The sequence below is a fragment of the Amblyomma maculatum genome, chromosome 1 (genome assembly GCF_055883805.1).
Source record: "Amblyomma maculatum isolate TAMU_Amacu chromosome 1, ASM5588380v1, whole genome shotgun sequence".
In the NCBI taxonomy this organism is placed as follows: Eukaryota; Metazoa; Arthropoda; class Arachnida; order Ixodida; family Ixodidae; genus Amblyomma; species Amblyomma maculatum.
The window spans coordinates 56,929,634-57,001,722 of NC_139344.1; the positions used below are offsets into that span (position 1 = coordinate 56,929,634).

At 46.1% G+C, this 72,089-nt stretch overlaps 1 protein-coding gene across 1 annotated transcript; it reads right to left on the reverse strand.

Annotated features, from left to right (window-relative positions):
* Positions 1 to 16,023: 16,023 nt before the first annotated feature.
* LOC146202439 (cholesterol 7-desaturase nvd-like) lies at positions 16,024 to 25,776 on the reverse strand. The gene is made up of 4 exons (XM_084584643.1): positions 25,652 to 25,776; positions 20,905 to 21,093; positions 19,870 to 20,474; positions 16,024 to 17,612 (listed from the first exon to the last, which is right to left on the reverse strand). Exons 1-4 carry the CDS (start codon positions 25,701 to 25,703, stop codon positions 17,448 to 17,450), a joined length of 1,011 nt encoding a protein of 336 aa, XP_084440769.1. The 5' UTR covers positions 25,704 to 25,776; the 3' UTR covers positions 16,024 to 17,447.
* Positions 25,777 to 72,089: the final 46,313 nt, after the last annotated feature.

Genomic DNA, 72,089 nt, shown 5'->3' on the forward strand with positions numbered 1-72,089 from the left:
CTTTTAAAACAGATATCGTTCACAAGCAGCAAGCCACAGTGTGGAATAGATTGTAAAATTTTACATCCACTGTGTCCTTATTATCTAACGTGAGGATTAAACTTTTCATGTCAAAATGAATTTTGTTCACAACAGAAACTTCACTTTTCTTTTTAATTTTAACGCACTTTCAATTTACTATAACATAAAACTAAAGGCGCTAAATGGGTAAGTGCAAACAAACAAACAAACAAACAAACAAACAAACAAACAAACAAACAAACAAACAAACAAACAAACAAACAAACAAACAAACAAACAAACAAACAAACAAACAAACAAACAAACAAACAAACAAACAAACAAACAAACAAACAAACAAACAAAAAACGAAGCTTCGGAACGTCCGTACGCGTTGAGGGAGTGAGAATAAACTGTAAGAAAACTGCGTTTCGTGCGCTGAACTTCCTTTTAAGTCATTGCTTCGGCTCAAAAGAATGTGCTAGCCCTTGCACTATGCAGCATTGCCTTCATTACATCAATCTCCATTTGGAAATCGTAAGCAAGCCTATACTTGAGACCATTTTGGCCACCTTTGAGCCACACTAAAGCTGATTTATTTATTGTGTTTGTTTTGTGTTTTGTTTTGATCTGTCACTTTGGAAAGTTTTTGTAAGTCCATCACTTATGTGCTGCCCATCTCACCGCAGTGCACTTAAGTTCACATCACGAAACTAAACAGATCGTCCTGCAGTGCACGTCCAACTAATTTATTGTATACGCCTCGATAAGCACTAGCAACACGTTAGATGTGTTGCACTGATAAGCTTAAATACATCAACATATGTCTGTAGCAGTACTTAGTTGGTTGCGTTCAGCAAAAAATGACATTCACTTTCACAGGCAGTTTTTGTGCAATGAAACTCGCAGAAATTTGTTTTTGGGAAATATTTAAGAATTAGGTTGCCTTAAAAGGAACAAAAGCTACAGAATTTTTTTTCTCAACATTCTCATCGCTTTGGTAACGGTTTATGAGAATTCCTTGCACCACCGAGGCTGTAAACTGTCCTGAAAAGCGCGCCAGCGGTCAAAAGCGCGGCTGGCGGGCAGGCGCCAGGGTGAAAAATAGTGCCGTGTGCAGCGCGGGCGGTGGGCGGGCAAGGCGAAACGAGGAGGAAAGCGCCGTGAAGGAGGAGAGTGTCGCTAAGGGGTTTTAGCCCGGGGTAGGGTGCCTCGAGGCACCCTAGCCCGGGGGGAATTGTTACGCCGCGTAGTGGCGCACTGAGAAGCAGCAGAAGAAGAAGCGGAGGAAGCGAGGCGCGAGCAGACTGTTCCGGGTTTTTCTGAGCCGTGTGCGTCCGTTCACCTGTATTAAAACCATTTCATCCGTTACAATATATATATATATATATATATATATATATATATATATATATATATATATATATATATATATATATATATATATATATATATATATATATATATATATATATATATATATATATATATATATATATATATATATAGGGCCTATCATGTGGACAAGGGTACATTGGGCAGACGGGGCGGTGCATTAATACACGTTTGAAAGAGCATGCAAATAATTTAGACGCTAACAAATCTACTAATCTCGTTGACCACGTCCGTGACTGCGAATCTTGTTATCTTTCGCTGCACTATTCTGATATCCTCTATAAGCACCCGGCCCGCTTAACACGTGAGATAATGGAGGCCTATACAACATGAAGAAAAAAAACTAGGTTGTGCGTTAGTAAGCCATCCATTTTTCTGCATGAAAGCGAGATTGCGTGCCTGCATCCTACGTAGCAACACGTGTTTTTGCTCGTCCACTTCTTGATAGGGTGGTCACTTTTTCCAAATATTGTGTTCCCTCTTTGAATAAACTTTCAGTTGTGAGTCAGCGCTGGTCTTGTGTTTCTTTGCTCTGGTGCTTGTCTTTCGCGCTGTTTTTCCAGATTACTTATTTTCAGCTGTAGCAAAGCCGCACCCTTCCACCATTTTACAAAGGAAGGCGGAAACGTGCCCACAGAGTCAGTAAAAATCATGGGGAATGTTTTTATTTGTGCCGGAAGGGTCCTAGAGTTTTTTTTTTTTTTTTTTCTGACTGCAGCGGGGATGACATTTATTGCCTGATGGAGGAACGAAGCAGGTTATTCGATGGAAGCTAGGAAGGCGTTCTCTTTGTGATCAAACTTCCATTTGTAGCCTAAGGTATGTGCTTGTGAATCCCCCGAAGGAGGAATTTCAGGCAGCCTGTCCTTCGCGGCCTTTACCGATTTGCTCTTTTGTTAAGGTAAATTATTGCTAACCGGTGGATACACGTTTGCTTCGATGCTGATCTCAGCTAGTTCCGGCTTAATGTAGTGTATTGTTTATGTGGAGGTGTGAATGCGTATGCTTCTGCAAAATCCCGTTAATTGCAACTGTGCGAAAGTTTCTGGATGGGTGACAGCATCGTAGTCATCAATAATGGATAGTTTTTTTTTTTTTTATAGTCAGCTTAAACTCAGTAGACGAAACCCGCGTTCCGCCGAACGTGCCCCATTTGTGCCTCATGGGAAATCCGGTTATTTTACAAAGACTGACGGCATACTGAATTCACGAAAAGGGATATAAAAGGAATTCCAGAGCCCTTGAGATAAAGCAGGGGTACTAAGTGGTTTGGAGGAAATGTTCTGTTCCACCTTCGTGGACTTGTCGAATTTTATTTTTGAAAATTTCGCATTTTTTTTGTGGTGTTAATTACAGAACACAACTTTCGTTTTTTTTTTGTGTGTTTTTTTTTTTCAGTGAATATATATTTTCGAGCAATGAGTAACTGTGTGTATTTTTTTCCTGGCGCATTATGTGACAGTTGTCTGTGGTTCAAAGGTTATCTCGGCGTTTTTAATGCGACCTTTTTATTTACGAGTAATTATTATGATAGATCTTGGAGCTGTGCCTGTAGAGGAAATTACTGGGATTAAAACGGGTTGTCTTGGTTGCCACGCTGTATTGAGCCACAGTGTGGGGTACCACATTGTCTGCTCTTTTTTTTTTTTTTTATGTCAGGTATGGAACTACTCAATCGTCACAGTTGCCTGGGCATCACATTTTCCGCTACACCCATTCGGGATTTCGTGTCTGTGTCCTACATCCAGCTGATAAACCTATGCATGACCGGTTAACAGCTGGCATCCTTTGGTAATTGTCAGCTTTCACTGAGCGTTAACTTGCGCTGAACGGTCAGTTAGCTACCCTTTTCACGCCAAGAATACTGAGCTGTTTTGGTTAAGCCCGAATACAAAAAAAAAAAAAAAAAAATCTGAGTTAAGCTTTATTTTATCGTCTCTTTGTGGTTTTAACCGAAACGTCCAAACTTTTAGTTATAAGCCGCGTCATATCGAAGGAAGCTAATGGTTGTTGATCATAGTGAAGATTGATTTCTTGATGTTTTCTTAGTCAATCAGTCGCTTGTAAAAACTTTCATCTTGTGTTTCCTTGTTTGCAGTAAACAAAAAAGAACGTTAGGTGAAATTTATGCTTGAATAACACGACTTCCAGTGAGTAAGTAGCAGGGCGCCATCGCATCGTACTATCAACCTAGTTCTTGTGAACTGTATTTATTATTTCGATGAGGAAGAAATTCAAAGAGAAGTAATTGCAGAAAATAACTTCGTAAAAATTATTATTACTAATCTCTCCTGCTACTGATATCCCCGCGGAACTCGCCTTACGAAAAGTCAACACGTTCGTACAACGAGTGTAGCATAATACTACACAGTTCGAAGACCTTTATGATTTACAATGTATACAAGTTGTGATCTTTAAGCGTAGCCAGCACACTGCGGAGCACGTCATCGCGGCAGCTTATCGATTTGATTCGAGTCGCATCGATTCTATTATGCAGAAAATGGACCATCAGGTCAAATTACTGCTAAGAGGAAAACAATATAAATGCTGTCATTTTCACGTTTAGTCTCGTTATTGCAGTTGCAAAACCAGCGCAGAGAGCCCACGCCGCAAGCATTGCTCGCTGCACGCAACTATCGAGTGTGACCCGACATTTCTCCGCGAGGGTACAGTGGCGAGGGTGGTGGTTACAAAAGGTAGGGTGCGCGCTGATAGGTCGATCAGCTGTGTTCTTGCGATCGTGACCTTCCCACATGTCTTCGTCCACGTTATGTCGGATATGTAACTTGTGCTGCTACCAACGATGAACTAAGAGGTCAGACGCGTGTCCGATTCCTCTCCGGCGCAAATTAGCCCAGAAAAGTGCACGCACGTGGTATGAAGATGACTTCAGCGCTCAATATCCCCATTGTCTGAGGTCTATGATTAACGGCGGCGATGATCTGAATCGTATACACGGAATCGTATACACGATTAGCATGCAACCTGTATCCTTTGATGGCATTCCTTCGGCTGTGAGAACCAGTTTGTCAGGCGCGCCTTCTGGATCGTGAATTTACTGCCGACAATGTTTCTGTAATAAAGGTGCTCAAAATTGGCCACAAGCCATTATTGAACACTGCTTAAAAGTTTGCAGCAGCACATCCTCCAGTTGCAGCCATTGTTTAATCTCAAGTTTTTCAAATACCTGTACGTGGTGTCGTTACGTGCGCTATGAAAATTGATCGATATGAAGGAAACGAGAGAACACCCAGTAGCTTTATGAACATGAAAGAAAGCATTTATTGGGCATTTCTGGTTCATGAATAGCGGCTTAACGTAAAATGTTAAGGCTTTTCTCGATTTCCTGATTCTTCATCGTTTCTTCCTCTGACAAAAAGTGCAACCATGTCAGACGTTAATACTAGCTGTGAGACGCGAGGCATGTTGTGAACATCCGATTTCTCGCGAGAGCCTTTCTTTTACTATTCCAAGTACATCCAGGTGGAAGATTTTGTTCGAATGCATTTTGTGACAGTAAAAGCACTTTGTGAACATATTTTCAAGCTTGTTCACGACTGAGCTGATGTATAGAGCAGTCCCACTTGGTCGCGGAAGGTTGTAACCCGAGCGAGCTGAAAGCTTTCTTCTTGCCACGTGTTTGGCAGGTTTGTACAAGCTTTGCAATTCATTTTTATTACACACTTATCCAGCAACATAAAATAGATCATAAATAAATAATAAATAATAATAATTTTTATTTCTGCCCCAAAAGTGTATGGACCAAGGAGCTGCAGAAAAAGCGGCCAGAAACAGCTTTATGAGCCTAGAATAGCGTTTAGCAGTATGCTGGCTGTTGTTAACAGATGTCACTGCAGCAACTGGCTGATTCCACCATGTTTACACTCATGTCTGGCTTTGTGCTTTCTTGATGTGACAGCGTGTCAGCACAAGTCTCCGTATCTAGCAATGCGGCTAGCTCCCCATGATCGCAGTTCCCCTGGCTTACTGCTTTCACAACACCGTAAAATGAAAGATAGCTAACACAAATTATGCATTGGAAAACTGTAATCACAAGGCACAAAAGCAATGATACACTGCCTGGCGCTCCGAGCTCACTCAATTTTTGTTTTATTCAGGCGGGAAATTTAGACGAACACTTCCGAGATGAGCCTCAATTTATGACCAAATATCAAGTGCTCCAGGTGGTTCTAAGTGTTTTTTAAGGTCATCATGTATTTAAATTTATTGGAGAGGGTGTATATCCTCTCCCGTTGCTTTCTGAGAGCGGCATCTTTCGGAACGCTGACTAGACGACTTCATGCTGCCTTCCACGTACGCGTACAGTGGTTTTGCCGTCGGGGTGGCATATTCGAAGTCGCAATCCGCTGATTCACATCGCCCACCGCCAAGCAAAGCCTGCAGAATTCCGAGAATAGAGTGCGAACGAAATTAACTTCACACAGAGAATAGAGAAAGACAGGCAAACGCAAACTGCATTGCGGTGCAACATCTGCAACGCTCGCTGCTGCTTTGAAGAAGAGCCGATCTATAGTAATATAGATTAGCTCTGCATTGAAGTCAGTGGTGGCGGCGCCTCGCGTGATCTAGAACCTGGTAAGGGGAGGGGGGGGGGGGTGTTGTGTTATAGAGGCTATAATTGTTATAGTCCAATAGTTTAACGGCACAAAACAACTCATGCTATGAAGGACGCTATGTGAAGTGCTCCGCAAATTTCGACCAATAGTGGTTTCGCTCACGGCCGGAATCTAGCGGCCGCGGCAGTGCGCGCCGCCTCCGATCAAGTCCGGCCGTGGCACAGCGCGTGGGCGCCTTGTTTTTCGCTTCTATTGAAAAGCGGCCGCCATAGACGGGATTTAACCCGTGTCCTTGGGCTCAGCACCTAACGGTAAAAACGACCTTGGCTTATGTTGAGGCAACGTCGATGCCACCCTAGCGGTCCTTGGCTCAAGCTAAGTCAACAAAGCTGGGCCGAGGTTGAGATTGGATCTTTTTCCTTACAGCGGCCGACATAAGACAAAGGCCGGAAGTCAACCTTGCAGACACTGTCCACTCAAGCAACGCAAAACGTTCAATGAAAAGTTTCAAATGACAGTCCGTTACGTTGCTCAAATGTTGCTGTCGATTTATTTTTTTTTATCATCAGGCGACGTACTATCGGGGACAAAAGAAACACGATGTTAACTAATTATCCCCTTATTTCTCTACCACATATGAAAGAACTGGACTTCGACATCGATAAGTATGGCCCGAGACTACTGGACGGTATGAAAGTTAAGCGCTTTGGTGGCAGTTTGCATGGTCCACAGAATTTTGTTCCTGATAGTACATACTAAATTTAGCGCGACGTTTCGATAACGTACGATGTTATCCTGGCTTTGAATTGACAAGGATTATCGAAAATATGTTTTTTAAGCACTCGCTGCTGCAATACATAAGCTCTGTTTCGTACCGGGAATGTGATTTGACTGTTTTTCTCACATATCCGCCATTTTTTCCAGTCATCGGTTGGTCCCCTAAGAACGGAGGGCGCGGATCCTTTGAACTCTATACAATCCGGCCCATGGAAAACGCCCACGAAGAAAGAGCACAGCGGTGTTATTTATATGATGCGCTTGCAATAGAACTTTCCGAGCAATTAGATGCGCCACTTCTAAACATCAAAGGTATAGCCAGGAACCGGAACAAGTCCATGTGCGGCGGCAAGGTGAAAGCAGTGCAAAAGCGCTACATGCAAGGTGTCTCAGGGAACACAGGTCAAGATAAAAAAAAAAAAAAATCCGTGATAATTGCAGAATCTGCACTGAAGAAATGCGTAAGCCTAAGCGTTGCTGTACTGTCCGCGAGATGTGTCAATGGGATTCCGTGAGGGACAGATACTGCGCCTTTCCACTTATAGAACGCCGGGGAACTTTGATGCGTTCAACAGACTTCTGGTTGTGTTCTACAAGGGGCACGCGATGTACCATGGGCTGTAATACCGCCCAGGATTTCGCATTTATGCACTGAGACACGTGACCGGAAGCTGAGAACCGAAACCGGAACTTTGCTAGTGGCCATCTTGGCTCCCAAGTATACACATGATTCTAGTTAATTAACTAATTAACCCACGTCAACCATTTTGCCCCTTGTACACCCTTCCTTGACATTATATCCGATGATACCATTCTTATTCAGTTATACCGACCAGTTTCTCTTTTACAACTCCGACAAGGTCACGCCCATGCGAAACACGCCTATACATAGTCATACAATGTTGAAACTTGCGTTTTTCTTTCCTTTTTTGTACGCTTGACATGTGTATTCCACTTGTGTGTAAACGTGTTTCGCCTGACAGCAAACAGGTGCTTTTCGGTTATTTATGGCCGGCGACAGCTCCTCCCCGGGCGACTCTCTGCAGAGAGCCGTGGGAGAGTGATCCAAGGCCGGGACCGGAGGGAAAAGGAATGCGGTCAGAACGAACAGGGAGCCTATCGATGAGCATGCGTCTTTCCGAGCTCTTGCTCCCTCTTAACGAAGTTGTTCTGGTTCCTTGTTTGTTATAGAATGAACGAAGTTACTCAAAACGACAGAAGTGTGAACGAAGTGAATCAGTTACAACATGCAATGCTTACGCATTAAAAACCTAAGCGTTCTTTCACATTTAAAACAACTGACTGTTTTCAAGAGTCGTGTGAAGAACCCACTGGAATTTTTTTTTTCGTTCTCCCCACTTAATTAGGCGACATTAAATAAACTTTTTATATATGTCTCTAAACACTAAAGTGTGAATGGGAAAGTTGTCTAGCGCCACGAAAATGGCCCGACTGCGGTGTCTCCGCCGAGGTAGCTTTAGCGTAGTCCTTTTATTCGGCGAATATGAAAGCCCGCGAAGTTGAGAAACTAGTACGTGACAGCGCTTTCCGTGCGCACGCATGCACCGCGATTACAGCGCTCTCACCAGTGACTGCTGCTAAAGCGTTGCCAGATTCGCGCTTTCTACGATGCATGCGATGGCCTGTTGTGCCGGTGGGGTTATCACACAGTAGCCCACCGTCAACAGGGTTGTGCCAGTGGATCCTGCAACTGCCACCAATGTTGTGCCGGTGGGGTTATCACACAGTAGCCCACCGTCAACAGGGTTGTGCCAAGGAGCTGGTAACGCAGCGCTCGTCACCCGTTTCGTGAACGAGGGCTGTCAGCTTCCTGGGCGGTAGCGATGAATCCGAGTCGGCGTTGGTGAGATGAAGAAAAGGCTTTATACACTATTTACAGGTATTTACACAACAAGATCGGCTCTGGGGCCGAAAGCTAACATAGCCATACGCGACTGTTCTCGCGCAGCTACGGCCGGGGAGATTCCGCCGCGTCCGCACTGTCAAGGGGCGAACTGCTCCTGATGGACGCTAGTGACGAACTCACACTCGGAGTCTCGAACGGAAGCACTTGAGACTCCGTCGCCGAGAACCGTTGACGCTCAAAATGGTCCAATCCGACGGCAGCACTTTCGCAGGGCCAATGGGAGAGCTTGCTGCGCTCTCGCTTCAAATATGCCGCGGGGCGAGAAGGGGTTCACCGTCAGGGCCACGGCGCGCCGTGCTGTCTGGACGTTCAGCTCATGTTGAAACACGTCGCTTCTCTCCCTTTGGTACGGCTCGCCTCCAGTGCATTGGTGCTTTGCAGAGAAGTATCCAGAGTTTGTGAAGGAGGCGTTCGCCGAAGAAGTTTGGCGTCCGGCTGAATTTCTGGGCGGCTTTGGCCAGGCACAACAGCACCCCCGCCATCAGACAATGCGCCGGGAAGACGAGCTGCTCGCATGTGGCTCGGATGCCGGGCGCGCTCGTTCGCCAGGTCCCTCTAAGCTCACGTACAGTGTCCGGGCGCCAGGTAGCCTCACGTGCCTCGGGTTCCACTCGCCAGGTCAGGATCTCTGCCGACAGCCTTGTTGCCGGGGCACGCCGATCAACTTCGCCCGGGTCGCTCCGATGCCCTTGCCACTCGCCACTGGTAACGGTAGACTGTTCTGCGGCTTGCGAAACCGACCGACAACAGGCAACACCCAACACAAGCAAGTACCCTCGGTCACCCGTCAAACACCAGACAGAGGCAAAATTTCAAATTCAATTAGCTAAATTGTTGTCCCCTTTTTGCTCCCACTACAACAAGAGACAAGTGTATACGATGCAGTACACAAGGTTCAAACAACAATTTTGCGCATTAAGGATACATTAAATAGCAAAGAAGATTAATAATCAGTAATGGAAAAGAGTCTCCTTGAAATCACTTGGACCGTAGACCATAAGTGAGGAAGTAAGGAGGTCATTCAATTTTGCCCCGATCTGCCTAGAGCATCACCGTTAGCGACGAAATGCTCGTTGAAGGTAGCTATGTCTCGAATGCATGACTCAAAGCATCCGAGTTCGCACTGTGATGCTCTCTTCCGCAAGCGGCAGAACGCGTAGCAGTATTCGGGCGGTTTGGCTCTCCTCCCTCCGCTACAGCTTTGGCTGTCCATTTCTCTACGAAACCTTTCTTTCCACTTTGGGTGTGAAAGAACAGACGTGCACAATTTGCTCGCTTTGTTGAACGATCTGTCTCGTTCCTTACGCTTTGCGCACCAATCGCGCATTTTCAGAGCACGGGTGCATTTGTGCCACTGGGATCGCCGCTTCTTTTCCTTTCGCGATCGTTTGCGTTTTCTCACCTTTCGGTGACAGCATTCTTTCATGCACCTGCCTTTCCGCTCTTTTCGGCGGCGGCACTTGAGTTTTCGCTTTCTTTTTGGTGCCAGCTCTTTCAAGCTGCCGGTAACCGGAGCGGGTATGGCGACGGCATCGTCGAAGTGCGGTGCCGCGCCTACATCGCGGCCAGCAGCGCATGACTCACTGCCAGTCGCGTCCGAACAAGGACAAGGCTCGCTCACGCCAGCCCCCGAGCTAGGCATATCCTCTGCAGGCTCGCCACTCAAGTTACACTGATCTTCCGGTGTGCCGCATCGCTCAGCGCTAACCGGCGCACGATCAAGGTCGTCCGATAGCTGGGGCGTTTCGGATCGCGCGAGGTCCATGTTCGCATTAGGGTTGTTTTCGCCAACACAATTGACCACGTCAGGACAGGAAGATTCATGGCTCCTGTCTAGTCGCTCGCTGTGGACTTCACAGGTGTGGTTCTCGACAGCGTCCGCGTCATGGGTTTGCCTTCGCTGTTCACCACTCGTGGGCTGCGCAGTTTCCATGAACGGCACGTCTTTCTGTGTGTCATGATCTACGACAACGCTGATTTCGGAAATCACCCATTTGTCGTCTCCTAGCCTGACTACATCTCCGCCACGCTGTACAACTGCTGCTTCTGAGTTGTCAGGCGGTTGATTTACTGCCAATTCCCCACTCTCGATTGGTGGAATCGGATTGCTTACACCTACGTGAGGCGGCGTGCCGGACGGTGTCACTGCGGATTTCTCGCCGATGGAGTCGGCTCCAACCGTCTCAGCTGCCAGTGGCTCGACCAAGGTAACCCTAGACACTTCTGTTCGAGACTCGATCAGTTCGCTGCTGCTATCGCGTTGCTCGGCCGCCTCCCCAAGCTGTGTCTCATTCTCTGGTGCAAGTACAATTTGCTCCGAGACTTCCGCACTGTTTAGCCATTCGCTTACAGCGGCTTTCAACTGATACGCCAAATCAAAGTACGTTTTAGTACAGTTTTTCTCTCGTTGATACCTGTCCCTAAGTTCCATTGGTGACAGCCGATGTCTTTTCAGTAAAGACTCTTTCAGGTAATCGTAGCTTTTCAAGTCAATGTCTATCACGCGCTTGATTTCTTCCGACGCCTCAGCGGAGAGAAGAGCTACCAATTGTTGTGCCCAAGTATCTCGCTCGAAGCGCTTACTTTTGCAGACACGCTCGAAATCTGCCATATCCTCCGCAATGAGGAATGGTTGCAGACACTCTCGCGGCTTCGAACTGTTACCTTGAATGGCAATTAAAGCGTCATGCCTTTCAACACTTTTTTCATATGCCGAAAGCTCGAGCTGCCAAAGCTTCTTTAAGCGGGAAAACCGCTTTTCGCGTTGTAACCTACGCTCATCGCGCTCTTGGCGTTCTAGCAGTTCTAGCCTTTCACGCTCATCGCGCCTTTGGCGTTCTAGCTTTTCACGCTCCTCGCGCTTTTGGAGTTCTAGCCTCTTGGCTTCCTCCTTCCCTTTTCTCTCTTGAATATCATCCCAGGCCTCTGCGGCTTCCTCAACCGTCACTTCTTCTGCCTGCATGATCTCAAGAATTTCCTTTTTTCTTTTTGTTGAGCCCAAATCGATGCCCAACTCCTCACAAATTTGAAGAAGTTCTTTGACCTTGTAACTCTCCATCCTTTACCGGCCTCTTGTTGTTTGCCTTTTTAGAATAGTGTACTATACGTTCGCTATCTCGCTCCTAGCAAGAGATGCGCAAGCCTTTCTCACACTGATTCCCTTCTCAGCATCCCCTGGTTTTCAAAACACTTCCTGTAGGCTTGAAACACGCAAGGTTAACACAATGCTACGCTCAGCCTTTCTCTAAGCTACCCTGTGTGTTAGAGAAGTCTGGCGTTTGAGGGAAACTTCAGGTACTCACCGCGCCGAGGTGCCTGACGCCGGTCAATCCCGCAGCTGCCATCCAATGTTGTGCCAGTTGATCCCACCGCTGCCACCAATGTTGTGCCGGTGGGGTTATCACACAGTAGCCCACCGTCAACAGGGTTGTGCCAGTGGATCCTGCAACTGCCACCAATGTTGTGCCGGTGGGGTTATCACACAGTAGCCCACCGTCAACAGGGTTGTGCCAAGGAGCTGGTAACGCAGCGCTCGTCACCCGTTTCGTGAACGAGGGCTGTCAGCTTCCTGGGCGGTAGCGATGAATCCGAGTCGGCGTTGGTGAGATGAAGAAAAGGCTTTATACACTATTTACAGGTATTTACACAACAAGATCGGCTCTGGGGCCGAAAGCTAACATAGCCATACGCGACTGTTCTCGCGCAGCTACGGCCGGGGAGATTCCGCCGCGTCCGCACTGTCAGGGGGCGAGCTGCTCCTGATGGACGCTAGTGACGAACTCACACTCGGAGTCTCGAACGGAAGCACTTGAGACTCCGTCGCCGAGAACCGTTGACGCTCAAAATGGTCCAATCCGACGGCAGCACTTTCGCAGGGCCAATGGGAGAGCTTGCTGCGCTCTCGCCTCAAATATGCCGCGGGGCGAGAAGGGGTTCACCGTCAGGGCCACGGCGCGCCGTGCTGTCTGGACGTTCAGCTCATGTTGAAACACGTCGCTTCTCTCCCTTTGGTACGGCTCGTCTTCAGTGCACTGATGCTTTGCAGAGAAGTATCCAGAGTTTGTGAAGGAGGCGTTCGCCGAAGAAGTTTGGCGTCCGGCTGAATTTCTGGGCGGCTTTGGCCAGGCACAACAGGCCACAACATCTTCGCGGCGGAACTTCGTTTCCTCGGGAAAGCTGGTGCGCGCGTCCAAGGAGCCACGTGCTTCACGTATCGTGTTCGTTCGCGCGTAGTGTTTCGCACGCAATGCTGCTGTTCGAAATTAAGTTTGATTAATACACTTTGGAGGAAATGTCGCTGTATAATTACATGATGATTGTTTTTATTGTAGTGTCCTGTAATTTAAAGGGCGTATTATATATATGTGGTAACAGAGATAACTCATCTCGTTCGGAGTTATGTGGTCTGGCAACCCGGAAAACGCGGCGCGACACCGCCTCTCAATTTTTCTCGTGCGGGTGCTCGCGCGTCGGCGGCAACGCGGCCGTATGCCGTGCATCACGTTTTTCGCATGCGGTTCCGGCTTAATGCATATCCAGTGTTCCGAATCTCTTGATGGTAAGATTTTTTGTTCTATCCTATCCAATTGAAAATACCTCCATAATGATGATGATGATGATGATGATGATGATGATGATGATGATGATGATGACGATGATGATTTATTGACTTTACCCTTCGTATCAGGCGGGCACCGTGTTGGCGCCGCAGTCGTATAGAAAAAAAATCAGTAAACAATACAAAGTACAATAGAAAACAGCAACACACTTCTTACACAAAGCTGGAAGTAATGCTAAATCAGCGTCACTGCACGGCTCAAAAGCAAACCCCCTGGGCTCTACACTTTTGACAAAGGCTGTACCTACATACAGCGTTCTTAATGTAACCAAGAACTTAGTCTATAGTCCCGTGAAAACAAACAAGAGCAGTGAATAGCCGCCTTGCCTATAGTTTGCAGTATTCATGCCTCGACGTCGATTAATTACTAACTATTGATTGGCAAGCTTTTTAATTATTATCTTAAAGAACAAAGAGCCAATAGAGAAGTCGAAGATCGTCTCGAAAAAGAGCTAGCTGTGATTACGATATGATTTACGTCGCTTTATTTACGAAAGCTATCACTTGACCAGATGCTGGCTCATGTCTCTCGCCCAATGCGCACGCAAAGCCTCATGGAGGAAAACGCTTCCGGGAAACGCGGATTTTGTTCTCTGAGAGACGCCTCGGGAGGTCGAAGCAGCACTGCGTCACGTGGAAGCCTTTTTCATTGCCCGAGTTTTTATTTAATCTATATAACAAAAACCTACTTTCCGTAGCCGGTAGAGGGTGCAAACATTTCAGTCAGCCGTCTTTCAAGACGATCCACAACTTCTGTACTGACATTTAGCTTCTGGAGCCAATAATTAGAAAGTAGGCGCACATGGAATATGGGCTGTGCGTTGCCAGTGTATATATATAAAAAAACCGCCGGATGGTCGAACTTATCCGGAGCCATCCACGTATACGACGTTCCTCCATAGGCTGAGCCGCTTTGATTCGTCAAACAGCAAAACGACCAATTAAGTTAGCAATGGGGGCTAGTTGGTTGTGCCTTTTTGATGGAACAAACGGGCTACATTTGAAAAGAGAAGACAAACGAGGTACAAAGAACAAGCGCGAACTGAAAAGAGATGTTTGTTCAGAGAAGGGGTACAGTCGTGAGCAAAAGTGGTATACAACACGCAGCCGAGAAAACTGCATTTCAGCGCTTTCTAGCATCAGCTATCCAGGATGGAGGTGCTCTATTTTATCGACATGCGTGTACTGCTGCCGCTGTACCTGTCGCTGTCACTAGATAGCAAGTTCAGATGCAGTTTGCCGGTGAGCTCCGCCACCGGCAGCGTGTTGTATACCAATTTCGCTCACGAACAGTTCATTCGCAGGCTCAGTTCAAAGTTTAAGAAACTTGAAGACGGACTTGTGCATTGTAACTTGACAAAAGGTAATACCCCCCTCCCTCCCTCCCTCCCACCCACCCACACACACACACACACACACACACACACACACACACACCTATACGACAATAGGTTATTTTGGTTGCTTTTTCAAATGAAATTAAAGGTTTTTGATAACGCGACGCTTTTTGTTGTTCATAATAAATAAATTGTATTTGAAGTTATTAAACGATAGCTTATAGACCTTTGCAACGAGGGCCTCCTGGGCGTCTCCATATTGCTCGCTGGGCTATTGTGTGCGTCTGACGTCAACACGGTGGAGGCGGCAGCGGAACCGGTTTGTAACAGTGCAGAGAGGAGGAGTTTCGACAACCTCCTCACCCGATGCAAAGGTCTATAAGGCTTGCTCGGTCCAAAAGCCATTTGCGTAGTGGTAGTCATCATCATCATCATCATTATCATCAGCCTGACTATACCCACTGCAGGGCGAATGCCTCTCCCATATTTCTCCACTTAACCCGGTTCTGTGCTAGCTGCATCCACTTGACCCCTGCGAAATTCTTAACCTCACCCGCCCACCTAACTTTCTGCCGCCCCCTGCTACGCTTTCCTTCCCTCGGAATCCAGTTTGTTACCCTCAGCGACCATCGGTTATCCTCTCTTCGCACTACATGTCCCGCCCATGCCAATTTCTTCTTAATTTCCACTAGAATGCCGGTAACTAGTGGTAGTAATAATAGTAACAGCGCGTGTCGGAAATAATCGATGCCGCTTAAAAAATCGTATCAATGTAATTTGCTGTTATAGTGATTAATGACCGACTGATGTGAGGTAAGTGATGACGAGGTAATAAAATCATTGTAATTAATTGATGAATTAAATAAATGAAAAATGGCAAAATTGGAAAAATGCGTTAAAGGTGTCGAACGGCTCAGAATGGAAAGTTCAATGTTTGCTGATGCTAGGTATCGGGGTATAAAAAATTATAGGGATAAAGATGAAAATTAGAATATCAAAAAGGTGAAAAATTATCGTCCGGTGTGTGAAAGGAACATCAGTGGAATACTGTTTTTGTTTCTCACAATTCTACTCAGATACGTTTGGAACTTGGGTATTTAATAATCTGCTGAGTAAATTCTTGTCTGATTTTACACAAATTATATTAAATACTTTTTGTTTGCAGTACCTTGTACATGACAGGGTTATATAGGCAATCAGTATGTGCTTCTGCTAATTGTAATTTGTTTGAGCCTAAACAAGGAGGGAAATTTTAGGTTTATTACAACGATCCTAAGCATTGCCTGATACTGTAAAAAGCAGAGACGTGGTTGGGCAAAAATGTGCTCGAAAAAAAACAAAAAGACTGTTTTGTTCAAAAGAGGAAACAGTTCAACACTTTTATTTGCTTACTTTGCGCGCTACCCACGCATACAAACAGTAGGAATGCGGCGACACATGTGTGCAGTGTAGACGTATGTACAAAAGATGTGCCCTCGATGATCGTTGTGTGCAGATAACGATCGGCTCAGCAACGTTGAGGGTTGGAGTGCTGTCCGCAGGAGATACTCAGTTTTGTGGACGGACAGAAAAGCGTAAAAATAGAAGGAAACAAGGACAGCAGCAATAGAAAAAGCGCCAGAAAAATTTAACTATACATCCATATTACTTCCTGACGAAAGCTTCTTGATACTTCTATTAACGCTTGCTATATTCTCGCACTTGTTGCTCACCGAAGCACAGAGAAATCACCGGTTTACAGAATCCTGAAACAAAGAAAACATAATAATATATATGGATGCAATGGCTACCTCTTTGGTTTCTCCCAAAGTCGTTCTAAATGCTTAGACCACACCATCCTGGTTGAATTCACGATGCCTTGACACGAGCGAAAGGCTGGAAATATTCCTCACAACAAAGTGCAGAGTCCTAATACATGCTCGACCACTTCAGAGTAGATAGCTTTCTCTACAGTAGCGACGCTTAGTGTGTTCGTATAGACATAAGTGGTGCAAAGTCTCCGAAGCACCACACTCTGGCAGGAAAAAAGGCGCAGACTCTCCTTGTATAGCGCTTGTGTGGGACATTCGCGGCACTCCTGTCTCCAGAGTTTCTTGTCGCGGCGATGTGTGGGTGACAGAAGGCTTCTTAATTTACTGCGACGAGGAAGGTTGCTTGTAGCTAGATTTCTTGTGGCCCTTAAGAGCAGCAGTGCGAAACAGCTTGTCGGACAGCATCTGACTGCTTATGAAGACAGCCGGCGCCGTGCAAAGACAGATATCCTTGCCTGCGCCGCAGAGCCGCCGCGTGTAACTGCGACTCCGCAGCGGGAAGGAGGTCCGAGTTTTGCCGACCGACGCCAGATTGTGTACTGACAATATAGCACACCATAGTTTCTAAAGAACGAGGAAAAAGGGAACTGTAGAAGTGTGACCGCGTCTAATGTAGGATTTCGTCAGTTCGTTTCACTAGGTGCGCTCAGATGATGCACACATTCACGCGAACGGTGGCATGTACCAAGCGGCAGTACAACAAGATTTACAGCATGGTGGCTCTCGTGCCTGAAGACGACAGTGTCCATTCTAAGCGTCCGTTGCGACGTTGAAACCGTGTAGGAGGCTATTTCAAACAAGGTAGTAGGTAGCTGCATGACTGCACAGTCTGCACGTAGGCCACGGGGAAGCTGCCCGACACACAGCTCGTTTGTCCCGTTGAGCGCTCCGTTGAGAGCCACCTGATGACGTAAGAGGCCTCGAGACTGCGCTTGCTTCGGCGGGAGCCCAGTGAAGCAGGGCACAACTGCGATGACAGGCCTAGCAGCGATGTGGCTCGTCGCTTTACCACTGCAGCGTTTTGTCCCGCACGTCTCTCCAGGAGGGGCTGTTGGCGCTATAAAACTGGGCGAACCACTTGCGGAAGGCCATGATTGTCCTGTCCTCCTTGACCAACGCTGGATTCTTCATGTACGTCTTATGGTTCCACACAAAGATGTCCCTCTCAAACTGGAAGATAAACGAGAAAAGCATGCATCACATTACTAGATTTACAATTTAGGCCAGAGATGCATTTTTAACGACACTGTGCTTTAACAACAAGAATAAGAAAATACCAAGCGTGGTGCGCAGGCCTGACGGTAAGCATCATTTGGGGAAGGATGAGAACTGGATGCTCTTAACTTTCCTGGTAAGCTGATGTGAATGTGGGCTGGGGACAGGGAAGACACGGTGCGGTACATGAAAATTCGCTAGGACGAAAGCGAAACTCTGGAGACAGCACTATAGCCATGCACCAGCGTGTGTCTTAATGTGCAGCGGCGCGTATCTATCACGTGGTCTCTCTTAGCAGTACCTATCCACTGTTTGCTTGAAGTAAGTATTGTAGGCTGCTATATGAAGCGCAACAAAGATGGCACGCAGGAAGAGGGACGGGACACTCGACGGACATGCTCGTCCCCGTGCCCGTAAGAATCTGTTGCCTTTCGATTGAACGCACTCAATAGCGGTCAAACGTGCAGTTGCCACTATGTGCCTAGAATTCACCCTAAAAAGCCTTGCAGTTATTTTTTTTTTATTTATCACATACTGCGGACCAAACATGGTCCAAGCAGGATAGCTTTGACGGCCAAATTCGTAAGCTAAAGCAGGCTTTCCTCCTTTAGTATTCACCTCTGTCACTTCAGCGTTGCTAAAAAAGGTGAAGAACAAAGTAGAAACAGAGATGAAGGTGAAGCTTCAGAAAAGAAATTGAGACCAGTGGTGATTGAGGAGTCTCATAACGTTGCTCCTAATCTGAACCATGCTCCCCCCCCCCCCCCCCCCCCCCCCCCCCTTAAATTTGTATTATTGTACCGAATGATTAATTCTGAGAACGTTAAGAAAAAAGAGCGTTCGCTGATGACATTGGTCTGCTAAGAAACTCGGGGGACGAATTCTAAATCACGACAGCATAGCGTATGTATGTCGCAAAAAAATCTTGGTCCTTCTCCTTTCTATCTTCGGTATACTCCTGTATGCTATACGCTGTTCTTTATGTCCATTTTGGCCGTAGTTTCCCTATTCCTGATCAAGCGGTTCAATCTGCACGGCCCAGCTGGTAATGATACTGTACAAAAATTATTTCTTCCCAATTTCAGGCTGCCACGCACTGAGAAAAGTGGGTTGCAAGTCGCGAAACTTGTGGTGATTTGGGAGCAAAACATACTGCAACATTTTAGTGACCATCATTTCCCACCGCCTCTCCTCTCTCAAGCTTGCTGTTTTCTCAGTGCATTCGGCTTGAGTTAGTGTGCGAACGCCAACGTCTTTTTCATCTTTGCGTTGCTATAGTGCCGGTTTTTATGCGACACCCCCAAACTCGTTAGCAGCACTGCTACTAGTGCTATATTCGTCTTAGTTAATTTTACTGCCAGGTTGGAGGAGTTTTTTATTTGCAGGCCTATTCACCTAAATGGGACTTTGTTGCCAGTGCTTTTCGCCGAAGCTGCTGTTTATAATGCTCACCGACCATGCCACGCAGCAGCACAAACGAAAAAAAAAAAATCCCATATACTACTCTCCTATGCATCTTTGTGTGTGGAAACGATTTTTTTTTTATACTTGATTCAAACCGCTGCCTGTCTTTGTGTTCACGTGTACTTTTTCGTGCACATTGTAGAGTAATTCAGTATTGTCGCAGGAAATCGGGATACTCGAGAAAAACACGGAACAACAGCAGATGCTCAGCAAGAGCGAGGCGGAACGGTCACGACAGAGTTCACGAGCGATCAATCGGGCCGTCTTCCTCTTGGTTGCCGACTCGCGTCGAGGAAGCAGCAGACAGCCCAGTTATCGCACATGATGCAGTGTTAGGAACTGCTTGAATGGAGCCCACTAGATACATTCTCATAGGTAGGGACCTTGGTGGAAAGTAAGTCACCAGCCTTCTATGCATAGCACAAGCATAACCAAAATCATATCGCATCTCTCGACAACCGTCGTTCATCCGCTCTGTCGATTTTTTTTTCGTGGGTATATGTATTACGCTCCCCCCACCCCTCCCCCACTCTTCCGTGCTTCAGGACAAACTGGATCCCCTATTCCCATTGTCCAGAAGGTAAACGAAGAGAGTTTTCAGCTACTACATACTTGGCCAACGTCGAATATCAGTGGACAATGAGAAAGGCCGATGGTAGACGCATTCATAACTTCCTCTTAGAGTTACCACTGCGTAAGAACGTTTACCCCAAGCGGGAAGGCAATCATTGCACAGCCGCTCACGTACCATGCCTCTGGCGGCCCACATGAAGACCCAGAAGACGAGGCGCGGCACCCCGCTTTCCGGAAAGTAGCGGTGCACGGCGCGCACGTGGAACGGCTTGATGGGCGTCAGCGAGAGCACGTAGGTGACGTTGCCGTAGGCGGTGCGCATGGTGGATACCACCAACGCTGGCCCGACCTGGGTGACGGTGAAGGAGTACTCGTTGACGCGCGACAGCCAGCGCAGCGGCGACGACGTCTGACACACCACTTGAACTTGCGCAGTGTGGTCCCGAGGCGCCCAGTTGGTAGTCCAGAAGTGGCGCAGTATACCGCCGCGCAACACCGACTCGGCCTTCTCGAAGAAGCACTCGCCCGTGGCCAGAAACGAGGGTCCGTGCAGGAAGTCGAAGTGCGCTACGTCGGCCGCGTTCTCGGCCAGCTCCTGGATATGGCACGAAATGTGGTTCTCGACGCGACAACCTGGCTTGCTGCTGATTTCAGTACTGGCGACCTCTGGCACTTCGCCAATACGCCAAGAAGGTGGTTCAGTTTCGGCGTGATACCAGACGAACACTAGGCCTAGGATCTCGTCCGTATCCCACGTCTTGATTTTGACGAATTCAGGCACTGCATTAAAGAAAAAGAAAGGTGAGCACCGGTTTCACAGTGCGAGATACTCGGGCGATGCAGTTTATGTGTCGTCTTTCGTCAGGCTGTGGCTTGTCCAAGCTCACCACGATTGTCTTGATGTAATACCTTTGCCAAAAGTGACCGGAGGAGCTCGTTTCTTAGCTGTGCAACCGAATCACCTATAGTACCCCTTAGTTTATAAATGTGCGCTAAACGAGGGCACCTTTGTCCTCACCTTTAGAGAACTTTGTATTTTAAGGAAGCTGTAAGGGCCCTACAGTACGGCTAAGAAGGAAACGTCGTTGCCTGGTCAGTTTTGACAGGCAGTGCGAGCTTCTGTTTTGATAAAGTAACTATCTTGATGTAAAAGATGGTGAATTTTGAATAAGCTCCGTCTACAAAACGATTGTTTCTAGAAATAGCTCACCTTTTGTGGCGTAAGGCACGTGCGCGCATGCCCCGGTGTCCGCCTGGAACCTCCATCCATGGAAAGGGCACTCTATGCAGTCGTCCACCACGCGGCCCATGACGCCCAGGTGGGCCCCCAGGTGCGGGCAGTACGCGTCCATCACGTGCGCCACGCCGTCCTCGGTGCGGAAGATTACCAAGTCTTCGCCTGCGCACGGAAAAATGAAAAGCCATTAATTCATAGTCTTGGGGCTGACTTATCGATAACAGTTACTGTGTGACTTGAGTTTAACACGTCTGTCAAGCGCGCTACTTCTAATTGTGCTTGCGGGGACTGTCACTCGCCGTAAGGGCTTTCTTGCAAAGCTCAAGGCCGTAAGCGGAGTGTCCCTTCTATTAGAGTGCGTTCTCTGAGCACACTCTGCTGGCCAACTGTGCAGCCTCGCCAGCTGTGACCTAAAATGCACAAAATGCTTACGCATATTTATGGATAAGCATTTTGTGCATTTTAGGTGCATCTTAATATATTTGTTGCGAGGTTTTCTTTAAATATTTTTTTTTATACGAGCTAGCAAAACGCCACAAAATATAAACGAGATCGAGGCATCTGCTCAGCTCGTCGCCATCTTGTCAAAAGTCTGGATGGGGCGCAAGATCCCCTTTGCAGGTTTTTTTTTTTCACGTTAAAACTTTACTCAAAATTAATTAATTAAGATAATTTGAACTCAGGACGGAAAAGTTTGAAGAAAGTCAGCTTTATGGCCTTTATTTGAGCTACCGCGTCAATAAAATACTTTTCGGGAATTTTTACTTCCTCACTTGTTTCTCTTAAATTTCACTCGTTGTTCCTCCCCATTTTGATAGCTGCATGCGGATGAATATCATCTTCCGTTTTTAGCACCGCGTAGCCTACATGTCACTCGAGGTGTCGGAGCGCATTTCTCGTAAGAGCACTTGCGCGTGTAAGTCAAACTCAGGACAGTATAAATTCTGAAGAAAGTCAGCTTTACGACCTCGTCTCCATGGTAGTAGTCATTCTTCAAACTGCCTTGTAATTTTAATGTAGTAGCTTCAGCTTCCATAGACCTAAAAAAATAGTTCGAAACATAATTTGAGGTGGTGAGGTGTGGTGTCATCGCAACGCACGAACAAAAATTGCGGGGACACTTCGGCTCCGCCTCTAAGGGTATGTAAAATTTGTATATTAAGTTCAGCAAATTGTTTTGCGCTACCGTTTAAATATATGACGTAATAAACAATCAAATGCGCGACTACTTTTAGGCTTCTCACCGTAGCATGCGGAAAAATTTGGGGATGAACTCATTATTGGTGGCGTTTCAGATTTCAACTGCTTTCGGTCAATTCGTTCTGTGAGTTGTCATAAACGACTCCTGGCTGAGACTTTCTCTTCGTTGGCGTTGGTTTTCTTCCTAAGTGCAAGAGTTTACGCGTTGGAAATACATCGCCTTTACGGATGACGTCATCATCGGTGTCCCTACTCCTTAACGTGTGCTGCAGAGAAGCCTAATCAACGAAATAGTTTTGTTCAGCGATTACGCCATCAATTGAAATGCTAGCGCGAGACGACTTGGCATGATTTGCCATCAGACTCCACAGATTCCACTCCTTTAATTCGGTTGAATTCTAAAACCTCTTCGGCTGTCGTTTAATTTCATCAAACACGGCATGATCCTTTGTCGCCGATGGTTCTAGCCTTGATAAGAATATAAGACAGGCCCTTGAGGTACGGACACTGCATAAAGGAGGCCAGTATTTGAAGCTCAGAAGCGTTTGCTCAACCCAAACCAATGTTGTCCGTATACAAATAAAGGAAAATCAAGAAAAAAGACAATATATCTGGTTGCCAGGATAACCTATTCGCTATGCCTGCTTCGCATGACGTTGATTGCGGGGAGGGAAATAGTGCGATAGATTTACACGTGTCGCCGCAAACCCACTGACAGCTATTTCTTATCGCAAGCTCCGCATTTGTGAACTACAAAAAAAAAAAATATTGTCCTCTTTCCACAACTCGTTCACTAAAATAATTACGGGCAAGAAGTGAGGAAAAAGAAAGCACTTAAAAGGACATTGATTTGGTTGGTTTGTGGGGTTTAACGTCCCAAAGCGACTCAGGCTATGAGAGACGCGGTAGGGGAGGACTCCGGAAATCTCAACCTCCTGGGGTTCTTTAACGTGCACGGACATTGGAGAAATATGGGAGAGGCCTTCGCCCTGCAGTGGGTATAGTCAGGCTGATGATGATGACATCACACAGCACACGGGCGCCTTGCTTTTCGCCACTAGCGAAAAGCGGCCGCCGAGGCCGGGATTCGATCCCGCATCATTGGAAACAGTAGTCAAGCGCCGTAACCACTGCGCCACCCCGGCGGGGAGACATTGATTTGGGCTAGATGGTTCAAGATGTTTAAGACATGAAATTATAGCGCGAATAAAAACAGACACAGACAGAAGTGACACAGTACAAATGCTAACTTCATCTAACTTTATTTGCTGAGCAGCCAGCAAATATATAGCAATCAAGGCATGCGCAGAAACAGGGACAATGTAGTGTCAACCAAAACGTGCAAGATAATAAAGTTAGATGAAGTTAGCGCCTGTCTTGTGTCGTTTCTGTCAGTGTCTGTCTTTATTCGCGCTATAATTTGCTATCTTAAATAAAGATAGCATGCGCGTCCTGTGGCGTCATTAGTTCTTGTCCATCGCCTTATTTTTTTGAGCACTGCTTTTCCAGCATTAATCTGCCAATTCAGCCAGCTCAGCACTTTACTTTCTAATTTTTGCGATGACAGTAAGGCGTGTTCATTTCGGATGCCACGTAATAAAAATGGCATTGTTACACTATGCCACGGAATGAACGAGATCTTGTTGCGTTTACAAGAAGTCGGGATTTTTTTTTTTTTTCATGGCATCACATGCTTTCTCACCGAATGTGCGTGCACAGCAGGAATTTTCCGACACATACACTAAGGAGAATAACAACCCTCGTTATGTTTTTCGGAACCTACTCATTTAAGTCTTCGAACATTATTTTACACTGCTGACTACCGAAATGGCTATCCACTTCTCTGTACGTACTTACCATTCCCTGGCGCACAGACTTGCGCATGTTTTCAGGTTTACGGGTGGTGACCCTGCAGCACGTGCACTCTGTGTTCAGCCACGTGCCTGCAGGCTCTCACCTCTCGGCTACGTATATGTTAGAGAGCGTTTTGAAGCGTTTGGCGATGACGGCATGCCCCACCCAAGGAGGATATTCTCCTTGGCCCCACCCGATCAATACAAAGTGAGTACGAAGCAAGAGGTTCGTGACGTGCGCAGGGTATGATCACGTGACCAGCATTGTTATTACTCTTTACCAGGGGAGTAAAGCTGAACTGGAAAAGCGGTCCTCGCATGTATGTAGTACATCCTTCCGGCATGATTTTTAGCAGCGTGAGCGTCGACCAAACTGCTGGTCAGCGCCATATAACGGCGATAAAAGCGTGCAGCACTGTTGCCGATTATGTTGCTGCATGTTCGTTTCTTTATACCTTAACCGATTAATCAATTTATGTAATTGATTAATTGACTGATTGAGCAATTAACTAATTCATCTAAATGATAAAATTATCTCAAAATGTTTACGCAGACCAAGTCAAGTAGTGTTTAATTCGACCAATTAAATCAATAACTAATTAATTCAGTCAGTTGACTGATTAACAACTTTGGTAATTAGAAAAAGTCCATGAATTTAAGTAACGCACAATTCATCTAATTAACGAAATAGTTCAATTCATTAACCAATTGAATAGATCGGTGACTCAGTTATTCTACTGTTTCTATAACTGCTTAATCAACTGTTATATTAATCTCCCATGCAGTGGACTATGGACAATTCGTGTGGACACGCTATGATGACAGGTTCTGTCCACACGCTCTTGCGATGCCACTCATGAAACAAGAAATGTTTTCGCATAAATGTTTCATTCCTTCATTGTGTTTATGCCCTGTACTTGTAGGAACAATGAAGGAGTTAATTTTGGACTAAATAATGAAAGCCGCTGACACGAATAAAGATGGGCGAACTGAAACTGCAGCTACGCAACGGTGCATCCTGGCTATACACGCGCTGATGAACTGTCTTTCCAGGAACCAGTCCGTTGGTCGAGGAATGCTTTACTTCCAAGCTCCAACTAAGAGTGTTTGCTTGAAGAACATTTCATGAGTGTGAACTAAGTGTGATCCGTAGGTCAGTATATTCTTGGTCTTTGTGTACTACGAACGTTATGCGCCGAGACTTGGATTGTGCGAGAGGACGGAAGAGTTGTCATGTTTTCGATGTGCTAAGCATTCATTGCACGAGATAAGGAGTAGATAGATAGCTCCAATAAAAGCTGTCATCATTTGCTGGTGAGAAGTCTCTCGTTCTGTTCTCCACAAGAGGAGGAGGACGACATTTGGCTGACAATGCATGTGTCCTGTAAAGCAGCACGTTTTCCGGGTACTATGTGCCAGTCGATGTAGCGTGCATGACAAAATAAGAATTTGACTCGCAAAGCGTTGTTGCCAAAGCAGGCGGAACATTTCCAGCTGCCGTTGGCTTGTGCTGAAAAGAGCAGAATGACCCTGGTGCTAAGGTTTCTATGGAAGTACTCAGCTTTCGGCAAGTACAGTGAGTGCACGGGGAAGGAAAGGGACCAGTTCGCACGTAAGTCGCCGGCAACCCTGCGTGCGTGCTTGGGGGTGGGAGGAAAGTCGCTCACCGAATACGTCAAGGCGCTTGACCTGTCCAACGGTGAGCTCCGATGACTCCATCACGGGGATCCAGCCGTTCGGAAAGACAGGGGGTGTCGGCTTCTGATAACGTCGCCTCCGGAGTCGTGCGTCAACTTCCTGTGAGTAACAGCGGGGTAGGAAGAGAGAGCTGCTTAGTTGGCTTCAAACTATGAAAACGAGTCGCGCGATTGGGGTTGAGACTGGGGCGCATTTAACGCTCTCCCAGTGCGCAAGCGTGCATTCTGATTTTCTGGAACTGGTATCACCCAGCGAGTTGTTTTCCAAAAATATATAAAGAAAGCCTACCAACCACTTTTCTTCGTGCCGACATATTAACGTATTAACGGTATATTAACGTACTATTGCAGGTAATGCAGCACCTTTATTACTCGGCGTTTGTCAACCCTCGTCAGCATAGATTTAGGAGGAGATTTTCATGACTAACGGGTAGTTGAACTACTCGTTCGACTAATTTTTAGACGTTTTCTAATTTTCAGAAAGTTTTCACTACATTTGAACACTGATTAAACTATTACCGCTTGGACTGCAAACTAACTTTCCAGGCACATGAAGGGAGTACAGTCGATCTCGAATACATCAAATCGAACTCTTCTTCAGGGGAACATTCGATATATCGAACTTGCACCGTGCCCCTGCAAGGTGCACTTCTAAAGTTTCCACACTGTCAGCTTTCGCGCACGGAGCCGCGACGGCTGCGCAGCCTTGGCCGCCCACTGGCAGCGTTAACACTGTAAAATCACTTGACCAAGTAAACACTCAGTGCAAAGGAAAGTGGCTTTCGGTTTGGCATGATTTTTTTTCAACCTGAAACTGCTACATGCGGGGAAGCCGGGATTTGGTGCACTAGTTTCATGCGGTGGAGTCAGCATTGCTGATCGAAGACTTTACGGCGGCTCTCGCGTGGCTTGCTTCGCTGTTGAAAGAGAAGAAATCAGCTGTACCTTATTTAAACTGAGTTATTATTGCGCTTATAGTGTACTGTTAACGGAATTAGACCTCTTATGATCAGCAGTGACATTTCCGCAAACGCCGTGTGCAACAGCTTTGATGGCGACCCTAATTACAAAGGCATGTGTGCTGCTACGCGGCGTAAGATGCTAGCCCTGACATCCCGATATGTTCCTATGAAAAACTGAGAGAGAGAGAGAGAGAGAGAGAGAGAGAGAGAGAGAGAGAGAGAGAGAGAGAGAGAGAGAGAGAGAGAGAGAGAGAGAGAGAGAGAGAGAGAGAGAGAGAGAGAGAGAGCGCTTGCGCCTACGGAGCGGCACGTAGAGGTGCGCTTCTCTGTTAAATGTCTGGCGCGGAGTGAGGCACGATGCGGCGCGTGTAAACCTCGCGAAAAAATGGCCCTCGCGGCGAGCGGTGGGTTGCCAGTAAGGCAGCGGGACGCGTACGGCAGCAGGAAGCGCTCCACTCGCGTGGGTACGGCCTATTCACGCTTCTGAATCGAAGAAAAACTCATCAGTTGGCATGTTTCGTAGATAAAATTATTGATATATCGAACTATTCGCGATCCCTTCGAGTTCGAGATACCCGGGATTGAACGTATACTTGAGCAAGTTCGGTTTTTGTTACATCAGACCTCTCATAAGGGTCCATTATGAGCCTTTCCTTTTTCTTGATTTAATTAACACAGCATCTCAGAATGGAATAACTTCTTAAATGCAATTGTATGCCGATGATTGTGTTTATGTTCTGCGGTCACAAATGAAATAGGTGATGTCTATCGTATACAAGAGTGGTGTCGAGAAAATTCTTTGTTTTAGAACGATAGATCTATAGAACAGATACAACCCCCCCCCCAAAAAAAAAAAAAAAAAAAAAAAAACTGGCTCGTTCCGTCAAACTGACCCTAAAGCTCAGCTAAGGTCGAACTGGGATTTAGCCTGCCTAGTGGCGAATCTCGCTTAGTGTAGTGTGCTAGGTTGAACTGGTGCATGATCACATGAATAACTGACCGCATTACTAGTGGAGAGTCGTAATAATTGGCAGGTAATTGCTTCATTGTGATTAAAATTGAACTACTGCACATCAAGTCATATATCCTTTCACAGCTTATGTATGTACTGAACTGATTGCAGTTCTTAATTAATTACTAAGGATACTTAATTACTCAATTTGAAAATTGAACTTTACGTTATAATACCAAGTAATGTATTGTTGTATAGCTTATATTAAGTAAGACTGCACTGCACTAATTGAGGTTCTAATTAAGTGTTGTTATTTGATTAAAAGGTGAACTTTACTCTACATCGTCGTCATATATCGTTGAAAAGATTTCGACCAGTGGAATAAAAAACCAAAAGAGAAGCCACGCGAAACCACGCGAAACCACGCGAAACCACGCGAAACCAAGTAAATCTGAGCTACCGCTCGTCTAAATCGGTTCAACCATGGTTAAATCACTGCCAGTCTTTAAAGACCAAGAATTATGCTCACGTTAATTTTGCAGATAGGCTCAACAGATGCCAATAGATACGGGGGGGGTCAAAAGTTCCTAGACCGCAGGCTTTGCTTCTGGTCGGCATATTCTGACTCGCGTGATCCCATTAAAGCTGTAAATAATCTCAGAGGTTAGAATAATGCTACCTTCCACATGTATTTTTAGATTTGGGGCCGTCGTAGCTGCCTGACTATACTGCTCAGAAGCAGTCCCTGTGGCCTAGGAAATTTTACCCCCCCCCCCCCCCCCCCCCCCGTACGTCTTGGGTTATGAAATTATCAGAAATGAATCAATCTGCAAACTTCTCGGCGTTATGTTCACCGAAGGTGGAACGTAGGTTCCGCATATGCGCAGTATAGTTAGTAATGCGGGAAATCACACCTCTCTTTACAGCGGGATTTAAAGAATGTGCATGTGGAAGTAAAACAGGTTGCTCACTGGGCGTGTTCGCGGCCGACATTAGGTTGTACCTGCCTTGGGTGGGATCCGTTCAATCGCATGGACGCGGACGGTTGACACCATTGCACGCGAGAATTTGCAAGCTTTTAATGACTCCGGTGTGTTTATTTTTTCGATCTTCACCGGGAGAGGCCACATTGACGAAGTAAGTTGACTAAAAAGACATTGTTTGCGCAAGCCGAGACAACTCACGGTTCTCTGTTGCTGACATTTACGATCGTGTTTCCCTGGTGTCAAGATCTGAAGTGGCCCTACGGATCCGTGAAACGTCAAGTATAAAGCGCGCCTCAACCTTGCAAGCTCGCGAAAATAACCTGAATTCCAGGATGATATAGGCAAATACACACCTTGTGTGGATGGGTGGCGCATGGAAAATATTGATCTTGTTACATCAATCGAAGTTGTGTGGAAACGATAGGATTCATTGTATACTTTATCCCAAATGGAATTTATTTGAACCTCGTCTTTAACTTCTTGCGTTTAACCATAGAGGCGCGAACGTTCTGGCACGGAACTCTAACTCCTTTCGTGGAGCTGGCCTCACTCGCGAAATCTGAAGTGCAATGAGCAGAAACATTTATCAGCAAATGGTTATGAAATCATGGTTCCATAGAGATATGCAAAAATCTAGGCTTTGGATATGAGTTCAAACAGAACGGCGACTCGAAGCGCTCTTCTATGCTTGTGAGAAGTTTGTAGAGTAAGAATAGAGTTGACCTTACGAAGTGGAAACGCGAGTATGCTGAAATTGTTTGAAATAAATAAGTTTGCAAATACTCCGTGCGTCGTCTGGGGGACAGAATAGCGGGAAGAGCTGAGGAGCGAAAGAAAGCACTAAAACCCACAATACTCTCTCTCTCTCTCTCTCTCTCTCTCTATATATATATATATATATATATATATATATATATATATATATATATATATATATATATATTGTAAGGAGAGGTACAGAACCTCCACCAAATGTAAGGTGGGGTTTTTATTCCATTGTCACGATAGCGCCTCAAGGCCAGACGTACGCGCCATAGTTCGGTGCAAGCTGCGATTTCTATCCTAAACTACTAAGTTGCGAGTTGAATGATGCTAAGTTTCTCCGAGAATGGGAAAAAAACCTTGCATCGTCCTGTGTGCAGCACGCATTTTCGGTAGCAAGATTTTGTTCGTGGAGCAGCAGCCGCGTTGTGGGAAAAGCTGGCTGAGACACACATCCACCGTTTAGGTATTTAAAAATTGCACTGCGCAGTCAAATACCGGGTATCGCCCTAACTGGTCACCTATTATAAAACAGTTACCGATAGCAACCGGAAGGCGCCGCACTCGCCGGAGAAAACGAAACCGACTAGCTGGAATTTGATCTGTAGTGCATCGATATGAATTGACGTCATGGAGGAAGGAAAGCTAATCTTTCCTTCCTCCACGATTGACGTTCTGCGCAGCTTCGCACCGGTCACGTAGAAATTGTCTTTTTTGCCTGGGTTTAGTGACCTTTTGACCGCTTACCTTTGACTATGGGCGCAGCAGCATTATTGTTGCCCATTACGGCTGTAACGCATGACGGCTGGTAAATGTTGGCCGCTGTAGCATTTCAGCGGCTGATAAAACTAACGATGTTGTTCTGCTACAGCTTGTTCAGGCGTTGAGGCACTTTGTTGCCGAAAAAGTCGATTTGACACGTAAAACAAACAACTAAAAGCCTTGAGAGGCATTACAAATCAGTATACTAATACAACACAATCTCCCGTACAGTCCGACTTGGGCGCAGCTGAGAAATGGCGCAACCAGTGCGCTTGTGGTGTCCCATTCTTGTCTGTGTCCGTTTCCGTGTGGCGCCGCCGTTCAATTCCATATCGAGAAATTTAGGATATTTTCTAGGGAAAAGTTTTTGAACATAATTTTTCTTTCGCTGATTAACGTCAAGTTAGCCATCAATATACGAGCACGCCTGCCTTGGCAGGCTCCTAGTTTTATGTTACTGATCAAACAAAACAAAGCGCCTTTCATTAGTTTTATATGGCAGTCTGAATTAGTTTTGTGAGCGCAGGACATACTTCAGAAGCAATAATTTCTTACAGATCGGGAGCTTAGAGAATGTCTATGAATATATTCTTAAAAGGTATCTTGCAATACTCCACAGATGCTCACAATTATTTTCAAAAAGGTAGGCCATTAGCTTTCATGACATTTTTGTCTACTCGCTTTTTGCCACACACCATTCCTAATCACACGAGAATAACGGTATCTTATAATAATCTATGTCCAACAGTTAGCTCATAAATTAAAATGTGTCCTATAATCCTGGAATTGAGCCCATCGGGTACGTCCACGATACCGCTAGCTTTAATTGTGGGACCCAATTTCGCCTGTGCTAGCACTTTGCTGTTTGGCTTCAGCATTCTTGCTCAAATATTCGCAGAAGTGAGGATATTATTTGTGCTATTCGTATTACATTCAGTTATTTTAATATTCGATTCTTGTTCAAGTAGGTTTTTAACTCCTGTACTGCATTTAATATCATAAAAGGACCGGGCGATGAAGCCATAAAACGCTTCCGTTAGGAGGTCCGTGGAACAGCCGAAAACCCGCCGTTGTTTAGAGCTTATGTCCGGGGCGCCTCGCGCTCCACATGTGGTTCTGCGAGGAGGAATCCGCCTGCACCACGGTGGCTTTTCTACAGAGGTAAGAAGCGGAGCTCCGCTCCTCCTCGTCTTTCTCTCAGTGTGGCATAAGGCGAAGAGTGACCTCGCCAGCTGTAACGTTACTGTGCCAGCCCGTGCATCATGTCATCTGTGAAGGGATGTGTTTGATGGGCTGACGACTTGGAAGGATGTGCCTTGTGTTTGATTTGATAGCTTCATCAGAGAGAGGCTGGACCTGAAGGGCTTTCAAGGATGACATTGAATGAACAAGGGCACCGTGGGTCCTGAGAAAATGATTTATCCCTACGATCGTTGTATTCGAATCTAAGCTTTTGACGATTTGCTCTTCAAATAGCTTTTCAGCTAGTAAATCAGTATTCGCAAAGGTGCCATTAAACCGGCTTGTTTTCGTTTTTCAAAATTCGAAGCTTCAGTCTCGAAGGATCAGCATGCCACTAAATGAAGGTCAGGTTCCAACTAGCCTGAGCGCCACGACAGCAATCACTTTCTTAGACACGCAAAAGCTCGTCACCATCCGCAGACGAGGGGTGCGCTGGAATGTTCAGAAGATTGAAAAGATCCAGAAGTTTCGGAGTTTGTAGCATATCCCAAAGACCACCAATAATGCTCCTTGCTGTCATCATGAGCTTAAAGCACTGAGAGACGCTATGATGAGTCAAATATTTTTGAAATGCCACAAATTTCAAGAAGCTTTTCGCTTCTTGTTTTGGATGCTGCTTAAAATAATCTTTTTTATTTTTCGGTGGAATGTCAGCGTGTGATGGTAGTAAATTGTATTTTCAAAAAAGAAAAAAGAAAAGAAAAGAAAGCGGGGTCTTAAGGACGGGTTTTTACATATCCAAGAGTCTAAGAAAGAGCTCTGTCCATTTGCTAAGTCTGGCCAGTCAGTCGTCGGGCAACCTGCAGAACGGCCTCCCAGGAGAAGGGCATTAGGTTTGATATAGTGGTACTGCCATCAGTTAAGGTGTTCACAAAGATATTGTTTGGGGTGGCCTTGGCCGTCCCAGATGTCGAGCAGATTAGAAAGGTCAAGGTAAAATGATAGCGATGAAGGAAGTAGGAAGTATAGTGCTGTGTGGATGTCAGGTATTTGGCCCGGTTCGGTCAGGCCTACATTGTAAAAGAGGGATTGACCCACCCCTTTGTGCAGTAGCGTGATTGGGGAGGGAGAAGAGAAGTGATGATATGGCGCCGAACTCGACCTGGGGATTCTGGGCCGTTCATTGGGTCAGAGTTGAAAAAAAAAAAAAAAACTACAGAACTGTGTAAAATACACGAAAAAATAACGCGTAATTTTGTCGTAACTTCAGACTTTTCTGTAGTGTAGTACTTTTTGGTAGTCCTGTAGTATTTTGTGTAGTGTTTTTGTGTAGTCTGTAGTATACTTCTCTGCGGTAACTACACAAAATTCAGATATTACAACCGAAATGTTTGCAGTCACAAAAGGCTTCCTGTCAAAAACCGTACAAACATTTTGTTACAGCAGGAAATTTTCTGGAGTTTCTTTCGACTGGGGATGGATTGAATTGCCATAAGCGGAACCTGAAGCCTGTAATGGTCATGTTGAGAAGGGCATTGTTACGGCGCACAATGCCGAAAGCTTTCTAGGGCGTCCAGGACGAGAACAGCGCGTTTGCCTGGTGTACGTTTCTTGGGTCCGTTGGGCTTGGTTGGAGCGGATGCCGGCTCAGATCGTGGCTAGTCATGGTGGTAGAGATGAGGTTGCCATTCGAGGTGTTGGCTGTGTAAACTGATAATGCTTGGCAAGAATTAGAGACTCCGGTGAGAAGGAGCTGCAAAGGAGTGCAGAATGCCCGAGATAGTTTTACCATTAACTTTCTGTCAGAGTTGAGAATAGTGAGGCCACAAGCTTGTGTTAGGGTCAACAACTTAAAACTTCGTACGCGTAGTCGAGGTTTGTGTCGATGTGCGGTCGATGATCGGCAGAGGTTTGAGAGTGAAGATGACTCAGCGGCGTGCGGAAACTGTCACCTGTTAACATTTAATGCTTACTTTGGTGGTTTCTATTTCTTCTAGGGCAATGACGTGAAGAGGGGAGGAGGGGTGGGAGGGATGTGCAATGTAGAAGTTTATATTGTTTGGGCGTTGCGTTATGTGTTAAAAGGCGCATGGTGGCTCGTCTTTGTATTCGGGGTCTAGCTCACGTTCCATATTATGAGGTTGAGTAAGCTATGGACCCTGGTGCGGGCGAGTGTTGGTCGTGCAGATGGATGGAGTGCATTGGTTGGTCAATGCGCTACTTGCAGGGAAAGGCGTGAGAGGTCACTCTTCAATTTAAATGTGGTCAGTGCCGATTTCGTGTTCTCTGACACGTCCATTCACCAGGATCTCTGGTGGTGTTTGATACCGTGGCCAATGATTAGAAAAGGATAAGGATGGTTGAAACAGAAAAATGGGAGTACTGACATCAATAACAGTGTCAAACGACCCGATGAAAGTTCGCACTGTGAGTAGTTGGAAGCGGGAATTAAGATAAGGGAATCCAGCTTCCAGATAAAGCAGTGCGCTTGAAACTGATTTCGGGCGACCAAGGCAGAGGCACAGAGTGCGCCTTTACGATTTGCATAAATTGGCATTGTTACTGCAGACATGGTGGTGTGTTTCATACAGACGAGCTATTCGGCGGTTACAACTGTAATCATGTGAGCGAGTTCAGTACGGGACTCTTGCGATTCGATTGCTTATAAGTTGGAGATGGAATAGCTGAGGGACTAGAGGGTCCCGTGAGGTTGGAGTTAAAAGGGGCCCGTTGAGCATCTAGGTAAGGTAAGCTTGAACGCGGATTCGAAGATGCTTAAAAAGAGCGGGGTCACGAAAAAAAAAATATAAATTGTGTGTTGGCCTCGAGCATGTTTCTCAAGATACTAAAGTTTTTGTTACTCTATTCATACCCCCTGTACGTTTCAGCCCCAAAAACAGCTTAAAATGTCTAAAAATAACGCTTTCAAATAGTTAGAAACCGACCTTATTTATCTTATTGTGCATCGTACCATAGTATTTTATCGAAGTATTTACGAAGTAGACAGGTTGCCTCAGCTATGACCCAGAAAACTAAAAATACCTAGTGGCAGCATAGTAATTCTTCGTTTTACCGTTGGTTTTCTTGCAGCCGCACAGGTTTTGAAGGCTATCTGAATGTTCTCGCCGCGTCTATTAGTGCTTTGCACGCGACTTGGAAAAGGGAAATTATGGTATGGAGACGCAGAGTTCTTAGGCTAAAGTGGTTTCACTGGCTACAGATGATGCACGTATGTACCACATTCAGAAAATTTTTAGTAAAGCGTTGGTCGATGCTGAGAAGTTGGTTTTAAATTCAACCCAGGCACCTCCGAAGCCCAGCGACATCTGCAGCTTCATGGCTCCTATCCCGATTAGCCACAGGCGCAAACAGTCTGTTAGTGCTTTGATTGACTGATTAAAAAAGAAAAAAAAAATTTGTTTGCAATCAGAAAAAGCCGACAAACGTTTGTGTAGAATGCGAGCTTCTCTGACATCTCTTCTTCTTCTTGGCCCTTTGAAACATGGCACATATCCGCATGGGTAGATCGATTGGCCAAGGTGCAGCGGAATATACATGAAAATTTGCATAGGCGATTATGACAAAAATCACAGCGCCAAGCGAAAATTTTGCAAAATGTATTGATTAAAAGAGATAGAAGAACGTTTTAAAATAACAAACATAATATTTGGCCCAAAAAGAACATCTCAAAGAAAAGCGATTCAACCTACCAGTTGAAATTATGTAATCATGAAGTATCCCCTATACTGAAACCAATGCGAATTCTTTGGCGCTCGCACCTAACGATAGTAACCCAAGGGGAGGCCTAACCTAGAGAGGGGGACTTCCAGGTAGAGCTTTCTCTCAAGTGCGAACTTCCTGCAGGAGAGGAGAAAATGTTCAATATATTCAACTTCCCCGCATGAGTCGCATAATTTGCCGGTGTCCACCCACATTTGTAAAGATATAAATTAGAACTTGGAATCCTGAACCGCAATAGCGTCATTGATACTTCAGCCTGTTTTTACATGAAATAGCGTTCCAGTTATATTTTTCCCCTTTCCCGACCCCATTTTGGGGTCCATGAATGAATTCCACTATTACCTGCGTGTCATCAACCCACTACAGGAACTGAGATGAATACCAATCGGGGTTAAAATGCTCTGCGTTAGCGTAACTTGTAGCGTTTCATACCGTGGCCAATGATTAAAAAAGATACTGAAGTAAAACTTGTTGCTGGGCTAGTTGGTTCATGATCGTACGGGGAAAGTAAGCGCAAAAAAAAACAAACACAAGACAGGAGACAGGACAACGCACTCTCTTGTGTTTTTCTTTTTTTTTTGCGCTTACTTTCCCCGTACGATTAAAAAAGAATAAGGATGGTTGAGGCACAAAACTGGGAGTACTGACACCAATGACAGCGTCAATGAAAGTTCACACCGCGAGTAGTTGGAAGCGGGAATTTAGATAAGGGAATCGGGCTTCCCGATAAAGCAGTGCGCTTTAAACTGATTTCGGGTGACTAAGGCAGAGGCACAGAGTGCGCCTTTCCGATAAGATTAGGGGCTGAATCTTGTAGTTAGCGCTAACAGAGAACAGCATGGAACCAAATTCAAGTATAGGTCTCACATAGTATCTCACACAAAGCTAGAGATACTATGTGAGATACTATGTGAGATACTACACAAAGCCTATAAATAGGTTTTGTGTAGTAATATTAACGTGTCGCGACGCATCCCAAACTTTCTATTGGCAATTTGTGTCAGCCTGCCTCCTTTAATAACATTGTTCTTTATATGAAGGCTCCAATGCAATGCTGTTTGATAAAGAACACGGAGATTTTAACCGATATCACCCGTAGAATCCGGTTGGAGCGATGGATGAGTGAAATGCTGAAAGGAGTGTGTAGTGGAAATATCAGCACGCCACCTTTGTTTACATTAAGAGATAAATTGATATCGTCCAGCCATACTCCAAGAGCATCCAAATATGCCTGCCGGATATGGTAAGGTTAATGAATATTCCTGGCACAGGCGAAAAAAGCCTAACCATCTGCATACACAAAAGTTGTTATATCAGAACGAATGGGAATGCCACTGACCAAAATACTGAAAAGCAGCGGTGAAAACACCGATCCTTGCGTCACGTACCCTCTAGACTGATAATATGCATTAAGACAGAGGGTTCTTGCGTGCAGTAAAAATATCTATCCTTCAGAAATTCACGCATAAATGCAGGATGGGGGATGTAGTTGAGGAAGCCTGTGAAGTAAGATAGTATGTTGTATGCTGTCATATGCCTTTGTGACATCAAGTGTGACCATTGCCCAATGCCGAAACTTCCCTTCTGCGTCGCGACAGATGAATTCTGCTCTCCAGGTGTACATGTGCGTTCTATATGGACCAACCGCGACGAACGTCAATCTGTGCTGAGCTGAGGCCGTTAATGCAATGAACATGTTTTGTGAGGCGACTATGCACTATTATTTCCTATGACTACCTCTGAATTTAAACGGCCAAATATTATCTAAGACGTAAGAGAGGCCCTATAAAGACACTACATAGAAGAAGTGATTTTTTTTTTTCCCTTGCGAGCTAGGACATGACCGCGTGCTCTCGCTGTAAACCACATTTTGCGACGGTGTTTGTTAAAGAAGAGGCGTGAAAATAGGCGTGAAGGATAGGAGAGCTCCCGGTGCTCGGTGGATGCGGAAATGCAACTTCGTGAATAAAAGAAAGGGGAGTTGGTGAACCAAGCAAGTACGCGCGCTGAATCGTTGTGCGTCAATTCGAGGCCCGTACTCCTTGTTTCGCTCTAGACTTGCGGTGCACGACAGCAGCTAACAACTTAGCTCGAATATTATGCGACACCGTCGGAAAAAGGAAGTGCGAACAACACAGCGCGAAAATTCAGGTGAACATTTCTTTTATACGCACAGTTCCGATCATAAGGGTAATGCGAAGTGTGTATTTTATAAATCAATGAATAGCTAGAAATGACACTTGAGGTACATGTTAAACGTCTTTTAGTACACTTGCCCACGGGCAAGCACAAAATCGTTAATATTACTGACCTTCTTGCCATTAATTATAATGTGCAATTGTGCTCGCCATCACAGAAAAGTTTTTGCCCTTGTGCAGCACTTTCAGCTCGGCATTGTTCTTCTCGTGCCTCTTGCTACACTGCCAGCAAAGAAGAGGAGACCTGGTGGCCACCCTTCTAAGTAAGAGTCGCAGTGAAACGAGTTCAGTGTGGAACAGGTCTCCCACACCAGCCGTGACATGACGCGCGTAAGTGAGGTGGTATTCTCGATTAATTTAATGTCACTCAGCATCACTTTGACTTATTCAAATAAATTTTATTACCAGACTATCTGGCCAGTACTCCAAACGTTCTCTCCGCCTAAAATCTGTAATGAAAGGTTTTGCGAAGGTTCAGTAGCCGTTATACTCCCAAAATTACAACGGCTTCTGGAGGAAGAAACTATAAAAAAAAAAAATTAATAAAGGTTTAAGAAATGTGCCAGGATGGAGACGACGATGTGCAATGTACTGTGCGAGAGAGTGTATCGCAGTCTGCACGTGGGGCGACCGCGGCTGCGACGTTACGTAGTTACTTCCTACGATGAATTTCTGGGTAGAAATCCGCTCCGACGTTTTCTTTTCGTCCAAGCTCGTCATACACGAGCCACAACGTTCTGGGTTGGGTTTGATCGTTTGAGGATACGTGTACTATGACATCACGATTTGGCGGGAAATTCAAGAGTGATGCACAACGTGGTTGAAAAGGTCATTGCTCGGCTATGGCGTCCGTACGAGCGCTTTCGTTCTGAAATAAAATTTTATTTGCAGATTGTGCAAAGTACGAAGCTAAATTAAGTCGCTTGCAACTGAATGAGTGCTGATGTTACATATCATCACGAACCTTTGAAATCTTTGTTTAGTTGTTTTCGACAGCCGCCGCAAGCGGCCTATCACTCGTGTGGTACATTCGATTATCAGTTCCGGACTGTCCGGGACTACTTGCCGACAGCTGTCCGGCGTTAGATTTTCCTCGGGTGCCCTAGAAGCCCCGCCCACCAGTAAAGCTCCTGGGCCGGCGGCCATTTTGAGTTAGACCCCTAGTGCATTCTGAGTATTTTTCGTGTTCCTGCGTACAATATCGTGCGCTAAGCACCGACACAATCTCTCTAAGCAGCTGTAAGACTTTCGATTCTTGCGTTTTCGCTTTTTTGTCTTGAATTTCACTACACACGGAAGAGTTCAGAGCCCCGAGCACGGATTGTTTTTTCGTGCTGCCCAGAAGTTCTTCGCCTCTTTCGGGATCTTTTCAGCGCGCAGTTTGTGAAAGCGTCGCAAGCGAACCCCTTTGTGCTTGAGCAGGTAACGCTTGTTGGAAATGTTTTTGCAAATGCCTTCGTCTGCTTTTGAGCACTGGGAGCTGGGCCCTTGTAAGAACTTCGTCAGCAGCGATGGCAAGAAAACCCTACCAAACGGAGGTAAGACGCTTTCCATTCAAGCATGCCACGCTCCGTTCGCAAAAAGCACCGATTGATTTGCGCCTTTGTTATCTATCTTTAGTATTACACGTACGCCAAAAGATAAACGTGCGCGCGGCGTCACTGCGGAAGAACTGGGTTGGGGTGACTGATTGCTGGCATCGTCTGCTAGGAGCGGCCAAGAGCAAACACTGGAGCATGGAGGAAGCGTTGGAGGGAGCTCGCAAGGTCATGTGACCACCACGCTGCTTTCTGTCAGAGCGGCAGCCGAGAGCTGTCAGCAAGTAGTCCGGGACTGGAAAGTCGAATGTACCCGGTGTGACTGTAGCGCACCGAACTATCTTGTGCTGTTTGCTAGTTCATGCTTGGTGCCCGAAACGCGGCTTCATCATTTCCTTTGTAGCGTGAGATGCACATGGATTAGTCTGGTATGACTGCAGGTAGGCACAACTGCTTCCGTATTATTCCGGACATTTCCAGTATCCCTTAGCTGGCTTATCTCGATGTTTCTGCGCCGACTTTAAATTGGGCATTGCCGAATGCAACAGGCCTTCTCTATTCAACGACCAGCTAGCACGAATGTTTTCGACACCACCGTGTGCTTAATTCTTTTGCGGGCTCAAGTCAGCCCAAAAAAGAGTTTCTTTCGGTGCAACACTAGCCTCTTCGTTTCTCGTCTACGGCATTGTCACTACCACGTGACAGTATGTGGACAGTTGCAGAAGGTAACTATTGCACGATATGGGGGGGGGGGGGCTATCACAGACCGCTAGACACCGTCAAGTCGCACCATTTTATTTCAATCTCATTAGTAATCATTTTAATAGGCTGGCAGACGCAAAAATCCTTTATTTCAAGTTCATTGGATATATGCATTATGCCAAAAAGCAGACCTTAATGATAGTGTCGTTTCGAAAATTTTTTCTTCGCAATTCGTTATAGCGGACGACTCGCTTTATGGGCAGTGTCCATATTAACAAGGCTGACTGTATACACATATGGCTTCAGTGAAGCGCTATGCTTCCTTTCTGGCGCTGTGAAAAGGCGCTGCAGGTAAGGTCGATGAAAAGCTAATATATATATATTAGCTATATTAGCTATATAGCTATATTATATTAGCTATATTAGCTATATATTAGCTATATATATATATATATATATATATATATATATATATATATATATATATATATATATATATATATATATTTTGTACACGTTTTGTTGGAAACATCAGACGCGGTTTACTAGAATGCTATATTTTCAATACTCGTTATTTCGAGCATGTAGTCGCGCCTGGTTAATATTAGATGCTCGAATATCGACAATTCGCATTATGGACAATGTTTTCGGGGACCAAACTTTTGCGATGCATCTCCACGTCGTTAATATGTAAACTCACTGTCTCTACAATGAGCCAGTGGTAATATGCACAGAACTCATTGAGACCCGTGTATTTTAGTCGAGTTAATATGGATGCCTCACTTTTTTTTTCTGTATTTTGAGTGCAGGACACTACAAGAGTGCCATTAAATATTGCAAATTACTTAGCGATGAATATATATTTTTTTTCTCGTTTCATGCTTTACAGCGCGAATTTCTCCAATCAATGCAGCTGAACATTTTTCGTATTACCCGAATAACCGAACAAAGCTATAGCTATAGCTGCAGCTGCAGCTTGTAACACATTTTAGGCCGGTTGAGCTCTGCTATATATCAGCGGTTTCAATGATGTGAAAATTTGTAGTAAAAGTTATTATTTATGCATGAGGCGCCCCGCCGCTGTGGTGCAGGGGTTAGGCAGCGGCGGCCGCTTTTAGATGGAGGCGAAAAGGAAGGCGCCCGTGTGCTGTGCGATGTCAGTGCACGTTAAAGAACCCCAGGTGGTCGAAATTTCCGGAGCCCTCTATTACGACGTCTGTCATAGCCTGAGTCGCTTTGGGACGTTAAACTCAATAAGCCAAACCAAACGCCTGGTAAACTTCATTCGTACCGGTACGTATCGCTGGACGCCGCGGAGCGCTGTGCGTGACGTCATCAATTAGCTACGCACCTCACTGCACATGCGCGGTGCTCTTCAGCTGCCGCGCCGCAGCGGGGGATATAAGTCGGGAGCAGCCGCTCAAGCGCTCGCTACGCTCGCCTACAAGCCGAATCTACTCATCCTGCCGACATCGCTCGCCGTGAAGAAGCAGTACGTAGGCAAAATAAAGCTGAGGGAGCTAAACGAGCGATGTAAACTTCCGAAGAGCGAGAAGAGCGACTTGCAATGCAATGACGCAAGGTGGCGGAGAAAATGATGCCACAAGAACAACAACAGAGGAACTATTCGATTACATCAACGACTACTACTGCTTTTGATTTTGTACATCCTGGCTTAGCTGAGTTAAGCCATTGCCATTTTTTTTTCCCTAAAGATTTCACCCCCGAGAAGCCGATCATCAGGGGCAGGTCACAGCTTGTACCTATCAGAAAATCGGTGGATGCCAGGCGGCACTGGGAGTCGAACCTCGCACCTCCTGCTTACGAGGCGGGCGCTCGAGTTCCACCGCTTTTCACTTCGTTGATCTTTTTTAGAGTACAGCTCTTATGCGCCCGTTCAGCGGCTGAGCCGTGTCGCCGTCGGCGCCGGTATAACCGAGCGAAAGAGAGTCACGAGCCAAGTAGGATTTCTCGGAAGAAGGGACACGAGCCAAGTAGGATTTCTCGGAAGAAGGGACACGAGCCAAGTAGGATTTCTCGGAAGAAGAGAAAGAAGAGTCACGACCGAGCGGCGCAGAGCTCTTGGCTCTTCTTTCTCTTTTTCCGAGAAATCCTACTTGGCTCGTGAGAAAAATAGTGCTTTGTAACTGCGCATACATATACATGCAAGTATCTCTCAAATTTGTTTTCTGACCGTGTTGAACCCAAACTGTCAGCAATTATTAAAATAGGCATTATGAGTTCGAAGAGTGCTTTCTTCCGCATAGCATTATCGGCGGTGTAGTGCATCAGAATACAGTTAAGGAGCGCTAACACTGAATAGTTAGCTTGTTCACTATTAGGTACCTTTTTTAATGGGTTGCTTGTGGCCTACCAAAGTAACATTCATACCAGGTTTTAGAATTCCGGAAGTGCCATTATCGTCCCCGCTGTTGCGAAAAGAATGTTGGGGCAACTGCTGCCGGCTGAAACCTAATCACGCGGAAAGAAACAGTGCTAACCAGGCCCACGAGCAAGCACCATATACGTATGCAGTGGCGCGTGTGTTACGTGCTCCTTTCGCAGCGCCCGATTTGAAGCTGTCAGAGGGTATAGAGCACGTAACAGGCGCCTCAATGTATGATGTATGGCCACGTGGCTTCCGTTTCACCTGGCAGCATCTCCAAAATTCCTTGCGCAGCAGCGTTGATGATAATGACACTTTTGAAATAAACTCCCCAATAAATAAGAAGCTAAACAGGAAGAGTAAAAAGTTGACTATTGCGCATTTTTCAGCCACCTGCTAGTATTTAGCGCGTCTTAGCTGTATTCTGAAGCACTGCATTGCTGACAATACTGCACTAAATAAAGCAGCGTTCTAACTTAAAAAGCCTATTTTTGTAAATTCTTGACTGTCTTAAGTGAAACAACCTTTATAATTAAACGCACTGCCTCGTATCGCCCCATGCTACAGCGGGTGCATGTAGCAGGGAGGAGCTCCGCACTCCCTGCATGCATGGATAATAATGGAGCATGGAGCTAAATAACAAAACTTTCTGCTTTTACTGGTTTGAATAGTGCTGGAAATGGTATACTGCACGACAGGCTCCTGAGCGCAATCGCAACGCTTTTTCCGCCCGCGTTGCAATCCTCAGCGCGCCGCCGGCCGTTATGGAGGCCTCTGCATCCGAAATGCATGCCCGGGATCGTGACGCCTCTAGGGGACGCGCTCAAAATTCTCCGCCACCATGTGCGGATGTCTCCGTGTCCGAAACCTTCGAGCGATGAGGCTTACTGCATGGATGATCACGAAGAAAGTGCCGCAACAAAATCAGTTTGTGCATGTAGTGCCGGGTGCATTAGAGTAGCTTTGCGGAGCGACCGGCATTTGCATTAGGATCATATTCGCTGCAACCAGCAGCAGAAAAGAATTCGCAGCGCTTGATAGAGGCCATCAGGTGGCGCGAGGTCAGATAAAAGAGGTGTCACAGCCTCTAACTAAAAAAAAAAAAGTCATAGGACGTCAATGACTATCTCGTCAAGGAGATATTGGATAATTTCGAGCTTTTTTGAGTCCATGGTCAAAAGTCTGCGGTCCACATGGTTTGCCTTTGCTCCGTGTAGGAGGAAAGCATTTAGAGCACCCACCACAAGACCTTGAAAGGCGAGGACGAGGTTTCTCCTCGTATTGCAGCGACTTAGAGTGTCGATGGTGACATAAGCATTCCAAGACGGAGCTGGAAAGCAAGCCGCATTGAATGCACCCTTTTGACCAAGGCTGTGCATGGGATTTTTCGCAGAAAGCAAACAAGGGATGTGTCTGTGCGGAATATTATACGGCGAATTTTAAATGACGATTCTGAGGGCTTTCTGAATCAGCATGATGCTAAGGGAGTTCAATAACCGTACCGCTGAAATCCTGTCAGAACTCGGGTTTTGAATCTTAATCTTCGTCGAAACAGCTCTTTGTTTCCTCGGAGCAAAAAACTTGTTTCGAATCATCGATTAGATTTCACCATTAGTAGTAACGCTGAAGTATAGGTGAGGAATAACGCTTAGCAGCGTTACTTCATTCGTGCGGTTACGTCATTTCAAGGACATAAGCGCAGGAATCCTGGCTTCACCTTTGCTCAGTGCTCCCTGACTGACATAAACCTGTTCAACCTGCGACATGTGAGTGCACTGACCAAATAACCTTTATTAAACTTGGTTACAATGGGCGAAAGCACCCATCGCGGTGGCTCAGTGGTTAAAACGCGTGGCTACTGAAGCCGAGCACCGAGTTCGAGCACGACGAGTTTGAATCAGCTTTATTTCTTTGTGTGAAAACACTACACGCAGAGTAGCTAAATCATCATAAAAACGACGAAGTACTAGTTTGACCTTGCTATGGCTTGAATGTCATCTTATCCCTATTCAGAGGCTTAAGGAGAAGAGGACAAGGTGAGGCCTCGTGAAAAAAGTATCCTCAAGGAGAAGAAGACAAGGCGGAATCTCGTGAAAGTGTTCCTGTACACATTCAGAGGCTTAAGAAGAAGGCGACGAGGTGCGGCCTCGCGAAAGAACTCCTTTCTTTCATTGCTCCCCTCACATTTGAGGCTCATACATATAGTGTGGGTACCAGGACACAGCAATGTGACAGCCAATGAGATTGCAGACAGACTAGCCAAAGATTCTCTGAACGGCCCTGTATTGCCCATCCTCCCGGCAACAGCGTACATAACAGCAGCACGATTTCGGCGGCGTGCCTTATTAAGCACGCAGTCTGGATCTATTTTATCCTCGGATGACTACCTGCACCTCAAGTATTCCTGGAATAGGAAATCATGTCAATCAAGGCAGACTGAGGTCTCTCTAACAAGGCTACGCTGTCGTATTCCGCCCCTAAATTTCTATATGCACAGGTCTGGTTTGGCGCTTTCTCCTGTTTGCGCATTCTGCGGGGAACCGGAAACAATAGACCATTTCTTGATATTTTGCCGCCGTTTTACCATGATGAGAAAGCGGTACTTAGAGAAGCCGTTACAACAGCTGGGTCTTAATTTGAGCAGCCGAATTTTATTATCGTTCGGTGCCACCATGCTTGGGTACAGCCACAGGTATGTTTTCAACGCCATTCAAAACTTCTTAATAGAAACAAAACGTCTACCTGGCTAATATGCTTTGAAGTTTTAATCTGTACATATAAATCTCACTATTCTCTTACTGCGTGCGTTAGTATTTACTCTTATATATTTTGGTTTATAATATTTACACTTCCTTTTCTATTCCCTAGCATTTATTATTTTTTTTTTCTCCGATGTAGTTATACATCTCAAAATCTAATATCTCTGCACCCCAATTTTTGGCCGATCCCCCTGTGTGGGTATGTGCCATCACATTAGAGGAGAACAACAACAACAACAATTCACCCACACCGGCGAAGTCGAGGGTTGCATCCCGAAGAAAAGAGCTTCCGTCCTAAAATGGTTAGGTTTGACACGAATTCCCTTCATAATATCGCATGATGGTAACAACGCCCGATAAACTCAGCGCATTAGCTTTTCAAAGCGGCGTGCGATCATGCATGGTCAGCTTGCACACGCAATGAGCCGTTCAGATTCGCCGTACACTGTGAAAAGCACTCGCTTCTCGCCAAGCGGGATGGTGCGACGTGCTTACATAGTTTTCACTCGCACAGCTCCTTGTCGAGTAAAAGTATGCGGCGCGCTTACCCTCGCGTCGTTTTTGCGACGAAGCGCACTTATATGGAGTCACTGGATTCTAAACACCAAGGGCTTCTGGCGCTACTGGCGGTCGCCATCCTGCAAATTCAGCATGCGCATTCTTGCATTTACGGATCAGTGTTTCCCCCCCCCCCCCCCCCCCCCCCCTCCTCATGAACGCTACAGGTAACGCGATCCTTCTTGTCGTCGCAGAAGTATCAACGAACTAGATTTATTATTATTGTTTTTTATTACGGTCGAACACGAGCGGCTGTCTGAGCTAACGACGCGTGTCGCTCAGCCAACGTGCCGGGATTTACATTAATATGCACGAACAGCAAGGCAGAACTAGTTGGAAAGATGCATGAGGTGCGAAAGGCTGGGCTTAAGGCAGAGAGGGCTATACTTCCGGTCTCCTCCCTATCCATGGCTGGCGTTTTGAGCACTCAGTGACTTGAGGGTGCGGGAGGTTACGACGAGCACGCAGCGAGAGAAGACGCGGATGACTTTCCCTTATCTTTAATTCTTATACGAAGAAAACAATGGAGCATGACTAAATGATGTAATAGTGTTGCATACAGCTTATTTAGCAGCACAAAAGCATAATCAGAATGAACTTCCTACTTGATTTGAAAGGGCCTTAAATGCGCCCATTGGACGCTCTTTACATAACTCAATCCGCCTTCACACGTAAAGATCGCACAGCTCACCCTCGTGGCCCATGAGGAAACGAGAATGCATTCAGTTGCGACAAAAGAGTAAATTAAATCATGTTTAGTAGCGATAGCTGTATGTGTCCGGGAATAGGGCCCTCAAAGTGCAGCAGCGGCAGTCTCTCGCGTCAACTCTCTCTCCGTTTTTGGCAGTGAGGCACAATAGTCCACGGTGACGCGCTCTGCTCTAGGATTTTGCAGTCAATCCAGCAGCGACTTCTCCTCGAGTCGTCTTTCAGCAGTACCCGGAGTGCGAATGGAGGCGTAAAGGGGAAGGGAAAAGAGGAAAATAAAAAAAAAAGGGGGGGGGGGGGGGGGGGGGGGGGGGGGCGGCGTGGTTGCTTGTTTGTCTCCGTCAATACTAATCGTATCCTTTCAGTTGCTCGTAATACACGGATTTCGCCGCAGGTAAGATACAGAGACGGACGAGAAAAACAGGGGGTAAAAATAAAAGTAATGAGGAAAAAAAAAAACAGCAGTACCAGGCCAGCTATTCAGTATTTTTTGTTACTATTATTATTATTACTATTATTTATTTTATTGCAGCTACATCCTTCAACCTTGGCGCTGCGACGAGTTTTTCCCGTGCTCGTTTCCATTTTCCCACTCTGCGGCTACTTTGTAAGCAGCTCAGGTTTCTGGCTATCGGGGCTGTCGACCACCTTCGTATGCAGGCTCTGTTAGAAGCCACGCTTTAATCGAATAAGCAGGCGGGGAGGGGGTGAGGAGTGCACTGTTACCTTATGGTGAGAACGAGAGCGTGTTGTTTGTTTCCTAACGTTCGATAACCGTTGGCGCTTTAGCAGCGCGAAATAGCAACTGCCAAGGCCCAGCATCGGTGCGAATGGCACGTGCGTGTCGGACACCCGGGTCATGACACGAACATGCGTTAATTAACTTTTCTACATGCGTTAATTAACTTTTCTAGTTTTTATTTAAGGGAGCACATTGTACGTGCAGAATTGGAGCTCGTCCTACAAATAGTATTGTCGCGAGAAAAAGATTTTCTTCGAAGAAATTGCAGCGCGCTTTATAATGCCCTCAAATGTCACCCTGATAGGCAGTTTCACTCACTAGGAGAGCGCCTGTGACGTAGATCGCTCCACCCAGATATTTTGTCACTCTGTTTGCATCACCTGAGATGAGGGCCAGATGGGCGCTGTGCGGTTCGGTGTCGTTTCGACCGCGGCAGCGCTGATAGCCGCCGCGCCGGTACCCAATGCGCGCAGACATCGTGCCTGCACAAACCCGGCTTTAAAGCGTGCATTGGCCGAGCGATCTACGCTGGACGCGTCGCTGTGTTATTGGGTCAAACCGCCTATCAGGGTCACATTTGCAGGCCTAGCAACACCCACTGGAATTTTTTGTTTTAAGAAAATATTTTTTTTTTTCGCGGCCGAGGAGCTCCAATTCTGCAAATACAGAGTGACTCTTAAAATGGAAACTAAAACTTAAGTAACGTATTTATTTAATTGCGAACTAATTGAAGCCTCCCACCCGGTGTCCACCGTTGCCCCCAATAAAGCCCCATGGCTAAAATAATTCTATGGTCAGTTACCCTTTCGTTAAAAAGTTTGGGCCTTCTGAAATGAAACACTCGTTATATGTCCTCGACTGTAAGACCCACTTCTCTCCCTCATTTTCGCCTCTGTCCCTCTTAGACTCATCCTTAGTCGGAAATATGCATTCCTTTGGATTTGATTTTGAGCCCCGCAGTCTTTCTCGCTTTGCCCCGTGCATAGTGTTCGAAATCCCTCGACGGCTAGAAAATCTCTCTCTACTCTTCTCCCCGGGGCTTACAATTTCCAGGCGTTTATGGAGCTCTACTGCAGCGCTTAGAACCAGTGGCTGCATATTTTGGCAAAGGCTGTACAGATATTTTATTTTACCCGCGCAGTGCCAATCGAGGCGTCCCGTTGTGGGCGCCTTTTCTGCTTTCTCTATTTGATTGTTCACTATAGGCGTCCAGTTCATGGGCCACGGAAACGTAATCAAGGCGCAGCCGACTCGGAAGGCAAAGGTCACTCCGCGGCTTCACTCGCATGCCGGACTAGAGAAATGTTCTACATCCGTTGGCAGGCGCATTATTCTTCATAGCGGCCATCGCACTTAAATTTGAGCGTTTATAATTTACGCTCCGACTATGTGAAACACCTGGAAAAGAATTTACCGCAAGGACTGTTAAATGCTTACTTGCTTTTCCTTTCCTTTCCTTTTTTTTTTTTTTTTTTTTTTTTTTTTTTTTTAGCGGAAAGGACAACACAATCAACGACGTGTGAGAGCATTGTCTAAAGTTTAGTTTTCTCTTTCAAGTTTGACTCCGCTGATGGCGAGTTGCATACGAGTCGCTCGACTAGAACAATACGACAGTCATAAAAGTTTAGCAAGGCAAACTTTTGCGGTTGCACTTGCCGGTATTCTCTTCACAAAAAATAGACCTAAAGAAATAAAACTTTAAGCCTTCACTTTTCTCACAACAACAAAAATCACCGAAAGGTGTCTCAGGGTGAATGAATTGCCCCTCTATAAGCTTGATGCTAGACCTCTCTGCATCCCCACAAAATCAGAAACATTACTGTGGTGCGATGCCAAGCATTTTTTTTTTTTTTTGCACACGAATAGAAGATTCTAAACGTAGCAAAATGACTGCAGAAGGCATTGATTGTATTGAAATTGAATATTTCGAGATTATTCACTGATGGCCGGAAATGTTGCCTGCGACTTTCTGTGTCGAATCCCGTTTACTTTTTTTGTTTTCTGCTTCGATGTTGTGCATAAGTGCAGTTGAGCTTGCAAACATGCAATCAGGTAAACACGAAAAATAAACTATAAATATCGTTGTATATGAACAGACAAAGCGCGGACTCGCTCTGCGTTAAAAAATAAACAAACAAATGCAAATGCTGCCTGAAGCGCAGAGTGTAACCCCAGAAGAAAGTGCATTCGCACCATGACAAAAAAAAAAAAAAAAAAAAGGCCTCCACTATTTGCAGGCGAATACAGAATAAAGCAAGCTTCAGAAGGTATGCACACAACGTGAGTATACAGTAAGTCAGAGCCGCTCTCTCGAAAATGTCATTTGCACTAAAAAGCAATGCTTTGCGCAGTAAAATATACTACTGGTACCGAAATCGATAAAGACTAATGCGGCCGAGTTTTGGCTTGTTGGCAAACGCATGGAGAGCTCGGTGCGAACATACGCGTCACTTCTTACTACAATGTGGATACGAGTTTTCAGAGTAACCCAAATGTTGCCTGAAATATTCCAAAGGCGACGCTTTGGCCACTGTTTACCGGTTCACGGCAAGCTGCCAATCTATAGGCACGACCTAGGCTGCAAGAATAAAAGTTTGTAAAGTTCTTGGGAACTTTTGGGAAGATTTTAGTGGCTGGCAAAATTTTAATGTCGCTATTTTTATGTGAATGCTCCTTTCGGAGCACGTGATTAATGCGGAGCTATGCTCCTTTCGGAGCACGTGATTAATGCGGAGCTCTACCTCATGGAGTCAGCAAGTTAACGACTAGTATTGGCGTGAATAGCGCTCGGAACCAGGAGAGGCAGCGACGACCTCGGGTGCTCTCCGGCATGCCGAACTTAGCGAACTTAGGATCAACTGATTGATGTGCGCGAGACTAACACGAAGAGAGAGCATGGCGCAGGCATTTACGTTTCCCGCCGTCTCTTCGCATTCGTCTCGAGCGCTGCTTCAAACCGCTCGCGTACTGTGAGAACACCAACTGCACTGCCGGGTGTGCGTTGGTGGAGGATCATTCACCTCTTCGGCGCTGCGGGACGGCTTTCGGCAGAAGAGGAACACGGGTACGAGGACAGCCAGCAGCGCGCCGGCAAGTGCCAGGAGTTGGCCCTGCGGGCTTGCGGTCCAGATGTAGGGCCAGAAGGGTAGCGAGACGGGGACGTCCATGGCGTGTGGTTCGGCAGCCCGTTAGTTAGTTACACACACACTGGACACCGACGGATGCAGGCTGAGGAACGATGCGCCGACAGCGACGGCGTCGAATTGAACACTTCCTTCTCTCCTCCAGCGCAGTCTTTTTTATACGATCCAGCCCAACCCCACCCACCCGTGCCCTCCTGCTCCCGGGCGCATCGTCCCGCGTCTCAGTGCAGCGTCAGTGCAGCGTCAGTGCTTCTCTCCTTTTCCCTCTCCGGCGTCTCAGTATCGCGGGCATGCCAGCAGGCATAAACACGAATAGCGGCCGCGCCGGACAGATCGCGACCCCGGCGACTGCGCGATCAACGCGTCACGTACGCGAACGGGCCGAGAGTATTAATGCTAACCGTGGAGTTCACCCGCTGAGATAAGTATTTACGAGAATTGAGAGGACGGACTTATTAACGGCGTACAGCAAATCTATACTTCAGCACTGACAGTCGTTAAATCCTTCTGGCAGGTGGGATTAAAACGTGTTTATGCGTAGCGCGTTTGCGTGGTAATGCTCGACTGAAGGCCAGTTTTTCTCTACAGTCAATTTGATAATTTTCGTGTCCATAAGCGGTGTATGCTAACGCACCAGAGTTGCAAAAAAAAAAAAAAAAATCCTTCTTTCTTTTTAGAATAATAGTTGGGGCAGGGGGTGGGCGTGGGGTTGGGGGGGGGGGGGGGAGGGGGGCGAGTGTGTACACGGCCACAAAACTTTCTTCAACCAACTTTTATGCAAGCGTTCACGCGCGCGCAATGGCTGCGGTACTAAGTGTTTGCAGATGCGCACCTTATGAGGCCGGTTGCACATTACGAGAGTTCGCGTCACATTTTGTGGTGCGATGATATCAGTTCATATCTATCACCTTTCTTTTGCGGTTGTGGCTTCACTCTGACGGCCGATGAAAGAATAATCTCGAGTGCGCGAAAACTCTGCCGCTTCTGCTATCGAGATGCGGGCGTCTCATGCCGCATTCCATCCACTACGGAAATACTCCTTAGGGGCAAAGCTCGGACCTAGAGTTAGTTATAACTGGTCCTACAATCAACTTTACTAAGGGTTTTGTTCTTTTCTGCGCTGTGGTTGGGCGGCGTTCGATATCAGCAAGTGTATGTGACGAGCGCCTCATTTGGCCGAAAATAAAAGCGCGGAAGGACAGTGAGGTGGATGACTGGAGCGTAAGCACCTTGCTAAAGAAAAAGTAAAGTGAGCGATGGAGAACATAGATAATTGGCAGAGTTATTATTTCCAAGCTGAATTGTCCAACGGCTCTTCTGAGTTTAAGACGGTCAATATGCATTAATTCGACCTTTTGTTGAAGGGTTTGAGCGTCGTCTTTAAGGTCGATTGCATTGCTTCTTGTCCTAGAACAAATTGCTTCACAAGCATCGTATGATTTCACACACGGCCGAAGGCTTGTTAAGACCTTTTGTTGTTTGCGTGAGTCGTTATCTAGTTGCAAACAACAACGACAACAACGAACCTTCAAGATCGCATTTGATAGCGTTTGGCCCCGCTTGGTATCCTATTTATATGAAGGAAACAGAGTTGTCCGCAAAATTCATATTGCCTCTCGGCATCTTCCTTAGATGAGTTAAATGTATTCTTTCAGACTTCTTTCAGTATCCTTTCTGTCCCTTTTTTCCTCGGTAGTAAGTAACGTTCGCCTCTTTCACCATTACTTTGGGACATTGTTCTTTATGACCTGTTCAATATTCCCGCTCTTTCATAAATCCAAATTCATGTACAGGAAGATGGCACCATTATATCTTGTTCCTGACAAGACTAGTCGCGCATTATGACAAGGGGTTCCGTTGTCTTTACTTTCATCAAAAACTGGTTTACCACCTATCGTGTTCACTTAAACGCACAAGAAAGCTCTTATGAATTTCTTTTTCTTTTTTTCTGTTTTTACTAAAAGCTTGCCGTTGCATAAGTATATAAGCTAACAATGCGTAGAGGCACTTACAGCCTCAAGTGTGAACCGAATATGGAGTTATAAGGAGTTGTTCTTAATCCGCAGTGCACCCCCATCCTCCATATTATTTCACTTAGAAACTGAACTTCTTGCATCCATAACTAATCTCCTTAAACGAATATAATTACATTTTCGTGTTCCTGCTTCTCATCTGTGTCACATTAATCATCTGGTTATTCTCTCTCGATTACCCGTTCCACTCTAGCATAGTGCTTATCTGCCCTCTCTCCCGACTAAGAGATCGCTAATACCACTTTCCGCTCGCACTGGTGCCTACGCTATCATGCGTACTGCGGTTGTTTATGCTCTGGCAAACATTATTTCTTCCATTTCCAATTTATACAGACCACTTACGCGCCGAATTCAGGCTTTTCACACCACGGGAACCGACAGTACTCTGTAACACATCGCACAACCTTCTGAAATGCAGCCTTTGTTCAATCCTTGGACCGATCATTCCTCACAGAATTTTCAATCTCCTTTTGTTAAACTCACCTATAAAAAATACGCAAGTTGTTTTTGTCAGCGAGCACTGAATTTTCACCCCGACCTGTGTCGCATTTGTTGTTCTTAGCACAACAGAAAACTTTTTACGTGTCCATCGCCCTCAGTTATCCCCCCCCCCCCCCCCACGCACACACACACACTTTTTCCTTCGTGTGTGTGTGTGTATGGAGCTCAGCAGCTCAGGCAGGCATATAGTTTTCCAGTTTGCTGTTGTTTATGCTATTAAGAGCTTTCTCACTCCGTCCATTCATTTCTACCCCCGCCTCTCCTTTCTGATTACTTAGAAATTTTTCCTTGACCTGCGGAAAGTTTCTTCCTCGGCTCTGATGGCCCCAAGGATACGCTTGAAGTCCAGTCTTGCGTCTGTCTCGGCGGAAAAAAATGTCATCGTGTTTTTACGTCTTAATAGCGTAATGCGCACAGTCTATAGCCCTGGAGCAGTGTACTGCGGAACAAAGCGGAATATTAGCGCCGGTATAGGCACCCTGCTGACGCAACTCCGGCGTCAACGACAGTGCCTCTGCGGCGGCGCGAGCGTCCGTTGGGGTCGCCCGCTGGCAACTCCGCCTACCCGCTGCTCGGCCGGCGGCGGCTTTCAGCGTGTATCTCGATAGTTTTCTCGTGGGCTTCGATCGCTACGAATCCGCTTCAAGTGACGAAATCTGCTGTGTTGTGGTGTGCAATATTCCCTAGGCATTAAATCCCTGTTTTATTTAGTCCTTTATCACCACACAGGTATTTGCGTGTGAGTGCGGATAATACAGCGATATCCCTGCACCAGCACACATTGTTGGTATATTGTTCTCTCTTTCGTGATTACGATAAAGCGAATTTATGCGTAAAATCACTACCTATTAATTTGCCAGCTGAAGAAACTAAGGTACGCTGACAACTGGAGGGAAATTATAAATCATAGGAACCTCTCAGTAAAGTTGCATCATTCCGGTACCGTTTACCTAGAGACTGAGACTAAATATTTTTGCCTTTTTTCCCAATAAACACAACGTTGTTCTCAGGATGCCTCAGTCAGGATATTCGGACATCCTCAGGCAATTCTCCAATGATTCTAATGCAGTCCAAATGAGTTTCATTTGTCCGTCCGAAGCACTCACTCTGAATACCTTAAAAACAAGTTTCAGGATCTTTTCCGTATCATTCCAGCACTGCCTACCTCTGGCAGGTTTGCTTACATGCTAAGCTCGAAGTTCAAGCAGGGTTTAGAGCTGTGGGTGGCATGCTTAAGCACTGTACAGAAGGTGCTCGTTTAGCTGTCATTCTTTTTCTAGTCTTCTGCAAATGTGCCCACTTTTGCAGCACAACACAAATTGCGCTGCACAAGTGGTACACTAGCAAAAAACTTGAAACAAAGAAGGGCTGCAGAACAAGCATCTGTTATAACAGGGTTAATTTTGCCAATCAGCTAGCCTGAAGATATCAATCACTCTTAGCGAGAATGCCTTGATTTTGTCAGTGGTCCCACAAGCATTCCTTATTTGAATATGTGACAGGATATGCAAGGCTATGACAGTGTTTACGTGCATATAAAAGACTCAAATGTTGTTGAACACAAATTAAGTAGTATTTGTACATATGTACGCAGCACCACTCGTGGTTACAGACAATGAGCTAAATGTTCTATTAATAAACGGAAATTTGACTAGGTTTAATGAGTGCGCAAATACTTAGGCTGCCTGGAGTTTTCTCGGAGGTTTGGAAGTAGATGTATGTCACTTAGCTGGGTTGTTTATTAAGCCGCAGAGGGAATTGGAAATAATGAGCTAAAATATTTAAAGATTTCGCTGTCTGGAGCATTACAAGTCCTCTTTACTCTTTGCAGCACAGAATGAGATTGCTGAAGTTTATAACTGCGTGATAACTCGCAGGCTAGTACTTTTGCCAGAAATGGTTCTGGTCTTATAAAGGCCACCAGCATGACAGTAAATGTAACCCACTATCTAAGGCATGAACACTAGCATGTTTAGTTTTCTTACAGCAGTTCATGTTATCTGTGAAAATGAGGAACCGTAAGCTTAATGTAACCTATAGCGAAGCATAGACGTGTTATGCTCATCTTTATACATCCCTTGTAACAAATCTAGTTCACCGGTGCCCTGCTCCTGAAATCAACTAAAAAAGAAAATAAATCGAGAAACTTAGGAAGGCCTAAGAGTATGAATGCTGAAGCACGCTCGCACAGCGATGCCCGATTAGAAAACGCGTGCAGCGCTTCGCTACGTGCTCTAGTGAGGTGATTAGGGCATACAGTTGGAGGACACATAAGTCGGTTCGAATTGTTGTCGTTTAACTAGACTAGCAGATGCAAGGCATCTAAATGATAGGATGACACCAGCCCGAGACGGCGCACGAGAGCGGTTGCGCCACAATTGTGACACCAAAGAGGAAAGTCTGGCGTTCGTTACTGATGCATGCCTTAACAGTGAATGGCGCGCCAAAGTCAGTAAGGGGGAAGAGCCCTGGCACAGGAGCATCTGTTGTGCATGCCGTTGTCTCACTCACCACTTCGGTGGCTGGACGAAGGCTGGCGCCATAGTTGCTTTGACGCGATCGAGGGACTCGAACTCGGAAACTTCTCTGGGACTCGAACCCCCGACTTTTTACTCGAAACTTAGACTTACTCGGCGTTCAAACCCAGACCTTAATTTACAAGTAGAACGCTTGACCACACTTTGGGACTTGAACCATATACCTTCTCACTCTCTACAACCAATGACACTATTACCTCATACTTGACATCACACAACTTCCGGTACTATTTCATGCGGACAACTTGCCTGGCAGGCTCTGAGGGCAAACATTCGTCTCATAAACCGTGCCATACAAAATGATGTACGCAGGACAAGCGCGCACCGAGAACTGGGATTTATTCAAAATAGGTGTATGTTGACACAGCCTATGCGTATTATAAGGCTAATGTATTGAAGCAAACTCACTGCCACCGGCTGTGTCACGCCCGTTTACTATCTTTATCTTCACTTCATTATTAGTTTTACCTTCTCAACTGTTCGCGTGACAAATGGGTACTTGCTCATCTTTATCAGCCTTTGGCACCCCAAACGTTCTTTTATTTCGATTTCAACTTTGTCCCCAGCATGAGCTAAGATAGTGTGAATAAGCACAGTAACTCTGCCACACACCGCGCAGAAGGCGAAACTTTTAATGAAGTAAAGATAGCGCACGATTGTGGCACAGCTAGCGGTAATGAGTTGGTTTGAATACATTGGCTTGAGAAAGCACGTGGAATGCATTAATGAACGCTACTACTGTGTACCTCGTTATGTCTGGTTTATTTTCTTTGATAGTGCGTTAAGTACATCAAAATGTGCAGCTGACTAGTCTCTATTGTTGTCTTGCTTTCACATAACATATTGAGAGCTGTACATTAAAATCCAGTCAGAGCACCATTGAGTAAATGATAAAACTTTGCTTGGAGAATAAGTTAGAAAACAAGCTAAGCAATGAATTCTTAATACGAGCAGGTTTGTTTCTAGCCATCAAACCTGAAATTCTGCACTAACATTAGCATGGCATTTGATTCAGTCCCCACAGTGTAAACTAATATGGCTTTCAATGAAGAGCAGCACATCAGAGCAGTAAAAAGGGGAATAAATCGCCAAAAAAAGAGAAAACATTTAGGGTTTCAGAACGAACTTTGGTTTATTGTAAGGCACTACGCTTAAACACCCAATAAGCGACCGTCAACAAAAATTGTAGGTAAGGGAGTAGTTACACACTATCTTCAAAAATACACCTATGCTCAATATTCACTCAATCACATTACAAGAAAATGAAATGCAGTCTCTGCTATATGGCATCCTGCTTTACTGCTCCAGGCTTCAGTGCAGTTATTTAATGTCTGCCCCTGGCCGCAGCGTTAACCTCCTTTAAATGGTACTCTGCAGTTTGTGGGGAACGATCTCCCATCGTTCCCTTTAATGTCGGCTTTCCCCCACGATAGTTATTCGAGCTACCACGAGATCGCGCCAGCGTAGATGACGTTAACATTAACTTTAGGCAGATGGAGCACCACTGCGTTTCATACATCAAGCACATCAAGTGCAACATTGCCAAAGCTAGCTAGAGCTCTTGTTTGCACTCCCTGCATCCGCGATGAAAAATAGTGCCAGCTCTTGACGAGAGGAAATAATAGTTGCTTTGTCTGCAAGCTTAATACATCTACATTTGCCATCAACTTCCTAAAAAGCACCTTTTGTTAGGGAGAAAGGATCCGGTGAAATTGTGTTTTGTTTGTCGTTTTCGTTCGTGTCACGTTTTCGCTGCCCCGCAACTCTGGCAGCTGTGTCCTCCGCCTCGCGCTTGCGCGTCTCTTTTTAAGAAAATGGTATCCAACGCAGCGACCTCGACTGCATCTTCGGAGCGGATTTTTCCTATAAGATCCGTACTGCGAAGATGTCCAGGCACGCGAAGCAAGTTATTGCAAACGTGTATGCTCGGAATAGAGCCCGTTTCCGCCGAAACCACTCGGCCACAAAACAAGCCTGTAGTGATACGCCTCCTTTTCTTTCTTGCGGACTACTTGCGTAGCTTTCGCTGCGCACCTGATGTATGAAACGGAGTATAGGCAGCATGAGCGCCACCCCTGGTATAGTGCCTTGTCACTGTACATGCGAGAAAGTCAGGGGTCTTCGCAATCGGGAACTGACGCGAGGGGACGCATCTTCACGGCACTCCGCAGTCGCCGGCGAGGCCAAAGCTCGTGGGACTTTTCCTGCCTGCCCGTCCTGTCCGGCCTCGGCTAGGGCCCTGTCTTAGCATGGACGAACATTCGCCCATAACCTTGCTTGTGAGTCGGACGACCTAGATTCATTAGCGTGTTTTATTGCTAGCTGGCGTTGTTATTGCAGCAATAAATGACAGTTTGTTGTCAGCATGTGTTCCTTTTTTCCCAAGAGCACGGCCCGCAGTGGACGGTGCTCGCTCGGTAGCGCACGCGATCACTGGATGGGGTGGATGGTTTGGACTGTCAGCCGCGGCTGAGAGGGGAAAACGTACTTATCCCCCTATTAAAAACCCCACAAGTTATTACATATAGCCAACACAAAATTGTATAATGTTATGTTGCACGCAAAACCAAAATTCATTTCAGTCCTAGGCACGACATGAACGAGCGTGGATGAAACAATTGTCTTAGATAGCTGAAGGTGCTGCATTGGTGCAGCGTGCATACACACGCGCACGCACGCAAGCAAAAGTCAACTTTCATCAACTTCACCAAAAAGTCAACTTGCAAGTTGGAATCACATGCTGTAGAGAATGCTCAGCTTAAGCGATCGACACCAGACAAGGAACCGTGTCTAGATCACTTTTCCTCGCTCCTAGGGGCTTGTCCCTGACAGTACCTTAGAATGCATTCAGACAATTTCTAGTGCACTTCTGCATCGATCCCTAAATTCGTGCAATTGAAGACAAAACTAAAGGTGCACTGAGGTTGCTTGCGAGTTCTTCGTAGTCTAAATATTGCAACTTTACCATTATTGATTGACTGTAAGAGCTTTATTTTCAGGGAAGGCACAAGGTCGCTGTGTGGGGAAATTAGAAAATAATGCCATTAATATCATGAGGTCCGAGTCAGTGTGCCGCCCATTTTCTTATGGCTGGCCGCGGTCAGGGTCAGAAGGGCTTTAGTCGACAGCCCTACACCGCCTTGTTAGGCCGCTTTGGTTCCCATATGGAGCAAACAGGAGCGTGTGTCGGTACTTCTTTAGTATTGAAGCGAAAGCTTCACTGTGCTAGTCGAGCGAGTTTCGCCGTGTTCACGCCGAATGATCCCAGGTACGGTGCGAAGAGTTGAAGCACCGCTTCGCTCGTGCGGCGCGTGGAGCTGCTTGTTCTTCTTTTGCTGCCTCGCTTCTTCTAATACTTCGCACACCTGGTGCTCATCTTCATACATCTGGCGAACTTTATTTGTACCGATACATATCTCCACAAATATACAGCACGGACTGACACAATGCCAGATATCCTTCCAGTCACCTGCGTCTGCCCTTTTCCCCCACTGCCACCGCTGACCATCTGGCTCTCCTCCTGGGACCCCCGCCTTCAAAATATCGTGTCGAATAGAACCGGCTATAGTGCCCTTGGCGTTCGCAGGCAGCCCTGGAGGAGTCGCCCGCTGGAACCAGTGCTTCAGCTGCGTTCCCTAGATGTTCGCAGAAAGCCATGGAGGAGTTAAACCACAGCAGTCCGTGTCTGACCATGCTTCCTAAATTTCTGCGCTGTAGACTAGGTTATCTATATGAGCCTAGCTTGGCTTAACAACACAGCATAACCAACCATAACACAGTAGGAACATTTTCGCATAGTATATAACCGGGCCAGCATTTTTTTTCGTAATTTTTCAGAATTATTAAATAAATGCTTAAGCAGCTGAAAGATACCTGATGTACAGCTACATCACGTGCGATGATCAACTCTAGTCTGTGCTTAGTCAAGTTAATGACCAGGATAGGGAGTTATGTAAACACAAGAAATATTTGATACATGTGCCAATTGATATGTCAGGACCATATATATCCACATCTGCGTCATGAGTCCTGGGTCTTGTTAATGAAATGCCAATAAGTAGCAGATGACATGTCTGGCTGCACTCATTCTGACGAGCCAAAAATACGCATGTGAGCAACTTGAAACCATATAAGTGCTGTACCACTATTTACATGATATCTGCTGCTTGATGAATAAAATTGAAACAGACCCGTGGAAAGGCTGCGACACTAGCTCGCCACACTTCAGGAATCGGGAAGGCTGAAAACAACTTTGTTTCCGAAAAGCTGCAAAAGCCCACCAATTATATTTACTGATGAGAAAGACACCTCTGGCGTTGACGTGGACAAAACACTGCCATCTAGATCCGACTCCTACAAGTTTACTTGCCATGCTTTTCGTGCATTCACTTTGATACAGTCCGATCGCGTTTGTTTTTTTGCTATCAGATGGGAAATCTCATAGAAAAAAAGAAACTCGTGTCTACAATAGTCTATAAGACACGAAACATTCTTTTTCTATTCAATTATTCTTAGAAACCCGACCAAGGCAAAAGGGAAAAAAAGAATACATAGCAAAGCTTTCTAAATGTTAGTGCACCCTTCCTATAAGAAGCTGAACTGAATTTTCCAAATATGGGGATCCAAGCGGAGTGACAATGTATCGTCATCGGTGCCAGACGATATGCTACAGTCACTATCTTCAGCAGAGCTACGATCGCCACTGATTGAGTCGTCAACTGCGCCGTTCTATAACGGGCTCCGTGAGACGGCAGGATCAAGCTCGCCAAGTCCCCGCCAAAAAACGCGCCTTGCCAGTCAGCTCTGTATCGACTGTTGCTAACGTGCTCCATGAGACGGCAGGATCGAGATCTCCAAGTCCCCTCCAAAGAACGCACCTTGCCAGTGAGCTCTGTATCGATGGTTGCAGTAACGTACCCATTACATTAACGTGCTCCATGAGACGACAGGATCGAGCTCGCCAAGTCCCCACCAAAGAACACGCCTTGACAGTGAGCTCTGTATCGACGGCTTCAGTAACGTACCCATTACATTAACGTGCTCCATGAGACGGCAGGATCGAGTTCGCCAAGTCCCCGCAAAAGAACGCTCCATGCCAATGAGCTCTGTATCGACTGTTGCAGTAACGTACCCATTACAATAACGTGCTCCATCAGACGGCAGGATTGAGCTCTCCAACTCCCCGCCAAAGAACGCACCTTGCCAGTGAGCTCTGTATCGAGTGTTCCAGTAACGTACCCATTACATTAACGTGCTCCATGAGACGGCAGAATTGAGCTCTAAAGTTCCCCACCAAAGAACGCACCGCACCAGTGAGCTCTGTAGCGACGGTTGCAGCAACGTACCGATTACATTAACGTGCTCCATCAGACGGCAGGATCAAGCTCGCCAAGTCCCCGCCAAAAAAAAAAAAAAAACGTACCGTGCTAGTGAGCTCTGTATCGACTGTTGCAGTAACGTACCCATTACATTAACGTGCTCCATGAGACAGCAGGATCAAGCTCGCCAAGTCCCCACCAAAGAACGCCCCTTGCCAGTGAGCTCTGTATCGACTGTTGCAGTAACGTAGCCATTATATTACCGTGCTCCATGAGACGGCAGGATCGAGCTCTTCGAGTCCCCGGAAAAGGATGCACCTTGCCAGTGAGCTCTGTATCGACGGTTGCAGTAACGTACCCATTACATTAACGTGCTCCATGAGACGGCAGGATCGAGCTCGCCGAGTCCCCACCAATGAACGCACCTTGCCAGTGAGCTCTGTATCGACTGTTGCAGTAATGTACCCATTACATTAACGTACTCCATGAGACGGCAGGATCAAGCTCGCCAAGTCCCCGCCAAAAAAAAAAAAACGCACCTTGCCATTGAGCTCTGTATCAACGGTCGCAGTAACGTACCGATTACATTAACGTGCTCCATGAGACGGCACGATCGATCTCGCCAAGTCCCCGCTAAAGAACGCACCTTGTAAGTGAGCTCTGTATCGACTGCTGCAGTAACGTAACCATTACATTAACGTGCTCCATGAGACGGCAGGATCGAGCTCTCCAAGTCCCCGCCAAAGAACGCACTTTGCCAGTGAGCTCTGTATCGACGGTTGCAGTAACGTACCCATTACATTAACGTGCTTGCTCCATGAGACGGCAGGATCGAGCTCTCCAAGTCCCCTCCAATGAACGCACCTTGCCAGTGAGCTCTGTATGGACGGTTGCAGTAACGTACATTAACGTGCTCCATGAGACGGCAGGATCGAGCTTGCCATGTCCCCGCCAAAGAGCGCACCTTGCCAGTGAGCTCTGTATCGACGGTTGCAGTAACGTACCCATTACATTAACGTGCTCCATGAGACGGCAGGATCGAGCTCTCCAAGTCCCCTCCAAAGAACGCACCTTGCCAGTGAGCTTGTGGGATTCGGGCTTGCTGCGGCTGCCCTTTGCGCGGCCGCCGCCCGCTTCCCAGTTGTTCTCCTCGTTCCCTTTCTCCCGCCTGAGGCGGCGGAGAGAGGCTCGGACGACTTTTCACTGTCGTTCGGGCCACAGCTCCGCCCTGGCGTCCCAGTGGCTGTTCCCATTGGCGCCTTTTGGCGGGAACACGGCACCGCTTCGACGGCCGCGCTCGCACGACTGTCCGAGCTGAGCTCAGAGAGAGACCCCTCCGAGACATCGCAAGGTGCGTACGCAACTGTTCTTGTCTGCCGGCCTTTGTCCGTACAGACCAGTGTGTACTCGAGTTCGTCTGCTCCGGGTCTTACCTGAGAGCGAAGCTCGAGCCTGTCGATCGTGATTTAACGATCCGCGACAGGCGTACCTTGCGGTGGTTGCCCGCCATTCTCTCAAAGAAACCCTCCGGTCACTGCGAGAGAGAGATCACAGCACGCCCTTGCGTGCTTGCTGCGCGCACTCCGTGTGACTTCGTGCGCGCAGGGGAGCCTTGCTCCTCGCGCGCTCCCTTGACACGACTGCGTATGTGTGTGTATGTGCGTTTTGTAAATATGTGTATGTGTGTGCGTATGTGCGTTTGTAAATATGTGTATGTGTGTGCGTGTGTGCGTGTATGCCGCTGGAGGATGGCGTTTCAATAAACGTCTCCTTTGTGAGCTTGGAGGTTTGTGTCCTTGCAGCGAAGTGCTCTCCTCCCGGTGGAGGTTGAGTGTGCGCTGCGGTGTTTCAGTGTGCGCGTGGTGACGGCTGATCGGGGCTTCGGCTCGCGCGACGCTCGAACCCGCGGTGGTTTGTGGCCTATGTCCACGTAGAGACCACAAGCTCTGTATCGACGGTTGCAGCAACGTACCCATTACATTAACGTGCTCCATGAGACGGCAGGATCGAGCTCGCCACGACCCCGCCAAAGAACGCACCTTGCCAGTGAGCTCTGTATCGCCGGTTGCAGTAACGTACCCATTACATTAACGTGCTCCATGAGACGGCAGGATCGAGCTGTCCAAGTCCCCGCCAAAGAACGCACTTTGCCAGTGAGCTCTGTATGGACGGTTGCAGTAACGTACATTAACGTGCTCCATGAGACGGCAGGATCGAGCTTGCCATATGTCCCCGCCAAAGAACGCACCTTGCCAGTGAGCTCTGTATCGACGGTTGCAGTAACGTACCGATTACATTAACGTGCTCCATGAGACGGCAGGATCGAGCTTTCCAAGTCCCCTCCAAAGAACGCAGCTTGCCAGTGAGCTCTGTATCGGCGGTTGCAGTAACGTACCGATTACATTAACGTGCTCCATCAGACGGCAGGATCGAGCTAAGTCCCCTCTAAAGAACGCTCCTTGCCGGTGAGCTCTGTATCGGCGGTTGCTGTAACGTACCCATTACATTAACGTGCTCCATAAGATGGCAGGATCGAGCTCGCCACGTCCCCGCCAAAGAACGCACCTTGCCAGTGAGCTCTGTATCGACGGTTGCAGTAACGTACCTATTACATTAACGTGCTCCATGAGACGGCAGGATGGAGCTCGCCAAGTCCCCGCCAAAGAACGCACCTTGCCAGTGAGCTCTGTATCGACGGCTGCAGTAACGTATCCATTAAATTAACTTTTGCGCAAATTTTAAGTGTCGAAACGTCTGCACTGTTTATCCCCAGTGACTCAATCGCGCAACGCAAGTAGTACGATATCGCACAAGGAATGGAACCAGCCGTTTTCCCTGTCCTGCTGCTAGCTTGTGAGGTCTTTAAGGACATTAAAACAGATCGGTTGCATAAGAGATCCGGGGCCCACTCAATAACAGTAAACATGCGCAATGTAGTTGACAAAACTGAATAAATGAAAACAAAAAAAAAAAAAGGAAAAACGGTACGAATGCGCACCAGACATATTTGACTTCGCCTTTTGGCTAGGATAGCCTCGATTCGGATGACTGGCACTGGCAGCAAAGGCCAGCACCACGGCTCAGCGAATGCCAACATCGACATTGGGGCGCGTTGCGGGACTGCGCATTAGACCTTAATATTTCACATCTCGGCAGGTCTTCATTCCATCAAATTCATAAGACACTGTTGTCTGTTTAGCTGTTTTTCACTACTATCCTCTAGCTCACGCAAACGTACGAATTTTGCCAAGCAAGGTACTTTCCTAGATGACTATTTTTGGTGCTTTACGTGCGTATTGATCGTGACTAGAAAGCAAGGAAATAAAAGTGCTGGTTATTCAGAATAGATCCTATTAAAGCAGTTTGGTACCGGTCCTGAAACGTTACTTTGAGGATGTCTTCAGCAGGTTTGTTCTGCATCTAGGGCATGTGATATGTTGGAGGATATCCTGGGGATGTTTTGTGTTCAGTAGGTTTTCAAAGCGCAAGTGACAAAAGAAAAATGTGATCGATAGAAATAAATTCGAGCAGCGCAGCACCTGCACGCTTTGAATTTTTCGTAAGCGTGGTTGTACATGTCAGCACACGTGTACAATAGCGACGATAAAAAAATTCGAACAGCGGAGCACGGAAGCGGTGCCTAATTCGCTATTTATAATCCGTGCACGCCAATATAGTCTTGAACGCACAGGGCTACTACCACCGTGTGACTGAACTTCCCAGCCACACCAGCGCAGTACTCGCAGCTAGAGCATCACCGATTCATCGGCTGTCGTAGGCGTAAAGCGGCCATTAGGCGTAAAGCGGCCATACTTTGATAAGAGATATAATTACCATTCAGAAAGCACGTTTGTACAAAAGCAAACAAATTCTTAATCAGCGATGCCGCTCAAACAAAACTAACTTTAAGCTTGATTTGATTTTGCAGCTCGTTTACTTTTTTTTTTTTCTGCAGAAAGCATTTTTCAGGGATAACTCGCGTCATGTACTACCGCAGCTTTTACCTTTTCTAGTTTGCAGCACGATAACAGAGAAAAACATTGTTTTGGAGCTCCAGGAAGCCCCTCGAAATTTCAGACGTCTTGGTGATTCTCGACTACGCTGCCTACCGCGTAATGCGTCGCCTCCTGTACATTCCATATAGATAGATAGATAGATAAACAGGAGTAGGAAAGACAGGGTTGTTGTCCATAATGATGTTCCGGTTGGCTACCTTGCATTGGGGAAGAGACCCCTGTGAAAGCAAAAACATGCTACGTAGTGACGCCTGGTGGATGCAGTGTGTTCATGGCGGAAGGTGTCTCTATATACTGCATTGAGGACACGCTGCATGTGTCATCTTTATGATTATGATTTATGAGTGGTGCACTGTCAGTGCGTTTTCAGTGAAGTATCTGCGTAAAAGTTCACCGAATATAGCTGGAGTGCTCTGTGCTAGTCTGTTCACATCTGCACTGACTTTTGCTGTTCCCAGCAAAGACGGCTGCTCGGCATTTTTATTTAATCAAACGCTCTCAAGAGTATCTCGAACTTTCGCACTGCAGTGCGAAAGATGCTAACCTTCTTGCGTGATCGCATACCTGGGTGCGCGCAGTAGTGAAGTCTTTTATTTAAAAGGTAATTTTTTTTTTCTAGTACGCGACGGTTCCCGGGAAAAGCTTATTTTCCTATACCGCCTCAAATATTTTCGTTCGTACCCGAGGTTTCTAAATTGTGTTTTTGTGTGCTTGTGGCTTTCAAGGAAAAAAAGTGTACATGCGCACAGGTCTTCAGAAATTCAACTAGCCGCTTAATTATCAGTTTTCATGTTCATTTTTTTGAGATGGCGACTTGTTTTTGTGAATTAGACTTGACATTTATAAGCGAAAAGGATGAGTGCCTTGCCTTTCCGGGAAAAAAAGAATTGCATGCTTACGGATTTACGAAACTTGAAGTGTATAGTGCCGGCCATAACCTGTCGGAAGGCGCTTGTAACTTGTAACACCATACCTAATGAAAATTATTAAGTACTTTATAGATTTGTTCTCTCATGCAACTGGCGCACTAGCTCATGAAACCAAGGAACCGTCCATTTCTGGGCGGAATGTATGAAAAAAGTGTCAAATGCCGAACGTGCTGCGTAAGATTTTGGCTGTACCCTGTTCATATTTGCGTTTGTTTTTAGTCTCTTATTTTTCAATTTCTATATTCTCATTTTTTATTCACGTGTTCATAATGCTGCGCTCTCAATTAGGGGTGACAAATGTCTGTTTCTGTGGTCAGGGTATTTACGCCGAACACAGGTCTTCAATTATTTTGTGTTAATTTTGGTTTTACAGCTTTTATTTTTCCTTAAGCCATGTTAATATGAAACATTTTTTACATGATTTCAGTTATAACTGTTTTTTATTTCCTGGAAGAAATATGAAAGCTGGAGATTAGATATTTGTCATATTTTATTTTATAGATTGTCAAAAATATGAAAAGTATGAAAAAAAAGTGCACTTCTGCTTCTAACCAGTATGAAAGCTCTACGCAACATCCATGAAAGTTTTAAGTCACAGATAGATGAAGAACAAAGTTCCTTTCACCGTAGATAGATTTAGGACCCTCAGTGCATTACGTGGTGCACAGCAAGGTGCAAAAAAAAAAAAAAAAACACCGTGGGCTGTATATTTTTGGTAAGACGTTTGCATTTAATGTACTACTTTAGAGCATTTGTTTTTGTTATTAGTTTTTCTGTTTATAGAGCTGAACGTTGAAGTTAGCTACAAGGCGTTAGTCCATAACTTTAAGAAAGTAGTATTGTTTGGCAAGTAGCAGTTTTTGAGTTATTCTTATCAGAGTGCACCTATTTGCCTGGAGTGTATAGAAAAAGCAGCTACTCATCTCTGGATACTTTTCTGCGATTTGCTCTAATGTTTACCATTTCTGAGTGTTCATCTTGTTTTGTTTATTGACCTACATTGTAGGTAAAGCAAACTGGAGTTGAGAGGTCATTGTGACTTTTTATTACATATTGCACACTCTTCAACATCTTTGTTAAATATGCTTGACATGGTATATTTAACCAGGTATTTGAAATATGCCAGTTTCAATTGTTCAGTTGTAGCCACCTGAGGGTTTGAGGTAGCGACTGAGAGACGAAGAAGTTGTCAAAGGTGGCCTTCTGCGGAGGAGGCCTCCTCACGTGCCACTGGAAAAACGACACTGAGACGTCTCAATGTCTGTGTCCTGTCGAGAACTGCTGAAAGAGCAAGGACTCACAGCCCCGAATGGTTGCAGTTTTCTTCTCTCTCTCTCTCTTTGCGAGAAGGTTGCCGCTCCTTTCGTGCGTCAGCAGAGCTGGAAAAGCTAGCCGCCGGGTTCGGAGTGATGACTGTATTCGGAAGCGGGAATGAATACGCACGTTCTTTTTTTTTTTTTTTTTTGAGGGGGGGGGGGGGGGGGTTAAGGAATAGCTGCATGCACGTGCATCCGCAGATGTTCAGGGCTACGCTGTGTTATCACCAAATAATCATTATTTGTTTGGCGCATTTTATACTTAAGTAAGGCCTCGACTCAAGACTCATGTAGATAAGAATCAAAAGTTAATGCTGGAATTCTCCGCACTGCGCGCGCAAGACCGGCGACGCGCCTAGGCAGGGAGTCAAAGAATGCGGGCAAGGTCCACGTCATCCTTGAGGGCATCCCATTCAGTCTTCACGGCTTCCCATAACATAGCGATGCATCATGCAGGTAATTTTTGGTAAGCAAGTTGGACTTGATGATTCCCTTAACATTCCTAATTATATTCAGGTCTGCTGCCTCGGGAGGGCAAGACTACGTCATGATGCCTAGTTGTTAGAGGTGTCCTTTTACTGCATATGCTACATATACCGCTGATAGATCATGTTATCTACGTTCTGCGCGCTCGTCCTGCCACTGGACTTGGCCTCCTGAACGTGGTGCGGATCAAACCTGCAACAGTAAATTGAAATTTGGCAAACAACATCTATTGTAAGGATGGCTCCTAGACAACAGTAAATGACCCCTAAATAAATATTAAAGCTACCCCCCGCCCACCCACATACACAATTTTTTATACCAGAAGGCATTACGTTCCAAACCTTGGCCATACTTTCATCAAATTTTACCAAGTATACGTCATTCTATTCAAGAACCCATTTTAGTTAACTGTGCTGCATCATTTATTCCTTGAACAATGACATCTGACACTGATAATCACATGTCACCCTACGAAGAAAATGCTCTGAACTTTCGTAGATGTAAGCCCAACATGGTCAAATCGAAATTATAAACAATGCAAAATGACCAACCTCACACGGGCTGGCCGGTGAACTGGTTGCATTTTGGCCAAACCATGGACTCTTTTCTGAACACATTTTTCCAATCCTCCATGGTCCATTCAAGGTATACTTGCACGAAAATTGTAGCCTTTCGCCTTGTTAGTCGCCGAAGTCTTCAGCATGTGGGCCGCAACTGGATTGGTAAGACCTGCTTCCCGAAGTCGTGCACGCACCAAATTCTCACTCACTCCAGCAGCCTGCTTCAATTGGCCAGCTGTCATGAAAGGAGCAACACAAGCGGCAGCAACAATCGCATGGTCATCCTCTTCAGTTGTCTTGCGCTTCACGTGTCGAGGGGCGTCACAAATGCGCCTTTCGTCATGATAAGCCTATACCATTCCGCTTACGAAAGCCCGACTTACTCCAACGCTCTCAGCGATTTCTTCCTGAGACCAGTCGCATAGCGAGATGGCGAAGACGCGGTATGGTTTCTTCAGTGGCACGCGAGGAGGCATTCTCCGCAGAATGACACGTTTGAAAGCGGCGACGCGTTTTTTATATCCTCTAGACACTGAAAGATTCATTAAAGAGCTGGTTGGCGTTCCTTTTATTCGGTTCGCACAACTCAGAAGGCTGTTCAAATAAGAAGGTTCACATTCCAGGCAATGATTTCTACGCGCCGGGGTATTTCCTTCCTTTTATTTTTTCTTACATTAACTCCGCTTTCCCAGCGCGACCTTTCGAAATCGGGGGAAAAAAAAAAGCCCGCGTCGCATTTTAGTCATGCACATGTGCTCTACAGCTCGCTGGCTTGCTGCGAACAGATATTGCGGCAAGGTGTGTGTCCTTGTAATCGGAGCAGCGTAGTAGACGACGCTCTCCCTTCGTGCGCGAACTCTCGCCATGTTACACGCATATCGCGGTTATAAGGCTCTGATCAGCAGTTTGGTCGACGGTCGAGGTATATTTTAAAAAAATCAGGAAGGCTATACGAGTAGGCAGTCAGTAATGCGTTGCTTGGGCGCGGAAGTGCATGCGTAGATTAGCAATAGCGTTCAAATAAATAGGTATGAGGGGAAAAAACCCGATTTGATAAACAGTTTTTAAGAAGCCGCCATTCACGTATCGTGTTTGAAACGAGCTAAAAACTGGTCTCCGGGTGTCACCACAAAAACGGTAGAGAGCATGGCGACAGCGGAGGAAAGTGCAACCGAATGGTGGCTGCCTTGGGAAAACACTGTTTAGCTTGGATTAGGGTATGGCGAGACGGTGGTATGAAAGTGGAGGGGACACAACACATTTTTGTAAATTGTGTCAGACGTCATCGATGCTGGAAAGAAAGCACATTTAAAAACCTTTATCTCGCATCTAAATTTGCCAAGTTTCTTCGAATGAGGGACACGCATCCGAGGGGACGCGTATACTGTTGGCCTAAAGTACTTGACCATATAAGCGCCTCTTCAGCCGTAATCATGCCATATAAAGAAAAAGACACAACTTGATATATTTTTGTCTGTTTTCAAGCCATGGCCAAGTATACCTTTCGGCAGAAGCGGCAGTACTTTTCCTGGAGTCGTTCCGCACTAGTGTACATGCTCTCCGGTTCCGTAGACTGGCTGGTAATCTACGCACACTGAATGAGGAATGAAATCGACAAGAAAAACTGGCAGAGCTATGCTCAGTGGCTTAGCGCATCAATGAGCATGAGCTGGGTCGCAATTAAAGCCGAAATGTGTGGAATGGTAGAAGGTTGCGTATCTAGCCCGGAAGCGCAGGCTTTGCTCTCTGTTCCCGCTCTTTCCCACAGCAGCGACGTATACCAGAAAGGTCGTTAGCGCCTATGGCGCGGCACAGCTGCACAGCGTTCAGATTTTGACTTGCACGTGCAAGTAGCTGCGTTGACTTGCTTTGGGACTGACTTGCGCTTGAATGGAAATTGACGAAGGCGGCGACGCACAGCGCGAGAACTAATGACTGTTTAACGCGCGCGATGTCAGGCTGGAGCTGTTCATGGTTGCCGAATGCAGAGGCCAGGGACAGGACATGTAGTGCGAAGAGAGGATACCCGATGGTCGCTTAGGGTAACAAACTGGATTCCAAGGGAAGGAAAGCGTAGCAGGGGGCGGCAGAAAGTTAGGTGGGCGGATGAGGTTAAGAAGTTCGCAGGGGTCAAGTAAATGCAGCTAGCACAGAACCGGGTTAAGTGGAGACACTGTGTGCGGCACTTTCTGTGTGCGACAGTTTGACACTGCTATTATTATTACTGTCACTGCTGCATTGCTGACACTGCTATTATTACTACTGCTATATGGAAAGAAATTGGTCCTTTTACTTTGCCTGATCATACTGCGATCTCGCTTTTCTTTTCTCTGTTACCGACTCTCTGTTCATGTGCAATAAGGTGCTGGTTCTTGTCAATTTTTTATGCGCTATCATTGAACGCGATGTCTCGTCGAATCTACTTCTATTTATTTTATTTTACTGTTTTTTTTTGTGGACGCTACACTGCTCTGCCTATGTATTTTTACTTTGTATTTTCTTCGGGGGTGGGGGAAGCTTGTCAAGCCGATTGCTCGGCTTTTTCTCTTGATGGAAAATAAAGGTATTATTATTTTTATTATTAAATATGGGACAGGCCTTCGCCCTGCAGTGGGTATAGTCAGGATGATGATGATGATGATCAGGCCAGGGAAGCTGACCTGCACCATAAACGTTTTGCACTATCGCGCTTCGCCGCGGGTTCGATTCTTGTTCACGGCCTTATGCTATTTTTCTTTTATGCGTTTGATTCATTACGCCACACACGCGCACGCACGCACACACACACACACACACACACACACACACACACACACACACACACACACACACACACACACACACACACACACACACACACACACACACACACACACACACACACACACACACACACACACACACACACACACACACACACACACACACACACACACACACACACACACACACACACACACACACGCACACACACACGCACACACACACGCACGCACACACACACGCACACACACACACACGCACACACACACACACACGCACACACACACACACACACACACACACACACACGCACACACACACACACACACACACACACAGCAAGCGCGCACGCAGACACACGCACGTACGCACAACCTTGTTTCTCGGAAAACATCGTTCATCATGTCAAATGCTTTCTACTGGCAGCCAAGGACAAGCAAAACGGTGAATGCACTAGACAGCAAAAATAAGACGAGCAATGCTACCTCAAGAGTGGAAAAGCAATACGAACAGATAAGAATAAGAGTAAGAATAAGAATAAGAATAATGTTTATTTAACATCTTGAGGATGTTGGGTGCGCCGGCAAAAAGCCAGTAGAAAGGCTTGACGAGGCCGACGCACCCTACAGAGGCATTGCAGTGGTACATTGCATAATATCACTTTTAGAAACAAGAACAAACATAAAACAATCGATTTTTCATTATCTATACATTCCAGATGGAGTGCAACATGCTTTCGTGGGCTTATATACGCCGTACAGCTTCTTAAAATCCGCGTAATTTAAAAATAAATGGCTAATAGTCAGTTTGTACCTTTTACGGGCCACTCCGGCTGTTGTTAGACATTCACGGAACGTTTACATTGGACTTTCCTCTCGGTCCTGACGCATTCCACGAGATATACCATTCGTGTGCTAACTGATTTTAAAATGTGCCGTATTTGTGGCCTCAGTTCAGTCGATTTCTACGGGCAACACTGCGTTTATGACGCGAAAAACATGATACACGCCTTACTGCCCGCATACCGCGTGAACAACACTTTTAGGCCTGTATTAGGCATTCAGCCATAGCTTATTAATGTTATTAAGTGCGTCTTGATTTCCAGTCTCATATGTTCGCCATTCAACGCCGGTGGCAGTGTTTTCCCAGCACTATATGTGACGTCAATGATTCGTCGAACGTCGTTTGCGGCCACGAAACCAATTTCGTTCGCAATTTGGCATTTTTCCTTTTTAAAAACAGTTCGACATAGAATTAAGAAAAACGGTACGCTGTGTCGGAGATAGGGAGGGGACATCGAAGAATGTGATGCTCCAACTACCTTCATGAAAGTGAGACATTGAAAATTTTGAAACTGTCGATTCATCAGTTGGGAACGGGAACCGCCTGTCTTTCTCAGGCTAAAAACCAGGCGATGCAGACCTTGGGCCTAATAAGACGCATTGCTCTTAAATCCGGTGGCGCTCGCTCTCACGTCGCACGGCATTTGGTGACAGCGGTTCTGCAGCCACGCCTCATCTATCAAGCACAGTTTCAGCACTTGACGAGAGTTCAATGGGATCGTCTAGAAGCAGTAAATAGAGAGGCTATGAGAACCATCACATGTCTGCGCCGCATCACACCGGTCGTGGAACTACAAGAGAACGCTCAGATCAGCACATTAGATGAACTGGCACAGCAACGCAGTGATGCTCGTTGCCTTAAAGCGACCATTTTGCAGATCACCACGAGCACTTCAGGCCTATGCTACATCGCACATCATATTGCCGCCGCCATCGCCTGTTCTTCTTATATGAAAGTTTGTTCAGCTGAGCGAAAACAAACCTACTGACCTTCATAGACCAACCACATCTTATGCGGCATCATCC

Bases quoted from the DNA above. Each gene is read 5' to 3' on its own strand.
- LOC146202439 (XM_084584643.1), bottom strand. From the start codon at position 25,703: ATGGAGTCATCGGAGCTCACCGTTGGACAGGTCAAGCGCCTTGACGTA. The intron at 21,094-25,651 runs GTGAGCGACTTT...TTCCGTGCGCAG, and splicing joins CAAGCGCCTTGACGTATTCG to GCGAAGACTTGGTAATCTTC. The intron at 20,475-20,904 runs GTGAGCTATTTC...TCTTTAATGCAG, and splicing joins CGTGCCTTACGCCACAAAAG to TGCCTGAATTCGTCAAAATC.